The sequence below is a fragment of the Salmo salar genome, chromosome ssa15 (assembly GCF_905237065.1).
Source record: "Salmo salar chromosome ssa15, Ssal_v3.1, whole genome shotgun sequence".
Taxonomy (NCBI): domain Eukaryota; kingdom Metazoa; phylum Chordata; class Actinopteri; order Salmoniformes; family Salmonidae; genus Salmo; species Salmo salar.
The window spans coordinates 106,990,710-107,051,657 of record NC_059456.1 but is presented as its reverse complement, the minus strand read 5'-3'; the positions used below and the strand labels follow the sequence as shown (position 1 = coordinate 107,051,657).

Sequence of the window (60,948 nt, the reverse complement as noted above, 5' to 3'; positions counted from 1 at the left end):
ATAAGTATAGAACATGACAAAACCAGTAGCAAAATGTTTTGCAACGAAAACAAATTTCTATTGGACAAATTCAGGTAGGTCCCTCCCCATTTTGAACTGTTTTTTTTCCCTTCTGTTTGTTTGCATTTGCTTCCTTATAAATACACCCCAGGTGAAGTATCTGAGATGATGAGGTTACCGTTGAACATTCAACGTAGGCCACCTAGTCTTTGTGCTGCAGGGTGAAGTTTCCCCTACAGTACAGATCTGGGATCAGCTATCCCTCTCGCAAACCTAAAATGAACCATTAGTGGGGAAACACCCAGTCTTTCTACTCAGTCCTTTCAGATGTAGTGAACATTATTTGTATAGGTGTCTTTGGGGGGGGAACTGTTTTCAGATAAAAACAGAGCACTGCGCAACACCATTGTCCTCATACAGGTGGCGCCACTCCTACAACAGTCATTGATCAAATCAAATCAAATGTATTTATATAGCCCTTCTTACATCAGCTGATATCTCAAAGTGCTGTACAGAAACCCAGCCTAAAACCCCCAAACAGCAAGCAATGCAGGTGTAGAAGCACGGTGGCTAGGAAAAACTCCCTAGAAAGGCCAGAACCTAGGAAGAAACCTAGAGAGGAACCAGGCTATGAGGGGGTGGCTAGGGAAAAACTCCCTAGAAAGGCCAGAACCCAGGAAGAAACCTAGAGAGGAACCAGGCTATGAGGGGGTGGCTAGGAAAAACTCCCTAGAAAGGCCAGAACCCAGGAAGAAACCTAGAGAGGAACCAGGCTATGAGGGGGTGGCTAGGAAAAACTCCCTAGAAAGGCCAGAACCCAGGAAGAAACCTAGAGAGGAACCAGGCTATGAGGGGGTGGCTAGGGAAAAACTCCCTAGAAAGGCCAGAACCCAGGAAGAAACCTAGAGAGGAACCAGGCTATGAGGGGGTGGCTAGGGAAAAACTCCCTAGAAAGGCCAGAACCTAGGAAGAAACCAGGCTATTGATGCTATTTTTTTTATTTAACTAGACAAGGCAGTTAAGAACAAATATTTTCAATGACAGCCTAGGAACAGTGGGATTAACTGCCTTGTTCAGGGAGCAGAACGACAGAACGACCTTGTCAGCTCAGGGATTTGATCCAGCAACCTTTCAGTTACTAGTCCAACGCTCTAACCACTAGGCTAACCTGCCGCTATCAGACGTAAGACAATGCAATGACAATTAAACGTGTACTCTCTGTGGTCTCTAGCAGTCAGTTACTGTTGCTGCCTTCAGAACACCATGTAAACTAGTGTTGGAGTGGTTTCTGATCCTGCCCAAATCCTTATAAACATTTACAAATACAACTAAAATACTCTAATGTAGACCTGGGAGGGAGAGAGGGAGGGAGGGATGTCTGTCTGTCTGTCTGTCTGTCTGTCTGTCTGTCTGTCTGTCTGTCTGTCTGTCTGTCTGTCTGTCTGTCTGTCTGTCTGTCTGTCTGTCTGTCTGTCTGTCTGTCTGTCTGTCTGTCTGTCTGTCTGTCTGTCTGTCTGTCTGTCGAGAGGTCCAGGTTGGCCCAGCTCCACCAGGGGGCAAAATAAAATGGGATTAGCCCCTTCAGTTGTAACTTGTGCCACTTCAGTTTTAGTTTTATGTCCCTTTATAAAAAAAATAGCAAAAAAATTCAAATGATTGAGTGACAAGTTGGAGCAAAATCTGTATCTCCTCTGTGCTGTGTCAGCACAATGGACAGAGCGCATCGCGGAGTGTGTAGGGGGGCAATGGAAAGCCACTGGGTGGTTATGTATGATTCCTTTGGGTTTCCATAAAAAGCAGGGGGGGGGGGGGGGAATGCTGTTCATCTGTGATAGGCTAAGTGAATAACGTAGTAGGCTAAGTGAATAACGTAGTAGGCTAAGTGAATAACGTAGTAGGCTAAGTGAATAACGTAGCAGGCTAAGTGAATAACGTAGCAGGCTAAGTGAATAACGTAGCAGGCTAAGTGAATAACGTAGCAGGCTAAGTGAATAACGTAGCAGGCTAAGTGAATAACGTAGCAGGCTAAGTGAATAACGTAGCAGGCTAAGTGAATAACGTAGCAGGCTAAGTGAATAACGTAGAAGGCTAAGTGAATAACGTAGTAGGCAATGTGAATAACGTAGTTGCCTAAGTGAATAACGTAGTAGGCTAAGTGAATAACGTAGTAGGCTAAGTGAATAACGTAGTAGGCTAAGTGAATAACGTAGTAGGCTAAGTGAATAACGTAGTAGGCTAAGTGAATAACGTGATACGCCTCCGCCTGTAATATTTGATTTAGATTTATAAGGATGGGGTCAAGTTTACAGTTGAAGCTACTTCACTCAACTCTGCCTCACGCCCCACCGCTACAGAGTTTAGTTAGCTTCTTTGCTAGCTGTAAAAGGCGTTAGTGTTGTTAGCCTATTTAGCTCTAACCAGCTAAACTGCCACTGCCACAATGGATATCAGAAATCAAACCATCCAGCCGCCAAGCCTAGCAGTGATGATGCTGCCAAGCTCCAGCCAGTGGCCTTTTATTGTCCCCAGCACAAGGTGCACCTGTGTAATGATCATGCTGTTTAATCAGCTGCTTGATATGCCACACCTGTCAGGTGGATGGATTATGTTGGAAAGGATAAAATGCTCACTAACAAGGATGTAAACAAATTTGTGCACAAAATTTGAGAGAAATAAGCTTTTTGTGCTTATGGCAGATTTTCGGGATCTTTTATTTCAGTTCCTGAAACATGGGACCAACACTTTACATTTTGCGTTTACATTTTAGATCAATATATTTGTCAAGACAGCTGGCTGCATTCACCTTTTGTTTACCGCTTTTGTTTACTGTTAATTTAACGAGCCTAAATATAGATTGTGTCATGTCTTTATCGATTTAATATTTTGTCTACAGGCCTATAGTAGGCCTTCCACTGTTTTGTTCTGGTTGTGCTATTCAGTATTTTTGTTTTGCATGAATGACTAGGCTACTACTTACAGCATTGAGTTATTTTGGTAAGACAGCTGTGACTAAGGCTGCACTCGCCTATTACAAACAGCCTATTTATCCTATAGCCTATATCCATTACCAAAACGGCTTTCCTTTAGTATGCAGGAGCTGGCCATTGTGCCAGTACAGAGCAGCAGAGATGAGCTCCAGATTTCGTGGCAACCTGTCACTTCAAAACGCACTCAATGGTCTCAGCATTTGAAACTTTCTGTTTATTGTGATTTAGGGTGATATAAGCAGAATTCAATGTAATTCCAATCAAGAACCCCCCCCCCAAAAAAAATGTTTTCCCTCTCACCGATTTCAACTGCCCCTTAGTCAGGTGTAGGTCCAGGTAACCGGGTCATAGTGACGGGTTGTTTTGGTGAAGGTGTTGCCACGGTAACATGTTCGCCGCGGTAACAGGGTCATCGTGGTAACAGGGTTGCCTTGCTAACAGGGTCTATCTGTCCTTGGCGGTGCGTAAGTTGGTAGTGACCGGGTCGTGGTTGAAGGAGGGGGGTCGTCGTGGTGGTTGTAGGGTTGGGGTCCTGGAGATCTTCATATCCTTGGCGGTGCGTAGGTCAGTAGTAACCGGGTCATGTTGGATGATATGGTGCAGAAGGACTCGGGGATCGAGGTGTGGGTTCTAAGGTTGGGGTCCTGGGGGGGGTCTATCTATCCTTGATGGTGCGTAGGTCTGTGGTGACCGGGTCGTGTAGGATGGTCTGGTGCAACATCAGGGCCAGGAGGCCTGTGGGGTGGGGTCATCCTGGTGGGGTCATTCTGGTGGAGGTTCTAGGATTAGGGTTTCCGGGGGTGGGGTGGGGGGGTTCTACCTATCCTTGGCGGTGCGTCCCTCTCCTGGTCAAACAGCTCATAGGCCTCTGTTGGTCCACTCGGCAGTACTCTCCTATGGGATTGAAGACTGTGATTGTGAAGAGTGATCAAATAAAATAAAATGTATTTATATAGCCCTTCTTACATCAGCTTATATCTCAAAGTGCTTGTACAGAAACCCAGCCTAAAACCCCCCAAACAGCAAGCAATGCAGGTGTAGAAGCACGGTGGCTAGGAAAAACTCCCTAGAAAGGCCAAAACCTAGGAAGAAACCTAGAGAGGAACCAGGCTATGAGGGGTGGCCAGTCCTCTTCTGGTTGTGCCGGTGTAACGGCCGTCGTCAGAATTAGACCAAGGTGCAGCGGAGGATGTGTTCATCATTAGAATTTTAATTCAAAAAGAGAACACTTTACAAAAATGAAACAAAAACGACCAGAAACAGTCCTGTCAGGAAAACACACTAACAGAATACAATCACCCACAAAAACCCAAAGGAAAACAGGCTACTTATGTGTGACTCCCAATCAGCAACAACGAACTACAGCTGTGCATGATTGGGAGCCACACACGGCCCAAAACAAAGAAATACAAAAACATAGAAAAATGAACATAGAACGCCCACCCAATGTAACACCCTGGCCTAACCCAAATAAAGAACAAAAACCCCTCTCTATGGCCAGGGCCGTTACAGCCGGGTGGAGATTATAACAGAACATGGCCAAGATGTTCAAATGTTCATAAATGACCAGCATGGTCAAATAATAATAATCATAGTAGTTGTCGAGGGTGCAACAAGTCAGCACCTCAAGAGTAAATGTCAGTTGGCTTTTCATAGCCGATCATTACAGTTTTTCTCAGTCGCTTTGGTGCATTTTTCACATCATTCCTAACATGTGCAAAATAATAAGTGCATTTCTCAGAACAATTTGTACAAACTGCAATATACAATAGATGTGTTTCTAAAGCTAGTCAGTCACTAAAAATCCTTAGTACATCTCTCAAAGGTAAATACTCACGCCAATGATCATGTCAGTGTCATCAGAATGATAAGTCATTGAGTCATTGTTCACGGACAAGGTCGTCAAAATGTTTAGGCATGTTGTCAATGGAACTGTGTACTTTGACAGTATTACCTGATGTAAACTTAGGCTACAGTTTGGATGACAGTTACTGTATTGAAAATGCACAAGGCTGCACTTCTATGGCATATATCAATTTCAACAGTACTATTTACATATTACTGTATGTGGGTTATTGATTGAAAGAGACTGGACAACCCAAGGGGCACAAAGGGAGAAAAAAAACTAAATTATAAAGAAACACAGGAAACCACCCCTAAGGCACAACTTTGCCCGCAGCACTGTTCTAGTGCTGTCTACACACATCCAGACGTTCCTGTCTGTCGGCCCACATATTCTCATCCACATCACACCGGATATTTACCCTTCCAATGCAACGTGGAAAGAATCTTCTGGAATGCCTTATCCATCCTCTGCAGGCGTCTACTGTGATGTCCTCACATGCTGCATCCCATTGCAGCCAGCAGGGTCATCTGTGTGTGTGTGGCTGACGATCGTACACCTTCCACCTCTATGCTGAAAATAACTCCTCAATTGGGTTAAGGAATGGGTGAATAAGGTGGGAGGAATTCTATGAGCATCCTCGGGTGGGTCACAAACCATTGCCTTATGATGTTTGATCGATGGAAACTCACATTATCACAAATGACCACATACTTTGGCAAATCCTCTCTAAACAGACCCCTCTCATCATCAGGGATGAGAGCCCTGTAGAGAGTCTCTAAAAAGTTGAGTAGATGCTGGGTGTTGTATGGCCCTATAAGGGGGATATGGGTTAGGACACCATGCTTCCGAAATAGCAGCCCACATGGTGATATTTCCTCCCCATTGGCCTGGCAAATCCACAGTAGCTCTGTGACCGATGATATTCCGACCCCGCCTTCTGCATCTGGTCAGGTTGAAGCCAGCCTCATCCACGTACACAAAGCTGTGAGAGGGTTCACTTGATTCCAACTCCATTATACGCTGTATCCCAGAACACACAGTTTGTTTTGGTAAGGAAGAGTGACATAAAATGTACATATATTGCATGTTCCTTCCACAGCAATGGAAATGTGTGCAGTTTATGCTTACTGTACTATGTATCATTATAAAATGTTGCTGTAAAGTAGTTACATAGATATATGTTTTACCTGTACATACTGGTACCGTAGCTCCTTAACTCTGTCCTCCTTCCTTTGGAATGGTACACGGTACAGCTGTTTCATACTCATCAGGTTTCTATGCAGCACCCTGTCAATGGTTGAGATGCTAACCGTAGGGATGTTTTCAAAGACATCGTTGTCTTCTATAATGGTCCTTTGTATTTCCCTGAGTCTCATGGCATTGTTTGCTCACACCATGGTGCAAATAGCCTCCTCCTGTTGAGGTGTGAAAAGGCTTCCTCTGCCACCGGTTTGAGGTAATCTTGCAGTCCTATGTGGGGAAAAATGCAGTGATGCATCGCACACTTTCACACAGACAAAAACTATGTGAACACACATTTTACTGTAAAACATACAGGTGGGTGCATGTAAGGTGCAGTATGTATCTGTATAGAGTATATTTCTGTATGCTGTGAAATACAAGTGGACTACTGTAATATGAAGCATTGTAGGAAGTATACAGTATACTGCTTATATACAGTAACTGTGCACTGTACATTGGTGGACATACCTGTTCTCTCTTCGAAACGTTTGAGCTATTGAGGACACGGTTGATCTCCCAATATTCGGCTGCACCCTTCGACCCGCCTCAGCCATTGTAAGGCCATGATTGACAACATGGTCTACAATAGTGGCCCTTATGTCATCAGATATGCGCCTATGTCCTCTTCTGCCTCTTCCTCTGTTTTGCCTTCCACCACGCATCCTTGCTCCTCTTCTTCCTCCTCTTGGCTGTTGACTCTGTTCGTTTCCTGGTCCATCCATTATTGGAAAATTGCAACTCTGTGTTGTGGTCTGTCTATATATGCTTGCCAATTGATTCTTCATGAGATGCACCTTTGAGCAATTTAGACAACTGGTTGATTGTTGGTTGAACTAACACTTTACATTCCTTCATGAGTGAGGGTCAATTTCACCCCCACCATTCATCAATTCACGTTTTTGTACAAAAGGTCTAATAGAAATGTGTAAAACTATGCTTGACAGTTTATGACAAATAGTTCAACAATTTTGCATGTAATGGCTTTATGCAAGGAAATAATGCCTATATGTTTTGAGGGGTAAGACTATTCAACAGAGAACCATCTACTATATTTTGATCAACATGACATGAGCAATTGAAAATGTGGAAAAAAGCTGACACTTGTACATTATCAATTGCAATATGTACAAAAGCAATTGCAATTTGTTCAAAGGAATAAGAAATTGCTTTAATGATGTGCACAAGTGACTAGATGATTTGGAATTTGTACAAGTAGTATCAAGAATGGCACTTTTGATCTAAGAAATGCACCAAAGCGACTGAGAAAAACTGTAAGAGTATCTCTACCGCTCCTGCTGTCTCTAGAGAGTTAAAAACATCAGGTCTGGGACAGGTAGCACGTCCGGTGAACAGGTCAGGGTTCCATAGCCGCAGGCAGAACAGTTGAAACTGGAGCAGCAGCACGGCCAGGTGGACTGGGGACAGCAAGGAGTCATCATGCCAGGTAGTCCGGAGGCATGGTCCTAGGGATCAGGTCCTTCGAGAGAGAGAAAGAAAGAAAGAAAGAGAGAATTAGAGAGAGCATACTTAAATTCACACAGGACACCGGATAAAACAGGATAAATACTCCAGATATAACAGACTGACCCTAGCCCCCCATGACACATAAACTACTGCAGCATAAATACTGGAGGCTGAGAAAGGAGGGGTCAGGAGACACTGTGGCCCCATCCGATGATACCCCCGGACAGGGCCAAACAGGCAGGATATAACACCACCCACTTTGCCAAAGCACAGCCCCCACACCACTAGAGGGATATCTTCAACCACCAACTTACCATCCTGAGACAAGGTCGAGTATAGCCCACAAAGATCTCCGCCACGGCACAACCCAAGGGGGGCGCCAACCCAGACAGCAGGCCACGTCAGTGACTCAACCCACTCATGTGACGCACCCCTCCTAGGGACGGCATGGAAGAGCACCAGTAAGCCAGTGACTCAGCCCCTGTAATAGGGTTAGAGGCAGAGAATCCCAGTGGAGAGAGGGGAACCGGCCAGGCAGAGACAGCAAGGGCAGTTCGTAGCTCCAGAGCCTTTCCGTTCACCTTCACACTCCTGGGCCAGACTATACTCAATCATATGACCTACTGAAGAGATGAGTCTTCAGTAAAGACTTAAAGGTTGAGACCGAGTCTGCGTCTCTCACATGGGTAGGCAGAACATTCCATAAAAATTGAGCTCTATAGGAGAAAGCCCTGCCTCCAGCTGTTTGCTTAGAAATTCTAGGGACAATTAGGAGTCCTACGTCTTACCATAGTGTAATGCTTTGTAGGTTAGCAGTAAAACCTTGAAATCAGCCCTTGCCTTAACAGGAAGCCAGTGTAGGGAGGCTAGCACTGGAGTAATATGATCACATTTTTTGGTTCTAGTCAGGATTCTAGCAGCCGTGTTTAGCACTAACTGAAGTTTATTTTGTGCTTTATCCGGGTAGCCGGAAAGTAAAGCATTGCAGTAGTCCAACCTAGAAGTTACAAAAGCATGGATTAATTTTTCTGCATCATTTCTGGACAGAAAGTTTCTGATTTTTGCAATGTTACGTAGATGGAAAAAAGCTTTCCTTGAAACAGTCTTGATATGTTCTTCAAAAGAGAGATCAGGGTCCAGAGTAACGCCGAGGTCCTTCACAGTTTTATTTGAGACGACTGTACAACCATCAAGATGAATTGTCAGATTCAACAGAAGATCTCTTTGTTTCTTGGGACCTAGAACAAGCATCTCTGTTTTGTCCGAGTTTTAAAGTAGAACGTTTGCAGCCATCCACTTCTTTATGTCTGAAACACAGGCTTCTAGCGAGGGCAATTTTGGGGCTTCACCATGTTTCATTGAAATGTACAGCTGTGTGTCATCCGCATAGCAGTGAAATTTAGCATTATGTTTTCGAATGACATCCCCAAGAGGTAAAATATATAGTGAAAACAATAGTGGTCCTAAAACGGAACCTTGAGGAACAGTTGTCAGATTTGTCAGAGGACAAACCATCCACGGAGACAAACTGATATCTTTCCGACAGATAAGATCTAAACCAGGCCAGAACTTGTCCGTGTAGACCAATTTGGGTTTCCAATCTCTCCAAAAGAATGTGGTGATCGATGGTATCAAAAGCGGCACTAAGATCTAGGAGCACGAGGATAGACGCAGAGCCTCGGTCTGACGTCATTAAAAGGTAATTTACCACCTTAACGAGTCCAGTCTCAGTGCTATGATGGGGTCTAAAACCAGACTGAAGCGTTTCCTATACATTGTTTGTCTTCAGGAAGGCAGTGAGGTTGCTGCGCAACAGCTTTTTCAACATTTTTTTGAGAGGAATGGAAGATAGTTTTTTATATTTTCTGGGTCAAGGTTTGGCTTTTTCAAAAGAGGCTTTATTACTGCCGCTTTTAGTGAGTTTGGTACACATCCGGTGGATAGAGAGCCGTTTATTATGTTCAACACAGGAGGGCCAAGCACAGAAAGCAGCTCTTTCAGTAGTTTAGTTGGAATAGGTTCCAGTATGCAGCTTGAAGGTTTAGAGGCCATGATTATTTTCATCATTGTGTCAAGAGATATAGTACTAAAACACTTTAGTGTCTCCCTTGATCCTAGGTCCTGGCAGAGTTGTGCAGACTCAGGACAACGGAGCTTTGGAGGAATACGCAGATTTAAAGAGGAGTCCGTAATTTGCTTTCTAATGATCATGATCTTTTCCTCCTCAAAGAAGTTCATGAATTCATCACTGCTGAAGTGAGAGCCATCTTCTCTTGGGGAATGCTGCTTTTTAGTTAGCTTTGCGGCAGGATCAAAAAGAAATTTAGGATTGTTCTTCTTCTTTTTCATCCGGTGGATAGAGAGCCGTTTATTATGTTCAACATAGCACAGAAAAGTATATGGATCCCCCTTGAAATTAGTGGATTCAGTTATTCAGACACACCCGTTGCTGACAGGCGTATACAATTGAGCACACAGCCATGCAATCTCCATAGCCAAACATTGGCAGTAGAATGGCCTTAGTGAAGAGCTCAGTGACTTTCAACGTGGGGCCGTCATAGGATGCCACCTTTCCGACAAGTCAGTTCATAAAATTTCTACCCTGCTCAAACTATAAGTGCTGTTGTACGGTGTTTCCTCCGACTCATTGGTGCGGCTGGTTTTCCGGGTTAAGCGAGCAGTGTTTCAAGAAGCAGTGCGGCTTGGCAGGGTCGTGTTTCGGAGGACACATGGCTCTCGACTTTCGCATCTCCCGAGTCCGTACGGCAGTTGAAGCGATGGGACAAGACTGTAACTGCCAATTGGATATCACGGAAAAGTAATTTAAAAAAAAAGAATATTACAAATAATTAAATATTCAGACCCCTTGACCCCCCAATCAATCTATACACAATAACAAATCAAAAACAGATTTTTAGAATTTTTTGCAAAGGTATAAAAAATGGAAATATCACATTTACATAAGTCTTCAGACCCTTTACCCAGTACTTTGTTAAAGTACTTTTTGCAGCGATTACAGCCTCAGGTCTTCTTGGCTATGACGCTATTAGCTTGGCACACCTGTATTTGGGGAGTTTCTTCCATTCTTCTCTGCAGATCCTCTCAAGCTCTGTCAGGTTGGATGGGGAGCATCGCTGCACAGCTATTTTCAGGTCTCCAGAGATGTTCGATAGGGGTTAAGTCCGGGCTCTGGCTGGGCCACTCAAGGACATTCAGAGACTTGTGCTGAAGCCACTCCTGCGTTGTCTTGGCTGTGTGCTTGTCCTGTTGGAAGGTGAACCTTCGCCCCCAGTCTGAGGTCCTGAGTGCTCTGGAGCAGGTTTTTATCAAGGATCTCCCTGTACTTTGCTCCGTTAATCTTTCCTCGATCCTGACTAGTCTCCCAGTCCCTGCTGCTGGTTTCCTCCAGATGTGACCCTTGGCATTCAGGCCAAAGAGTTTCATCAGACCAGAGAATCTTTTTCTCATCGTCTGAGAGTCCTTTAGGTGCCTTTTGGCAAACTCCAAGCAGGCTGTCATGTACCTTTTACTGAGGAGTGGCTTCCGTCTGGCCACTCTACCATAAAAGCCTGATTGGTGGAGTGCTGCAGAGATGGTTGTCCTTCTGGAAGGTTCTCCCATCTCCACAGAGGAACTCTATAGCTCTGTCAGAGTGACCATCGGGTTCTTAGTCATCTGCCTGACCAAGGCCCTTCTCCCCCGATTGCTCAGTTTGGCCGGGCGGCCAGCTCTAGGAAGGGTCTTGGTGGTTCCAAACTTCTTCCATTTAAGAATAATGAAGGTCACTGTATTCTTGGGGACCTTCCCCAGATCTGTGCATCGACACAGCATGAACTGACATGTTGTCCACCCAGTCAAAGGATCAGAGAATTAATCTAGTACTGAAAGCATAAACTACAGCTAGCTAGCACTACAGGGTATAAAATGTGGTGAGTAGATTACTCAAAGAGAGAGAAACACAATAGTTGAACTGGTTTGAACAAATTAATTTCTTCCAAAATGAAAGAGACGCAAGAGAAAAACATAGAGAGATTGTCATTTTTTTCGCACTTTTAGTTTCACTTACTTAGCTAGCAAATGCAGCTAGCTAGTTTCACCTACTGAAACACCCTGCTCAAACAGAGGGATGCTATGTTAGCTAGCTGGTTATAACAGAGGGATGCTATGTTAGCTAGCTGGTTATAACAGAGGGATGCTATGTTAGCTAGCTGGTTATAACAGAGGGATGCTATGTTAGCTAGCTGGTTATAACAGAGGGATGCTATGTTAGCTAGCTGGCTATAACAGAGGGATGCTATGTTAGCTAGCTGGTTATAACAGAGGGATGCTATGTTAGCTAGCTGACTATAACAGAGGGATGCTATGTTAGCTAGCTGGTTATAACAGAGGGATGCTATGTTAGCTAGCTGGTTATAACAGAGGGATGCTATGTTAGCTAGCTGGTTATAACAGAGGGATGCTATGTTAGCTAGCTGGTTATAACAGAGGGATGCTATGTTAGCTAGCTGGTTATAACAGAGGGATGCTATGTTAGCTAGCTGGTTATAACAGAGGGATGCTATGTTAGCTAGCTGGTTATAACAGAGGGATGCTATGTTAGCTAGCTGGCTATGACTATCCAACACAACACTGGAACTCTTCCAAGTCAAGTTAAGCTTTTAGTATTACTAATGTATTGTTACCAGGGCCCGCTGATGAAACTGCTTACTAGTTAACTTTTATTTAACTAGGAAAGTCAGTTAAGAAAAAAAGTATTATTTACAATGACGGCCTACATTCGGCCAAACCCGGACAACGCTGGGTCAATTGTGCGCCACCCAATCACGGCCGGTTGCGATACAGCCTGGAATCGAACCAGGGTGTCTGTAGTGAGGCCTCTAGCACTGAGATGCAGTGCCTTAGACCGCTGCGCCACTTGGGAGCCCAAACTTCATGATTGTAGCGGGTTTACTAACACGTTAGTTCTATTAGCTATGCTGACTATGACATTGATATGGGGACAACGATGTAGGCTGTGTGTAGCGGTTATGATATGGTTTGGCTTGGAAAGGTTTTTACGCCTGGTCACATACAGCTGATGTGTTGTCATCAGTCATCTAATATGCTGTAATAGAATTATGGCCATGGGCACAGTTTCTCTTACTGACTTGGCATAGGATCTCTCTATGTGTCTAAGAGTCACCTTGGGGTTGATTGGGGTGTGTTGTTTGTGGCTGCTATGAAAGTGAACTGTTTACGGGGATAAACATACCTGAATTTGTTCAATAGAAACTGCAGAACAGACAGACTATATCCCCCTCTGCCTCATTCACGTAGAAGAGAGGAATAAAACAACTGAAACAATTCATTCAAGTAATAATTAATAAACAGGTTTGGCATAGAATGATTGGGCTTTTGAGGCTTGTGTGTGTGTGTGTCTCTCTTTCTTTCTCTCCCTCTCTCACCTCTTTGTCCTGTTGCACCACCTGTTGTTTGGACTTGGCGGCGCTACCCTCCAGCTCGTGGAAGTGTTTCTTCATGTCCGTGAGTCTCAGGCGGGCTGCTGGTCTCTCCTGATCCCTATCTTCCCCCTCTTCTGCATCTTCTTCCTGTTTCCTATCTTTCCCCTCCTGCTCATCTTCTTCCTGTTCCCAATTTCCCCCTCTTCATCATCTTCTTCCTGTTCCCCTATCTTCCCCCTCTTCATCATCTTCTTCTTGTTCCCTATCTTCCCCCTCTTCATCATCTTCTTCTTGTTCCCCAACTTCCCCCCTCTTAATCATCTTCTTCTTGTTCCCCATCTTCCCCCTCTTCATCATCTTCTTCCTGTTCCCCATCTTCCCCCTCTTCACTCCTGTTCCCTTCTCATCTTCCCCCTCTTCATCATCTTCTTCTTGTTCCCTATCTTCCCCCTCCTCCTCATCTTCCCCCTCTTCATCAGCTTCTTCTTGTTCCCCATCTTCCCCCTCTTCATCATCTTCTTCCGGTTCCCTATCTTCCCCTCCTCCTCAAACACATTATAAATAATATTTATTCACCTGACGTCCTAAGTAGTGTCTAACAAATGTGTTGTTGGTAATGAAATCTGGATAATTTCGCTACAGGAATAGAATAATAAAATATGACAGGTTATGTGTAATTCATCTTGACATTTAACATTTTTACTGCAGTGGGCTAAATCAGGGTAGTGTTAAACAAATCTACTTTGAAACCAGAGTATACACCTCACAGACATAGTTATGGGCTTAATAAAAGAAGACACCTGTACCATGTCAGATATAGAGTTGAAATGTATTACATTTAGAGTTTGCATCCCAATATTACACCTTATATACATCACAGAAAACAGAAATATAACAAAACCGTTTGACATAGAAACACCGGATTTTCAGCGTTTTTTTATTTATTTATGTTTATTAATTATGAAATGATGAAAAATATGAATAACTTTCCTCCCATGAGGCCACTAGAGGGCGACTTAGTCACTTGACAGCAGGAAAGGGTTTTCAGAATGACCTTACAAATGACAATATTCAGAATGTCATTTCAAAAATGTTCTACGTGTTTGGTTACCTGTAGGTGAGGTTTGAGTTTGCAGGCAATACCAGACATGAATATGACATTGGGGTTTCTTCCTTCTTTTTCTCTGGTCAGCTCTTTTCAGCAAAAAAATTAGCCAGGCTAATAGAAAATTAAATCAGAATTTACGATTTAAATGTGTTATTAAGTGTACACTCTATTAAAAAAATAGAATCTCATCATCTTATATTTTACACCGACAGCTTTATTAGTCCATTATCATTCATCCTTTCTACAAAATCTTTAAAATGTTGTTTGAGGCTCACGCTAAAAAGAGAAACCCTGTCTCATCAAGGTTTCTCTATTACTTGGATGCCAAGGGAAACCAGACTTCCCTAAATAATTTGACCAATAAAAAAAAATATACACATTTTTAAATAATGTATCTTTCGTCTCTCTGTGTTCATAATATGGCGGTCAATTCGGAAGTGGCTGAATCTCACCCGAGAAATCATCTGATCGAGGGAAACAGCGCCCCCTTTCTGTCTCAGTATGTGTAGCCCATGTATCTGACGCTGTCTGGAACTAAAGAGTATAACTTGTTGCCGCCGTAGCATTTGATTGATTGACGCCAGGAAGCGTTTGACCTCCCTTGATACAATTTTGTTTGAATAATTAGCCAATCAGCTTTCAGCTGAGCTCAACTGTGCATTCACCAGCAAAATTCCCCACAAAGATGTAGATTGGGATTTAACTCTCTATATGGAATTGTTTTAAAGAAGGTTATACCGAATGTAGATTGGGATTTAAATCTCTATATGGAATTGTTTTAAAGAAGGTTATACCAAGGATCATTTAGCTATTTGATTTAGAATTTTTGCACGGGCAGTGAGATGTCAGGACTCTGCAAACACTGTCTCCTGGTACTTGCATTGTTTCAGATCCTCAAAGGCTTCTTCGCTCTCTGGGACCCATTTCACCTTCTGTGGGCTTGACTTCCTGGTCAGACTAGTGAGACCAGCAGCTCAGCCTGGGACGTTGGTAATGAACCACCGGTACTACCCCATCAAGCCCAAATCAAATAGCTAAATAACCATGATGTGGCCATCTTAAAACACTTCAAACAATCCCTTCCATGGCTTCGACTTTTAGGTGTTTAAGGGTTAAAACATATAACATTTAAAATGTCTGCCTGCCTGTTTGACTAAGGCTGATCAGTCAGTCTCCTGCACCTTGCGCTCTGTCTGGAGTGAATGACATGTCTCTACAATCACCACTTATATTTCTTCTAAAAACGGAACAGCTGATACTGGTGGCAGTAGCCTGTAATGACAGATAGTCTCCACTAGCTGGCAGTCATTGCATAAAAAAAAAAATGAACACCTGAGCAGCACTGACGCTTTTAGGCGAAAAGGCAACGTGTTAAAAAAAAAAAAACGGGTATAAAACAGACACATGTAGCTGAATGAGATCTGTCTTATTTAATGAGATATTCAGTAGCCTATCTAAACTAGAAAAGGGCTAAAAGCAGTCAAAACTGTCCACATAACACGCACTGTGACACACAGATATATATGTAATCATGATAAGAAGAAGAATATTTTATAAAAATTTTTTTTTTTTTTTTTTGGGGGGGAAATATAGGTTAGGCTTAATCAAATGTCAAGTGTGTCACAAATGTTCAACAGCTGACTAGATAGACACATCCCTAGTTAACTCTAATGACTGGTTATTGAAGTAAGCCGAGTTTGTTGCTGTGGGAAAGGAAGCGGAGGTGGTCTATCTGGATGACGCTCGACCCTGGTACTCAAACTGTTCATCCGCTAAACGCGCATCTGTCAGCGCAGTCACTGCTCGCTTTTAAGACCAACACACATATGAGACTAGTCTATTACCGACAGAATGTCGCGGAATGTCAACTTTTTGCGATAGTTTACAAACTAATGTTTTGTGCATTGTTTCACCCCTTGGTCTAAGACTGGCATCAAGTTCAGGTAAGCGTACTAATAGGTTAAAATGAACGTTTTTTTTTTGGTTTGGGATAGTTTCTTACTGTGTGGGCGTTGATTTATTTTGAAGATTGATTTGTTTTTCATAGCAGTTTACCAATTGGCTTTAATTCATAAAGACTAGACTATAATGATGTAAAGAAATTATGGCCCTAGAATACTTAATTTGTGCATTTCCGTGAACTATGACATCTGTTAATAACTGGTTAGTGAAAAGTTCAGTTTAACATCAGTAAATTTACATTTTAGTAGCCAATTCAAGAAAGACTTGTAGGCAATGAATAATATGACTAATAAACTAAAGCTAGTCTGAATGTTGATTTGGTGTCAACGAACCAATGTTGTCGGTAATCATAAAGATTAAGCATGAAACGTCAAGAAGTGGAGAAGACAACACGTCAAAAATAGGCTTAGTGAATATTAAAAAAATAGGGAAGACATTGCATATGAAAAATTGAAAATGTGAACTCAGAATTCACTTTTTTTTTTTAACAGACACACACACACGCACACACATACAGACATACCAGGTCCTCATATAAAATATATTTAGAACATTTACTGTCTTTCGGATATGTACCCTAAAGGTGCCTTGTACCCTAAAGGTGCCTTGTACCCTAAATTTGCCTTGTACCCAAAATACGTCCATTGACCTAGTTTTATATGCTCCCTACTGTACTCTGAGTCCCCTCAGTTAACCATCCATACAAGGGTGTTTTTTTCATGGAACAAGTGTTTTAATTCATTTCATAGTATTTCGTTTAGGCCGATCGCGTTTTGTCGGCTATGCACCTTTCAAAAGCAATGTTTTTGCATTCGCAGAGACCGCTTTTACGTTAAACGTTGCATAGTTCAGGTCAATCGAAAATTACCTTCAAATGTCAAGAGCAATATATACTGCTCAAAAAAATGTATATTTATAGTGTATGTATAGTGTATATATAGTTTATATACACTGCTCAAAAAAATAAAGGGAACACTAAAATAGCACATCCTAGATCTGAATGAATGAAATCATCTTATTAAATACTTTTTTCTTTACATAGTTGAATGTGCTGACAACAAAAATCACACAAAAATAATCAATGGAAATCCAATTTATCAACCCATGGAGGTCTGGATTTGGAGTCACACTCAAAATTAAAGTGGAAAACCACACTACAGGCTGATCCGACTTTGATGTAATGTCCTTAAAACAAGTCAAAATGAGGCTCAGTAGTGTGTGTGGCCTCCACGTGCCTGTATGACCTCCCTACAACGCCTGGGCATGCTCCTGATGAGGTGGCGGATGGTCTCCTGAGGGATCTCCTCCCAGACCTGGACTAAAGCATCCGCCAACTCCTGGACAGTCTGTTGTGCAACGTAGCGTTGGTGGATGGAGCGAGACATTACATTTACATTTAAGTCATTTAGCAGACGCTCTTATCCAGAGCGACTTACAAATTGGTGCATTCACCTTATGATATCCAGTGGAACAACCACTTTACAATAGTGCATCTAAATCTTTTAGGGGGGGGGTTAGAAGGATTACTTTATCCTATCCCAGGTATTCCTTAAAGAGGTGGGGTTTCAGGTGTCTCCGGAAGGTGGTGATTGACTCCGCTGTCCTGACGTCGTGAGGGAGCTTGTTCCACCATTGGGGTGCCAGAGCAGCGAACAGTTTTGACTGGGCTGAGCGGGAACTGTGCTTCCTCAGAGGTAGGGGGCCAGCAGGCCAGAGGTGGATGAACGCAGTGCCCTTGTTTGGGTGTAGGGCCTGATCAGAGCCTGAAGGTATGGAGGTGCCGTTCCCTTCACAGCTCCGTAGGCAATCACCATGGTCTTGTAGCGGATGCGAGCTTCAACTGGAAGCCAGTGGAGAGAGCGGAGGAGCGGGGTGACGTGAGAGAACTTGGGAAGGTTGAACACCAGACGGGCTGCGGCGTTCTGGATGAGTTGTAGGGGTTAATGGCACAGGCAGGGAGCCCAGCCAACAGCGAGTTGCAGTAATCCAGACGGGAGATGACAAGTGCCTGGATTAGGACCTGCGCCGCTTCCTGTGTGAGGCAGGGTCGTACTCTGCGAATGTTGTAGAGCATGAACCTACAGGATCGGGTCACCGCCTTGATGTTAGTGGAGAACGACAGGGTGTTGTCCAGGATCATGCCATGGATCTTAGCACTCTGGGAGGAGGACACAAGGGAGTTGTCAACCGTGATGGCGAGATCATGGAACGGGCAGTCCTTCCCCGGGAGGAAGAGCAGCTCCGTCTTGCCAAGGTTCAGCTTGAGGTGGTGAGATATGATGTCCCAGATGTGCTCAATTGGATTCAGGTCTGGGGAACGGGCAGGCCAGTCCATAGCATCAATGCCTTCCTCTTGCAGGAACTGCTGACACACTCCAGCCACATGAGGTCTGGCATTGTCTTGCATTAGGAGGAACCCAGGGCCAACCGCACCAGCATATGGTCTCACAAGGGGTCTGAGGATCTCATCTCGGTACCTAATGGCAGTCAGGCTACCTCTGGCGAGCACATGGAGGCCCCCCAAAGAAATGCCACCCCACACCATGACTGACCCACCGCCAAACCGGTCATGCTGGAGGATGTTGCAGGCAGCAGAACGTTCTCCACAGCGTCTCCAGACTCTGTCACGTCTGTCACATGTGCTCAGTGTGAACCTGCTTTCATCTGTGAAGAGCACAGGGCGCCAGTGGCGAATTTGCCAATCTTGGTGTTCTCTGGCAAATGCCAAACGTCCTGCACGGTGTTGGGCTGTAAACACAACCCCCATCTGTGGACGTCGGGCCCTCATACCACCCTCATGGAGTCTGTTTCTGACCGTTTGAGCAGAAACATGCACATTTGTGGCCTGCTGGAGGTCATTTTGCAGGGCTCTGGCAGTGCTCCTCCTGCTCCTCCTTGCACAAAGGCGGAGGTAGCGGTCCTGCTGCTGGGTTGTTGCCCTCCTACGGCCTCCTCCACGTCTCCTGATGTACTGGCCTGTCTCCTGGTAGCGCCTCCATGCTCTGGACACTACGCTGACAGACACAGCAAACCTTCTTGCCACAGCTCGCATTGATGTGCCATCCTGGATGAGCTGCACTACCTGAGCCACGTGTGTGAGTTGTAGACTCCGTCTCATGCTACCACTAGAGTGAAAGCACCGCCAGCATTCAAAAGTGACCAAAACATCAGCCAGGAAGCATAGGAACTGAGAAGTGGTCTGTGGTCACCACCTGCAGAACCACTCCTTTATTGGGGGTGTCTTGCTAATTGTCTATAATTTCCACCTGTTGTCTATTCCATTTGCACAACAGCATGTGAAATTTATTGTCAATCAGTGTTGCTTCCTAAGTGGACAGTTTGATTTCACAGAAGTGTGATTGACTTGGAGTTACATTGTGTTGTTTAAGTGTTCCCTTTATTTTTTTTTGAGCAGTGTATAACTCGGATCTACCACTGATGGGATTGAATCCCAGCCTTAACCCCCTGTGTTATATTCAGGGTTGGTAACAGGTGTCTGGAGAGGACTGGCTGTCTGGACAACATGGAGCTGCTACAGCAGGAGAGGACAGGAGAGACAGTCATCAGTCAGGACAGGGTCAAGGGACAGGAAGTGACCAAGTGCCCCGTGAACCTCCCAGAGTTCCAGACCACACAGCCACAGCCACAGCCACTACCCAATGTTTTTACCCAACAGCCACTGTCTAATGGGAAAGCCGGGGAACACACAGGTGAGGTTACAGTGGATACAGGTGGGGTTATAGTGGATACAGGTGGGGTTATAGTGGATACAGGTGGGGTTATAGTGGATACAGGTGGGGTTATAGTGGATACAGGTGCGGTTATAGTGGATACAGGTGGGGTTATAGTGGATACAGGTGGGGTTATTGTGGATACAGGTGGGGTTATAGTGGATACAGGTGAGGTTATAGTGGATACAGGTAGGGTCATAGTGGATACAGGTGGGGTTACAGTGGATACAGGTGGGGTTATAGTGCATACAGGTGAGGTTATAGTGGATTCAGGTGAGGTTACAGTGGATACAGGTGGGGTTATAGTGGATATAGGTGGGGTTATAGTGGATACAGTTGGGGTTATAGTGGATACAGTTGGGGTTATAGTGGATACAGGTGGGGTTATAGTGGATACAGGTGGGGTTATAGTGGATACAGGTGGGGTTATAGTGGATACAGGTGAGGTTTACAGTGGACAAAGGTGTGGCTATACTGGTTACAGGTGAGGTTATATGGTATACAGGTGGGGTTATAGTGGACAAAGATGTATACCATGTGTATCCTGTACTGGTTCAGCAGAGCTCCCAGGGTCCTCTGTAAGTGTTAATGTGTTGATCATGGTTCAGCAGAGCTCCCAGGGCCCTCTGTAAGTGTTAATGTGTTGATCATGGTTCAGCAGAGCTCCCAGGGTCCTCTGTAAGTGTTAATGTGTTGATCATGGTTCAGCAGAGCTCCCAGGGTCCTCTGTAAGTGTTAATGTGTTGATCATGGTTCAGCAGAGCTCCCAGGGTCTCTGTGTTAATGTGTTGATCATGGTTCAGCAGAGCTCCCAGGGTCCTCTGTAAGTGTTAATGTGTTGATCATGGTTCAGCAGAGCTCCCAGGGTCCTCTGTAAGGGTTAATGTGTCGATCATGGTTCAGCAGAGCTCCCAGGGCCCTCTGTAAGGGTTAATGTGTCGATCATGGTTCAGCAGAGCTCCCAGGGTCCTCTGTGAGTGTTAATGTGTTGATCATGGTTCAGCAGAGCTCCCAGGGCCCTCTGTAAGTGTTAATGTGTCGATCATGGTTCAGCAGAGCTCCCAGGGCCCTCTGTAAGTGTTAATGTGTCGATCATGGTTCAGCAGAGCTCCCAGGGCCCTCTGTAAGTGTTAATGTGTCGATCATGGTTCAGCAGAGCTCCCAGGGCCCTCTGTAAGTGTTAATGTGTCGATCATGGTTCAGCAGAGCTCCCTGGACCCTCTGTAAGGTCTACCAGAGCTGATGGTGAAGATAGCGATGACTCTATGACGGATCTCAACACAACTGATGACGCGTCACATCTCCTACCAAACAGTTTACCATCAAACCCATACCAACTACAGAGAGGTAATGCTACTGATAATGATGGAATCTCATTTAACACTTCAAAACATTAGTTCAACAGCTTCTCCTTTTATTAACTTGATTATAAATGTTCAGCGCTGTATAAAGTAAACATTGATTGATTGATTGGGTGGTTGATTGATTGATTGATTGGGTGGTTGATTGATTGATTGATTGGGTGGTGTTGATTGATTGATTGATTGGGTGGTTGATTGATTGATTGATTGATTGATTGATTGATTGATTGGGTGGTTGAGTGATTGATTGATTGATTGGTTGATTGATTGGGTGGTTGATTGATTGGGTGGTTGATTGATTGATTGGGTGATTGATTGACTGATTGGGTGGTTGATTGATTGATTGGCTGGTTGATTGATTGATTGATTGATTGATGGATTGGTTGATTGATTGGGTGGTTGATTGATTGATTGGGTGGTTGATTGATTGATTGGCTGGTTGATTGATTGATTGATTGATTGATTGATTGATTGATTGACTGACTGCTCACTCACACAGTAGATCTTCCCAGTGGGGTCCCTGTGTCGTCCAGTCCGAAAACTTCCCCCAAGACCCTGATCAATGGAGATTCCCCCTCCCCTGTCTGTACCCCTCCATCTGCCTCTCTTAACCAGAGAGGATGGATCCCTCCTCAGTCCCCTGAGTCCCCAGCCTGTGAAAGACACCATGGACACCCTATTAAAAAACAACACCTGACATCCACCACAAGGAGCCAGAACTCATTGAAAGCTGACGCCACCCAGATAAAGGAAATAGCTGGAGATGGTGAGAATAAAAAACAATTATTCTATGTTTCATAGACAGTCAATATATATATATATATATATATATATATATATATATCTGTAGAAGCTTCGTTACATGTATGATTATACAGAAGTGGACAGAAAAGATGTCATATTCGTCGTAAGGATGGGACCAAAACGCAGCGGGAATGTGAATACTCATCTTCTTTCTTACGAAGAAAACTTAAAACCAAAACAAAACACTTAATCAAAACAACGACGACAAAAAACAGTCCTGTAAGGCTACACACAGCTACACACGGAACAACTACCCACAAAACCCATGGAAAAACACCCCTTACTAAATAGGACCTTCAATTAGAGGCAACGAGGAACAGCTGCCTCCAATTGAAGAGGTCAAAAACAATAAACTAAACGTAGAAATAGAAAAACTAGAACGAACATAGATATTTCTAACATAGAACATTAACCAAAAAAAAACCCGAAACACATAAAACAAACACCCCCTGCCACGTCCTGACCAAACTACAATTACAAATAACCCCTTGTACTGGTCAGAACGTGACAAAAGATGGGTAGGACTGTGTAAAAAAATTGAAGAGTGGAATAAGGTCTTGAAATATTGTTGACTTGAGTTCTAAGAATATTTTTTTCAGGTGTTTTAGGTTTCCCTTCTACACTGCTCGGGTAACAATAACTATACCAGAAAAGAAGCCACTTCATTGGTCTTAGCTGGTAGAATCATTGATTTGAACCAATAAAATAGGTTTCTGTCTGGGGCAGTGTGAACAGATCACCAGAGCACACACGTTGAGGCATGTCCCTCCCTCCCGTCACTACGATCTAGTCTTTATCTTAAATCCACCTTGAAGCCAAGTTTCCCCCTCTGACAGCTTTATCAGTCCTGTTCTGCTGTATGGCCCCTCACCATCAGGCAGTCACTGATTAACAGTTGGGGTACGATGACCGGGTTTTTTTTCTGTTGTTGTTGTGACGTTGCACAAGTCACCAAAACGGCTAAAAAGAAAACAATACGTTTTTTAAACTGTATTTTGACACTCAGTTTTTTTTGTTATTCAATGATATAAAATTACGCTTTGTTTTTATTAAACTGGCTAAATACATGAAATGTAATTGATTGATATGCCACTAATGAGTTGTATGTACGGCTAAATGTTCATCTACTTTCACTCCTCACCCCTCCTGGCCTTAAATATACTGTATTTAACATATAATATTATTAGGTGTTTTCCCTGTGTCCTGGCCTCTGTGGTCTTTTCTTGTATTTAACCAGGAAAAGACCATTGAGGTTAGAACCCTCTTTTAGGATGGGGACCTGTCAAGAGGTCAGCAGGAAGTAGTTAGCATGTACACAAAACACAAGAACACAATATGTTCTCTATATTATAATTCACTATATGTTATTCCCCCCCCCCCCTCCTAGACTGCTGTGTACACTGTGTCCTGGCCTGTCTCTTCTGTGAGGTGCTCTCCCTGTGCTCGGTGGTGGCCCAGTGTCTGGCGTGTGGAGAAGGCTGTGAGGTGCTGTGTTGCTGTGGGGAGGGGGCTGCCGGTGGGTTAGCCTGTGGGGAGGATGCCTGCTCTGCCCTGTTGGACTGTGGGATACTAGAGGACTGCTGCGAGTCTTCAGACTGTCTGGAGATCTGTCTGGAGTGTTGTTCTATCTGCTTCCCTGTGTAGAAGAAGAAGAATGGAGGAAGAGGAAGAAGAAGATTGGAATATTTGACAGGAAAGACAGGTGGAGTGGCTCTGTGTTAAGGCCTCCTAAACGGACTGAACCTTAATAGACAGGAACAAATGATCACAACCACCATGTTGAACTCTCTTTATTACCCTCGTCGGACGTCTTTGCTCTACACTAACATCGATTAAAGTTTGGGTTTTGGGTTTATTTAATATCAGTGTTTATTTTGCAAAGCCATTAGGCCACAGCATTAGTTTGAGGATGAGATGTTGTACGGAGCAGTCTGACCAATCAGGATGAGATGTTGTACTGAGCAGTCTGACCAATCAGGATAGGATGAGATGTTGTACTGAGCAGTCTGACCAATCAGGATGAGGATGAGATGTTGTACTGAGCAGTCTGACCAATCAGGATGAGATGTTGTACTGAGCAGTCTGACCAATCAGGATGAGGTTGAGATGTTGTACTGAGCAGTCTGACCAATCAGGATGAGATGTTGTACTGAGCAGTCTGACCAATCAGGATGAGATGTTGTACTGAGCAGTCTGACCAATCAGGATGAGATGTTGTACTGAGCAGTCTGACCAGTCGTAAAATTGTATTAATTCTCAAAAATGGAAGGTTTTTTTAATAGCAAGCTAGAACTAAAGGATAAATCCTATGAAAGCTGAAGAAGGAATGACAAGTCAATGTTGAGGAAGTAATGGGATGGCTGTAGATCACGACAGTTAACCGTACAGCGATACAGATGGAGGATCTTCATTTGAGCCAGTTTGCTACAGCAGGAAATGAATCCTGCAGCAACAGGAAATGGGAATTATTATCTGGATTATAATTAATGGACGTTTTTTGTTGTTGTAGGGGTTGATACAGTATTCGTAAGGGAAAATCAAGTCTGTAATTTCATAGTGGAAATTACAATCTTTATAAGCTTTTTTAAAAAATCTCAAATACAGCATCTGTATTTTTTTGTTTTTTTACAATATGAGATTTAACATTGGTTTATAAGATATGTTTTTACAATATGAGATTTAACATTGGTTTATAAGATATGTTTTTACAATATGAGATTTAACATTGGTTTATAAGCATCTTGTGCCACTTGCCTCTGTCTGGACTAGTACACACTATACGTCATCTATGTGAAAATTAACCTCTTGCAGTTTCATTTTTTTATTGATGAGATCTTTCAACAATCAATATGCATTCTGAAAACATATCTACATAGACAACATGTTGTAAGACAAGACGATTAGGAAAAGTAGATGAAACATGAGTTTAAACCTCTACTACTAAACCTTCTCCTCTCCTTTTCCTAAAACAGTCTTCTTCTGAAATATCACTGTTTTGCTTTCTCTTTAAGTGGCAGGAAATCTGTTTCTAGTCTGGATGTTAAGTATACAGTATCTAATCTGGATGTTAAGTATACAGTATCTAATCTGGATGTTAAGTATACAGTATCTATTATGGTTTAAGAGTACAGTATCTAGTCTGGATGTTAAGTATACAGTATTTAGTCTGGTTTAAGAGTACAGTGTCTAGTCTCGATGTTAAGTATACAGTATTTAGTCTGGTTTAAGAGTACAGTGTCTAGTCTCGATGTTAAGTATACAGTATCTAGTCTGGATGTTAAAAACCTCTACAGGATGGTGTGTCCCCCTCCCCCGCGGGATGGTTGAGCTAACGTAGGCTAATGTGATTAGCATGAGGTTGTATTTAACAACAACATTTCCCAGGACATAGACATATCTGATATGGGCAGAAAGCTTAAATTATTGTGAATCTAACTGCACTGTCTGATTTACAGTAGCTATTACAGTGAAATAATACCATGCTATTGTTTGAGGAGAGTGCACAATTATGAACTTGAAAATGTATTAATAAAACAATTAGGCACATTTGGGCAGTCTTGATACAACATTTTGAACAGATATGCAATGGTTCTTTGGATCAGTCTAAAACGTTGCACATACACTGCTGCCATCTAGTGGCCAACATCTAAATTGCTCCTGGGCTGGAATAATACATTATGGCCTTTCTCTTGCATTTCAAAGATAATGGTGCAAACAAACAAAAAAAACTCATGCTTTTTTCTTTGTATTATCTTTTACCAGATCTAATGTGTTATATTATCATACATTAATTTCACATGTCCACAAACTTCAAAGTGTTTTGTTTTCAAATGTTATCAAGAATATGCATGTCCTTGCTTCAGGTCCTGAGCTACAGGCAGTTAGATTTGGGTATGTCATTTTAGGAGAAAATTGAAAAAAAGAGTCGGATCCTTATGAGGTTTTTAAGTATACAGTATCTAGTCTGGATGTTAAGTATACAATATCTAGTCTGGATGTTAAGTATACAATATCTAGTCTGGATGTTAAGTATACAGTATCTAGTCTGGATGTTAAGTATACAATATCTAGTCTGGATGCTAAGTACACAATATCTAGTCTGGTTTAAGAGTACAGTATCTAGTGTGGATGTTAAGTATACAGTATCTAGTCTGGTTTAAGATACACAGTATCTAGTCTGGATATTAAGTATACAATATCTAGTCTGGTTTAAGAGTACAGTATCTAGAGTGGATGTTACGTATACAGTATCTAGTCTGGATGTTAAGTATACAGTATCTAGTGTGGATATTAAGTATACAATATCTAGTCTGGATGTTAAGTATACAGTACAGTGAGGGAAAAAATAATTTGATCCTCTGCTGATTTTGTGCATTTGCCCACTGACAAATAAATGATCAGTCTATAATTTTAATGGTAGGTTTATTTGAACAGTGAGAGACAGAATAACAACAAAAATATCCAGAAAAACGCATGTCAAAAATGTTATAAATTGATTTGCATTTTAATGAGGGGAATAAGTATTTGACCCCCTCTCAATCAGAAAGATTTCTGGCTCCCAGGTGTCTTTTATACAGGTAACGAGCTGAGATTAGGAGCACACTCTTAAAGGGAGTGCTCCTAACCACAGCTTGTTACCTGTAAAAAAGACACCTGTCCACAGAAGCAATCAATCAATCAGATTCCAAACTCTCCACCATGGCCAAGACCAAAGAGCTCTCCAAGGATGTCAGGGACAAGATTGTAGACCTACCCAAGGCTGGAATGGGCTACAAGACCATCGCCAAGCAGCTTGGTGAGAAGGTGACAACAGTTGGTGCGATTATTCGCATATGGAAGAAACACAAAAGAACTGTCAATCTCCCTCGGCCTGCGGCTCCATGCAAGATCTCACCTCGTGGAGTTGCAATGATCATGAGAATGGTGAGGAATCAGACCAGAACTACACAGGAGGATTTTGTCAAGGATCTCAAGGCAGCTGGGCCCATAGTCACCAAGAAAACAATTGGTAACACACTACGCCGTGAAGGACTGAAATCCTGCAGCGCCCGCAAGGTCCCCCTGCTCAAGAAAGCACATGTACATGCCCGTCTGAAATTTGCCAATGAACATCTGAATAATTCAGAGGACAACTGGGTGAAAGTGTTGTGGTCAGATGAGACCAAAATGGAGCTCTTTGGCATCAACTCATCTCGCCGTGTTTGGAGGAGGAGGAATGCTGCCTATGACCCCAAAAACACCATCCCCACCGTCAAACATGGAGGTGGAAACATTATGCTTTGGGGGTGTTTTTCTGCTAAGGGGACAGGACAACTTCACCGCATCAAAGGGACGATGGACGGGGCCATGTACCGTAAAATCTTGGGTGAGAACATCCTTCCCTCAGCCAGGGCATTGAAAATGGGTCGTGGATGGGTATTCCAGCATGACAATGACCCAAAACACACGGCCAAGGCAACAAAGGAGTGGCTCAAGAAGAAGCACATTAAGGTCCTGGAGTGGCCTAGCCAGTCTCCAGACCTTAATCCCATAGATCTGTGGAGGGAGCTGAAGGTTCGAGTTGCCAAAAGTCAGCCTCGAAACCTTAATGACTTGGAGAAGATCTGCAAAGAGGAGTGGGACAGAATCCCTCCTGAGATGTGTGCAAACCTGGTGGCCAACTACAAGAAACGTCTGACCTCTGTGATTGCCAACAAGGGTTTTGCCACCAAGTACTAAGTCATGTTTTGCAGAGGGGTCAAATACTTATTTCCCTCATTAAAATGCAAATCATTTTATAACATTTTTGACATGCGTTTTTCTGGATTTTTTTGTTGTTATTCTGTCTCTCACTGTTCAAATAAACCTACCATTAAAATTATAGACTGATCATTTCTTTGTCAGTGGGCAAACGTACAAAATCAGCAGGGGATCAAATACTTTTTTCCCTCACTGTATCTCGTCTGGATATTAAGCCTGCGTGGTTATTGAACTGTGTCCATCCACAGGTTTTATTCAAGTATTCAAGTCATACCGTCTAAAAGAAGAAAAGAAATCAAGATAAAGTTTCTATACAATTTTATAAATGCAGACAGATAATTTGTTAATTCGACACGGTGGGATATTTTTGTGTCTGTAAAATGAGTTATGTGAGAAATGGTGGTGGAAATGCCTTTATGTGAAAATATTGCTTTAATAACCATCATATCAAAGTAAAAGTCACGTGATGATATGGTGTGTGGTCCTCCCACTACGACTCGGGGAATCATGCAGTTTATTAGGCTACAGATTAAATCATTTATGATGAACTTCACAGGGTGGTGAAAGTGTACGCTGATGAGTTTAATGCACCTTTTCAATGAATATCTGGTGACATGATGATCGATTCCTGGCTGCCGTTTGACAAATAATAATAATATAAAATAATAATTTTACATTTACATCTCATATCCATAGCAACTTACAGTAGTGAATGCATACATTTCATTTCATACATTATTTTTCTGTGCTGCCCCAAGACCAGAGTGGGCACCTGCCAAGACCAGAGTGGGTCCCTGCCAAGACCAGAGTGGGCACCTGCCAAGACCAGAGTGGGTCCCTACCAAGACCAGAGTGGGCACCTGCCAAGACAAGAGTGGGTCCCTACCAAGACCAGAGTGGGCACCTGCCAAGACAAGAGTGGGCACCTGCCAAGACCAGAGTGGGCACCTGCCAAGACCAGAATGGGTCCCTGCCAAGACCAGAGTGGGCACCTACCAAGACCAGAGTGTGCACCTGCCAAGACCAGAGTGGGCACCTGCCAAGACCCGAGTGTGCACCTACCAAGACCAGAGTGGGTCCCTGCCAAGACCAGAGTGGGCACCTACCAAGACCAGAGTGGGTCCCTGCAAAGACCAGAGTGGGCACCAACCAAGACCAGAGTGGGTCCCTGCCAAGACCAGAGTGGGTCCCTACCAAGACCAGAGTGGGCACCTACCAAGACCAGAGTGGGCACCTACCAAGACCAGAGTGGGCACCTGCCAAGACCAGAGTGGGCACCTGCCAAGACCAGAGTGGGTCCCTACCAAGACCAGAGTGGGTCCCTGCCAAAACAGGTACTGATTTATATCCACTACAAGTCAGTTTGGTGGAAACACCTCTGGTGGAGAGATGTGCATACTGGCCACACACTGGTTGAATCAACGTTGTTTCCATGTCATTTTAATGAAATTATGTTAACCCAATGTGGAATAGACGTTCACATTCGTCTGACACTATCAATTATTATTTTCTTCACATCATAGTCATATGCGATTATATATACAGTGCATTCTGAAAGTATTCAAACCCTTTGAATTTTTCCACATTTTGTTACGTTACAGCCGTATTTTAAAATTGTCCCCCCCCCCCATCAATCTAAACACAATACCCCATAATGACTAAGCAAAAACAGGTTTTTAGAAAATTTTGCACATTTATTTTAAAGAAAAAACTGAAATATCACATTGACGTAAGTATTCAGAGCCTTTACTCAGTACTTGGTTGAAGCACCTTTGGCAGAGATTACAGCATTGAATCAAATCAAATTGTATCGGTCACATACACATGTTTAGCAGATGTTATTGGTCACATACACATGTTTAGCAGATGTTATTGCGGGTGTAGCAAAATGCTTGTGTTTCTAGCTCCAACAGTGCAGTAATATCTAACAAGTAATATCTAACAGTTTCACATCAATACACACAATACACACAAATCTACGTGAAGGAATGGAATTAAGAATATATAAATATATGGACGAGAAATGTTAGAGTTGCACAGCCTAAGATACAGTAGAATAGAATAGAAAACAGTATATACATGTACCAGGCGGTGATACAGCCTGACAGGATGCTCTCAATTGTGCATCTGTAAAAGTTTGTGAGGGTTTTAGGTGCCAAGCCAAATTTCAAGAGTCTTCTTGGGTTTGACGCTACAAGCTTGGCATACCTGTATGGGGAGCGTTGCTGCACAGCTATTTTCAGGTCTCTCCAGAGATGTTCGATCGGGTTCAAGTCCGGGCTCTGGCTGGGCCACTCAAGGACATTCATAGACTTGTCCCGAAGCCACTCCTGCGTTGTCTTGGCTTTGTGCTTAGGGTCGTTGTCCTGTTGGAAGGTGAACCTTCACCCCAGTCTGAGGTCCTGAGTGCTCTGGAGCAGGTTTTCATCAAGGATCTCTCTGTACTTTGCTCCGTTCATCATTCCCTCTATCCTGACTAGTCTCCCAGTCCCTGCTGCTGAAAAACATCCCCACAGCATGATGCTGCCACCACCATGCTAAATTGTAGGGAAGGTGCCAGTTTTCCTCCAGACGTGACACTTGGCATATAGGCCAAAGAGTTCAATCTTGGTTTCATCAGACCAGAGAATCTTGTTTCTCATGGTCTGAGAGTCTTTAGGTGCCTTTTGGCAAACTCCAAGTGGACTGTCATGTGCCTTTTACTGAGGAGTGGCTTCCATTTTGCCAATCTACAATAAAGGCCTGATTGGTGGAGTGCTGCAGAGCTGGTTGTCCTTCTGGAAGGTTCTCCCATCTCCACAGAGGAACTCTGGAGCTCTGTCAGAGTGCCCATCGGGTTCTTGGTCACCTCCCTGACCAAGGCCCTTCTCCTCGATTGCTCATTGTGGACAGCTCTAGGAAGAGTATTGTTGGTTCCAAACTTCTTCCATTTCAGAATGATGGAGGCCACTGAGTTCTTGGGGACCTTCAATACTGCAGAAATGTTTTTGTACCCTTCCCCAGATCTGTGCATCAACACAATCCTATCTCGGAGCTCTACGGACAATTCCTTCGACCTCAAGGCTTGGTTTTTGCTTTGACGTGCACTGTCAACTGTGGGACATTATATAGACAGGCGTGTGCCTTTCCAAATCATGTCCAATCAATTGAATTCACCACAGGTGGACTGCAGTCAAGTTGTAGAAACATCCCAAGCATGATCAATGGATGCACCTGAACTCATTTTCAAGTTTTATAGCAAAGGGTCTGAATACTCATGTAAATAAGGTATCTGTTTTTTAAATACATTTGCAAAAAAAAATAATAAATGTTTTCGCTTTGTCATTACGCGGTATTGTGTGTAGATAGATGAGAAAAAAAAATATTTAATACATTTTAGAATAAGGCTGTAACGTAACAAAATGTGGAAAAAGTCAAAGGGTCTGAATACTTTCTAAATGCACTGTACCAGGTTTTCCCGTTCTATTCTGACCGCGCCTGTCGGAGCTAGTCTCTGGTCGATGGCCAGAGTCGGACCGAAGTGGAACAGGAAATATCTGTTGATTGTAGCGATGTGCCAAGCCATCCACAACAGGAAACAGAGGAAATGACTGAAATGACAGGGCTGGCTGACACTGGAGGCCCCCTCGGAGGTTGCGAACCAAGCCCTGCTTCTGCTGACCCCACGACCCCGCAGGCAGAGAACGGGTCGGACCGCCACACATCAAAGAAATGGCCCGACGGCCAGACAGGAAGCAGCTTTCACAGTGCTACCCAACCCAGCACCCAATCTCAAGCTTACGGCCAGGCCCAGCCACCCACCCCTATCGCAGGGCACCCAGCCTTCTCAGAGGCTCTGCCAGCTCTTGTTCAGGTCAGCTAGCCGCATCTCATCTTGTCTACAGGCTGATGATCCATGCCACTAACAGCTCTGTTGATAATCTTTATTTTGTTGTTCAACAGAACTGCAGAAGAGAACAGTGTGCTGACGTACAGATGTACTATCTTAATTTGATCGCTGTTGTCGCAGAGAACGTTGTAGGGTATTCAAAGGCTTAAAAAGGCTTCTAAAGTTTGTAATTTCCGCTTATATTTGTCCTGTTACACACAAATGTGTTTTTTTTCTTCCTACCCGCAGGGTCATGGTTAGGAGTAGTTAGGAGTAGTTAGGAGTAGTTAGAATTCAATGCCTTGCTCAAGGGCACAGCAACATATTTTTTTAATTCACTTTGTCGGCTCCGGTATTCAAACCAGAAATCTTTCGGTTACTGACCCAACTCTCTAACCTCGAGGCTACCTGCCGCCCTATTAAAACTGACAGATTTGATTTGCCCTTACTAAAAAAAAAAAAAAAGGATCAAGCCATTAAAAAAAAAGCGAATGAATTATAATCCACATAATAATTCAAATGATCTGTTGCTGTACGATTATTATCCTGCTGTGAGAAACTGGTCAAATTAAGACATCACACCTGTAGAACAAACCCTAATCCTGGCACATTCCAGAAGACCACTACACCAGCAGTCTGTGTATCTGGAACCAGGTGCCCAGTGTAACCGAGCTCTCCTGAGATCAGGGTTGGGGTCAATACCATTTCAATTTAGGAAGTACACTAAAATTCCAATTCCAATTCTCCAATGCTTTTAGGAATTTGGAATTTGGTTTACTTTCTAAATTGACCCCAAACCTGATTGAGATGGGGTTTCTCTCTTCTTCTTTTTGTTTTTAGAACGAGGACTGTGTACGAAGCATTATGAACACCTGCTCTGACCAGGTGAATCCAGGTGAAAGCTATATTAAATTCACAATCAGTAGTAGATGAAGGGGAGGAGACAGGTTAAAGAAAGTACTCAGTGTATAGTACAATAACATAGCAACGAGCAGAGCAGCCCATTCCTAATCCAGTAATATTGCTTGGGGTTTATACAAACAGTTAAAGGGCGTTATTGATGGCGCTGGTGCCAACACCAATATCCCTTATCACACCATTACTGGGCACCCCATGGCTAAGTGAAACAGACCTCTCTCTCTCTCTCTCTCTCTGGATTTTCCCTTTTCTAGGGCCCGTCCCAATGGCACCTTATTCCCCATAGGGCTCTGTTCAAAAGTAGTGCACTTTATAGGGGTGTGACGAAACCAATAACTGGCCTACTGATTGAGCTGTGCTCGTTATGTTTAGTCATCTTAGGTCCTCGTTAACTGGTCTGTACACTGGCGTACCCATGGTTTATGGGGGCCCCCAACAATTTGTTCAAACTGTATTTATGATTATATGACAAGATTTTATGTTGATATGTTAAACAATTTCTGATGTATCACATGCCTTTGTTTTTATTTTTATTTCTAAATAAAATCAGGATTATGCCTCTACTGCCATTCATTCCAGTTAGACTGGTTTGGATTTCTACCTGACCAAAACGGCTGACATTTTCACCCCATTCTGGAACTTCAAAGGGTTTATGACATAGCCTCTCTAGTCATTTAAAAGGATCTCTGTGGTCGCCTCCCCAAATAATAACAACAGGGAATAGGGTGCCATTTGGGACGCAGCTCTAACCCTCCATGGAACACCCTCCCAGCCTCCACTGCCTCCAGCTCCCAAACAGATCAGATGTTATTAAAAAAACACCCATCTGGAACATCAGCTAACCCAGCGTGGATTAACACAACAACAACCATCTGGAACATCAGCTAACCCAGCGTGGATTAACACAACAACAACCATCTGGAACATCAGCTAACCCAGCGTGGATTAACACAACAACAACCATCTGGAACATCAGCTAACCCAGCGTGGATTAAAACAACAACCATCTGGAACATCAGCTAACCCAGCGTGGATTAAAAAAACAACAATCTGGAACATCAGCTAACCCAGCGTGGATTAACACAACAACAACCATCTGGAACATCAGCTAACCCAGCGTGGATTAACACAACAACAACCATCTGGAACATCAGCTAACCCAGCGTGGATTAACACAACAACCATCTGGAACATCAGCTAACCCAGCGTGGATTAACACAACAACAACCATCTGGAACATCAGCTAACCCAGCGTGGATTAACACAACAACAACCATCTGGAACATCAGCTAACCCAGCGTGGATTAACACAACAACAACCATCTGGAACATCAGCTAACCCAGCGTGGATTAACACAACAACAACCATCTGGAACATCAGCTAACCCAGCGTGGATTAACACAACAACAACCATCTGGAACATCAGCTAACCCAGCGTGGATTAACACAACAACAACCATCTGGAACATCAGCTAACCCAGCGTGGATTAACACAACAACCATCTGGAACATCAGCTAACCCAGCGTGGATTAACACAACAACAACCATCTGGAACATCAGCTAACCCAGCGTGGATTAACACAACAACCATCTGGAACATCAGCTAACCCAGCGTGGATTAACACAACAACAACCATCTGGAACATCAGCTAACCCAGCGTGGATTAACACAACAACAACCATCTGGAACATCAGCTAACCCAGCGTGGATTAACACAACAACAACCATCTGGAACATCAGCTAACCCAGCGTGGATTAACACAACAACAACCATCTGGAACATCAGCTAACCCAGCGTGGATTAACACAACAACAACCATCTGGAACATCAGCTAACCCAGCGTGGATTAAAATAACAACCATCTGGAACATCAGCTAACCCAGCGTGGATTAAAATAACAACCATCTGGAACATCAGCTAACCCAGCGTGGATTAACACAACAACCATCTGGAACATCAGCTAATGTAGCATGGATTTCTACTAACACCACCCTACAGTCAGACACCACCCTAATACCACCCTACAGTCAGACACCACCCTAATACCACCCTACAGTCAGACACCACCCTAATACCACCCTACAGTCAGACACCACCCTAATACCACCCTACAATCAGACACCACCCTACAGTCAGACACCACCCTAATACCACCCTACAGTCAGACACCACCCTACAATCAGACACCACCCTAATACCACCCTATAGTCAGACACCACCCTACAATCAGACACTACCCTAATACCACCCTACAATCAGACACCACCCTAATACCACCCTACAATCAGACACCACCCTAATACCACCCTACAATCAGACACCACCCTACAGCGCAGACACCACCCTAATACCACCCTACAGTCAGACACCACCCTAATACCACCCTCCTTGCAGACACCACACTAAAATCAGACACCACCCTAACACCACCCTTCAGTCAGACATCACCCCACCTGAAAGGACCATTCTCTAGTACACACACACACACACACACACACACACACACACACACACACACACACACACACACACACACACACACACACACACACACACACACACACACACATTTTACAATTGATTCCCATTCAAAATCCTATTTTTTTCTAACCCATAACTATAACCCTTAACCCTAATCCCAAACCCCTAACACTAAACCTAAACCTAATTCTAACCCTAATCCTTAACCTAACCTTTAAGCCTAAAATAGCCTTTTTCTTTGTGGGGACCCACTTGTCCGAATTTTCTTTGTTTTATTATCCTTGCGAAGATTTCTGGTCCCCACATGGATAGTAAAACCAAAAACACACACCAATACACACATACCAACACACACACACCAACACACCGAATAACACACACACTGAATAACACACACAGCGTACTAGCAGTCATTGTGCTAACGCTAGTTAGCATTGGCTCGCGAAATTACTTCCTTCATACTGGACACAGAGACATAAAAATGGTATATAACACAGTACTAGCTATGGTAAAATGTGTAAAATAGTAGGAAATTTGCTTTAAAATTGCAGAAGTTTCTCTCAGCTTCCTGGTAAAATGTGTAAAATTGCAGGAAATGTACTATTTGCGTTGACCCCCCCCCCCTTCCTTTTTTTACACTGCTGCTACTCGCTGTTTATTATCTAAGCATAGTCACTATACCCCTATCTACATGTACAAATTACATCAATTACCTCGACTAACCTGTACCCCCACACATTGACTCTGTACCGGTACCCCCTGTATATAGCCTCCACATTGACTCAGTACCGATAGCCCCTGTATATAGCCTCCACATTGACTCTGTACCGGTACCCCCTGTATATAGCCTCCACATTGACTCTGTACCGGTACCCCCTGTATATAGCCTCCACATTGACTCTGTACCGGTACCCCCTGTATATAGCCACCACATTGACTCTGTACCGGTACCCCCTGTATATAGCCTCCACATTGACTCAGTACCGGTAGCCCCTGTATATAGCCTCCACATTGACTCTGTACCGGTACCCCCTGTATATAGCCTCCACATTGACTCAGTACTGGTAGCCCCTGTATATAGCCTCCACATTGACTCTGTACCGGTACCCCCTGTATATAGCCTCCACATTGACTCTGTACCGGTACCCCTTGTATATAGCCTCCACATTGACTCTGTACCGGTACCCCCTGTATATAGCCTCCACATTGACTCTGTACCGGTACCCCCTGTATATAGCCTCTACATTGACTCTGTACCGGTACCCCCTGTATATAGCCTCCACATTGACTCTGTACCGGTACCCCCTGTATATAGCCTCCACATTGACTCAGTAACGGTAGCCCCTGTATATAGCCTCCACATTTACTCTGTACCGGTACCCCCTGTATATAGCCTCCACATTGACTCTGTACCGGTACCCCCTGTATATAGCCTCCACATGGACTCTGTACCGTAATACCCTGTATATAGCCACCACATTGACTCTGTACCGGTACCCCCTGTATATAGCCTCCACATTGACTCAGTACCGGTAGCCCCTGTACATAGCCTCCACATTGACTCTGTACCGGTACCCCCTGTATATAGCCTCCACATTGACTCTGTACCGGTACCCCCTGTATATAGCCTCCACATTGACTCTGTACCGGTACCCCCTGTATATAGCCTCCACATTGACTCTGTACCGGTACCCCCTGTATATAGCATCCACATTGACTCGGTACCGGTACCCCCTGTATATAGCCTCCACATTGACTCTGTACCGGTACCCCCTGTATATAGCCTCCACATTGACTCTGTACCGGTACCCCCTGTATATAGCCTCCACATTGACTCTGTACCGGTACCCCCTGTATATAGCCTCCACATTGACTCTGTACCGGTACCCCCTGTATATAGCCTCATTATTGTTATTTTATTGTTACTTTTACTTTAGTTAATTTAGTAAATATTTTTTTAACTCTTATTTTTCTTAAAACTGCATTGTTGATTGAGGGCTTGTAAGTTAGCATTTCACTGTGAGGTCTACTACACCTGTTGTATTCAGCATTTCACTGTAAAGGTCTACACCTGTTGTATTCAGCATTTCACTGTAAGGTCTACTACACCTGTTGTATTCAGCATTTCACTGTAAGGTCTACCTACACCTGTTGTATTCAGCATTTCACTGTGAGGTCTACTACACCTGTTGTATTCAGCATTTCACTGTAAGGTCTACTACACCTGTTGTATTCAGCATTTCACTGTGAGGTCTACACCTGTTGTATTCAGCATTTCACTGTAAAGGTCTACACCTGTTGTATTCAGCATTTAACTGTGAGGTCTACTACACCTGTTGTATTCAGCATTTCACTGTAAGGTCTACTACACCTGTTGTATTCAGCATTTCACTGTGAGGTCTACTACACCTGTTGTATTCAGCATTTCACTGTGAGGTCTACTACACCTGTTGTATTCAGCATTTCACTGTGAGGTCTACTACACCTGTTGTATTCAGCATTTCACTGTGAGGTCTACTACACCTGTTGTATTCAGCATTTCACTGTGAGGTCTACCTACACCTGTTGTATTCAGCATTTCACTGTGAGGTCTACTACACCTGTTGTATTCAGCATTTCACTGTGAGGTCTACTACACCTGTTGTATTCAGCATTTCACTGTGAGGTCTACTACACCTGTTGTATTCAGCATTTCACTGTGAGGTCTACTACACCTGTTGTATTCAGCATTTCACTGTGAGGTCTACTACACCTGTTGTATTCAGCATTTCACTGTAAGGTCTACCTACGCCTGTTGTATTCAGCATTTCACTGTGAGGTCTACTACACCTGTTGTATTCAGCATTTCACTGTAAGGTCTACTACACCTGTTGTATTCAGCATTTCACTGTGAGGTCTACCTACACCTGTTGTATTCAGCATTTCACTGTAAGGTCTACTACACCTGTTGTATTCAGCATTTCACTGTGAGGTCTACTACACCTGTTGTATTCAGCATTTCACTGTGAGGTCTACTACACCTGTTGTATTCAGCATTTCACTGTGAGGTCTACTACACCTGTTGTATTCAGCATTTCACTGTAAGGTCTACCTACGCCTGTTGTATTCAGCATTTCACTGTGAGGTCTACTACACCTGTTGTATTCAGCATTTCACTGTAAGGTCTACTACACCTGTTGTATTCAGCATTTCACTGTAAGGTCTACCTACACCTGTTGTATTCAGCATTTCACTGTGAGGTCTACTACACCTGTTGTATTCAGCATTTCACTGTAAGGTCTACTACACCTGTTGTATTCAGCATTTCACTGTGAGGTCTACTACACCTGTTGTATTCAGCATTTCACTGTAAGGTCTACTACACCTGTTGTATTCAGCACATGCGACAATTAAAATTTGATTTGATTCGATTTTGACAAGCTGAGCTTAGTTGACGGTCTACAGACCTTCTTCACATTCAACTATGTATTAACTGATGGCCGTTGCCCGAGGAGAAAGGGAGGAGAGAGAGACATTGCAGCATCAAAGGTAGGTTAATTCAACCAACACACAGTTTCAGCATACCATGTCTTCCTATACATAATGGGGCCACCGTGAGGACATTGGGATAAACATTTTGAAATGGTTTGAAACCAAAAAAAAAAAAAAGGATTTTCATGCAGTTCCACATGTTTACATAAAGGAAATAAAAGTGTATACATGCAAATTGGCCCATAACTCCACCTATATAATAACATAGGACTAAACATCCTTTAACCAAGGTTCTTACAGATATTCACTTAAAAGAATGTAAAAAACGCCCCAAATACAGGTGCGCCAAGCTTGTAGCATCAAACCCAAGAAGACTCAAGGCTGTAATCGCTGCCAAAGGTGCTTCAACAAAGTACTGAGTAAAGGGTCTGAATACTTATGTAAATGTGATATTTCTGTTTTTTTTTGTGTATACATTTGCAAAAACTTATAAAAAAATGTTTTTGCTTTGTCATTATGGGTTACTGTGTGTAGATTGATGAGGGGGGGAAAAAACGATTTAATCCATTTTAGAATAAGGCTGTAATGTAACACAATGTGGAAAAAGTCAAGGGGTCTGAATCATTTTCGAATGCATTGTAGCTATGATCCCCCTTATATCATAATGTAATGACATGAAACAATTTTTGGGGGGGATTATTATCAATGACTTATCAAGAGCTTTAACAATCCTCCCTGGTACCCTAGTTTATAGAAAGTCCCTAACGGCCTTCCGACTGGTGCAGTGGTCTAAGACACTGTGTTCTAGTCCAGGCTCTGTCTCAGTGGTCTAAGACACTGTGTTCTAGTCCAGGCTCTGTCTCAGTGGTCTAAGACACTGTGTTCTAGTCCAGGCTCTGTCTCAGTGGTCTAAGACACTGTGTTCTAGTCCAGGCTCTGTCTCAGTGGTCTAAGACACTGTGTTCTAGTCCAGGCTCTGTCTCAGTGGTCTAAGACACTGTGTTCTAGTCCAGGCTCTGTCTCAGTGGTCTAAGACACTGTGTTCTAGTCCAGGCTCTGTCTCAGTGGTCTAAGACACTGTGTTCTAGTCCAGGCTCTGTCTCAGTGGTCTAAGACACTGTGTTCTAGTCCAGGCTCTGTCTCAGTGGTCTAAGACACTGTGTTCTAGTCCAGGCTCTGTCTCAGTGGTCTAAGACACTGTGTTCTAGTCCAGGCTCTGTCTCAGTGGTCTAAGACACTGTGTTCTAGTCCAGGCTCTGTCTCAGTGGTCTAAGACACTGTGTTCTAGTCCAGGCTCTGTCTCAGTGGTCTAAGACACTGTGTTCTAGTCCAGGCTCTGTCTCAGTGGTCTAAGACACTGTGTTCTAGTCCAGGCTCTGTCTCAGTGGTCTAAGACACTGTGTTCTAGTCCAGGCTCTGTCTCAGTGGTCTAAGACACTGTGTTCTAGTCCAGGCTCTGTCTCAGTGGTCTAAGACACTGTGTTCTAGTCCAGGCTCTGTCTCAGTGGTCTAAGACACTGTGTTCTAGTCCAGGCTCTGTCTCAGTGGTCTAAGACACTGTGTTCTAGTCCAGGCTCTGTCTCAGTGGTCTAAGACACTGTGTTCTAGTCCAGGCTCTGTCTCAGTGGTCTAAGACACTGTGTTCTAGTCCAGGCTCTGTCTCAGTGGTCTAAGACACTGCATCACAATGCTAGCTGTGCCACTAGGGATTCTGGGTTCTAGTCCAGGCTCTGTCTCAGTGGTCTAAGGCCGCGACCGGGAGACCCATTGGGCGGCGCACAATTGGACTCCTGTGGTGGGCCCGGGCGCAGTGCACGCTGACACGGTCGCCAGGCTGGCTTGAGTCAAGAAGCAGTGCTGCTTGGTTGGGCTGTGTTACGGAGGACGGCGCGGCTTTCGACCTTCGCCTCTCACGAGTCCGTACGGGAGTTGCAGCGATGAGACAAGACTGTAACTACCAATTGGATACCATGAAATTGGGGAGAAAAAGGGGGTAAAATAAAAAATAATTTAAAGAAAGACCCTAATATGCTCCTGAACATATGTCAGCCTCCACTACAGGGGCATGTGGTGCTGCTCCTGAACATGTGGTGCTGCTCCTGAACATGTGGTGCTGCTCCTGAACATGTGGTGAATGCTCCTGAACATGTTTCAGCCTCCACTACGGGGGGGCATGTGGTGCTGCTTCAGTAGTATCACCACACCATCATTTGACAAAATATTCAATATAATATATTATATTATCGAATGTAATGTGGGTGCAAAATGGTTTTGTTATAGTCTAATGATATGGAAATGCTTGAATTGAATGTACTAGTTACTGGTAATTTCCCACAGATGTCCAGTAACCTCACAAAGAAGTGATTTGTGATTGGTCCTTATCTCTGGGCAGTAAAAGCCAGCCAGGTTGAATTCTTGTCCCGTCTGTTTATTCTCTAAAGATCACTCTTCTATCTTAGACACATAGGCTGTGAGAACTGGTTAAAATCTGTGCTTGTTTGTACAATGTTTTAAGGGAGTAGAGCTAATTATCTCTTTGGTTAGCTTGCCTCCCCCCCCCCCCGAGCAGGGGTAAACAGCTCTTTGTGTAGGTGGAGTACTGTATTGACAACGGTACTGTTGTCCTGCAACAAGGAAAATATGTTTGTTCGCTAATCTTAGTTGGAAGGTTAGTAGCTCCCCTTTTCTCTTCATCTCTGTGACCTTTACTTGAATATCACCCACCATCTATTCTGTACATAATGTTACCAGGGGTGAAACCTTTAATTCAAAACGAAACAGTACGACCAGCTGAAGAACAGTGTGAGATCTCTCTCTCTCTCTCTCTCTCTCTCTCTCTCTCTCTCTCTCTCTCTCTCTCTCTCTCTCTCTCTCTCTCTCTCTCTCTCTCTCTCTCTCTCTCTTCTCTCTCACTCTCTCTCGTATGACAGAAGTAATTTCGCGAGCCAATGCTGTATGCCTGTATGCAAGTCTACATCAATCTGATTGTGGTTGACCTTCACATGCCAGAAGCCCTCCTGTGGGAGACTTGCATACGCTCTCCCCTCATCACTTACCACCATGGGACATCTGTAGTTGCCCCGGATCTCCAACATCCAAAACAGTCTTTGTCCTTCAGGTATTGCCAATACGTCCTCTGACGTACTGGAATTAAATAGTGTCAAAGTATCATTAGTGAACAAGGAATCGACCTACCATTGAAAGAGGCATTCTGCAATTCAAAACAGTTACAAAGTGTGTGAACCCCCGCCACAGTTTTGGTAAACAGCTGAAGGATGGAGCTGGAGAGATGTAACAACTCTCACATTTCTGGATAGAACTAAGGATTCAATGACTGACCATCCCTAAGACCACAATTATAGTTTTAACCATGTTGTGAGGCTATACAGTTTGTGGCTATACAGTTTGTGGCTATACAGTTTGTGGCTATACAGTTTGAGACTATACAGTTACAGTTTGTGGCTATAAAGTTTGAGGCTATACAGTTTGTGGCTATACAGTTTGAGGCTATACAGTTTGTGGCTATACAGTTTGTGGCAATACAGTTTGTGGCTATACAGTTTGAGGCTATACAGTTTGAGGCTATACAGTTTGTGGCTATACAGTTTGTGGCAATACAGTTTGAGGCTATACAGTTTGTGGCTATACAGTTTGTGGCTATACAGTTTGTGGCTATACAGTTTGAGACTATACAGTTACAGTTTGAGGCTATACAGTTTGAGGCTATACAGTTTGAGGCTATACAGTTTGAGACTATACAGTTTGTGGCAATACAGTTTGTGGCTATACAGTTTGTGGCTATACAGTTTGTGGCTATACAGTTTGAGGCTATACAGTTTGTGGCTATACAGTTTGTGGCTATACAGTTTGTGGCTATACAGTTTGAGGCTATACAGTTTGAGGCTATACAGTTTGTGGCTATACAGTTTGAGACTATACAGTTTAAGGCTATACAGTTTGTGGCTATACAGTTTGTGGCTATACAGTTTGTGGCTATACAGTTTGTGGCTATACAGTTTGAGGCTATACAGTTTGTAGCTATACAGTTTGTGGCTATACAGTTTGTGGCTATACAGTTTGAGGCTATACAGTTTGAGGCTATACAGTTTGAGGCTATACAGTTTGAGGCTATACAGTTTGTGGCTATATAGTTTGAGACTATACAGTTTGTGGCTATACAGTTTGTGGCTATACAGTTTGAGGCTATACAGTTTGAGGCTATACAGTTTGTAGCTATACAGTTTGAGGCTATACAGTTTGAGGCTATACAGTTTGAGGCTATACAGTTTGTAGCTATACAGTTTGTGGCTATACAGTTTGAGGCTATAGAGTTTGAGGCTATAGAGTTTGAGGCTATACAGTTTGTAGCTATTCAGTTTAAGGCTATACAGTTTGTGGCTATACAGTTTGTGGCTATACAGTTTGAGGCTATACAGTTTGTGGCTATACAGTTTGTGGCTATACAGTTTGTGGCTATACAGTTTGTGGCTATACAGTTTGAGGCTATACAGTTTGTGGCTATACAGTTTGAGGCTATACAGTTTGAGGCTATACAGTTTGAGGCTATACAGTTTGTGGCTATACAGTTTGTGGCTATACAGTTTGAGGCTATACAGTTTGAGGCTATACAGTTTGTAGCTATACAGTTTGAGGCTATACAGTTTGTGGCTATACAGTTTGTGGCTATACAGTTTGTAGCTATACAGTTTGTGGCTATACAGTTTGTAGCTATACAGTTTGTGGCTATACAGTTTGTAGCTATACAGTTTGTGGCTATACAGTTTGTGGCTATACAGTTTGTGGCTATACAGTTTGTGGCTATACAGTTTGTGGCTATACAGTTTGAGGCTATACAGTTTGAGGCTATTCAGTTTGTGGCTATACAGTTTAAGGGAAGAACCAAAACACCTTGATCACAGGAGGTTGGTGGCACCTTTACTGGGGAGGACGGCTCATTATAATGGCTGGAACGGAATCAGTGGAACGGCATCAAACAACTGGAACCCATATGTTTAATGTATTTGATACCATTCCACTGATTCCGCTCCAGTTATTACCACCAGCCCGTCCTCCCCAGTTAAGGTGCCACCAACCTCCTGTGATCAAGGTGTTTTGGTTCTTCCCTTATGCACTAAGCTTTTCCGCTCGCTGACTTTTCCTCTACCATAGGTCATATAGTCTACCAGTCTGTCTATCCATTCATAGTGACAATATAGACTACCAGTCTGTCCTCTATCCACCATTCATAGTGACAATATAGTCTACCAGTCAGTCTATCCTGTCCTCTATCCACCATTCATAGTGACAATATAGTCTACCAGTCAGTCTATCCACCATTCATAGTGACAATATAGTCTACCAGTCAGTCTATCCTGCGCTCTACGAGAGGCCAGGTGCACTGGAGAGGCCAGGTGCAGTGGAGAGGACAGATGCAGTAGAGAGGCCAGGTGCACTGGAGAGGCCAGGTGCAGTAGAGAGGCCAGGTGAAGTAGAGAGACCAGGTGCAGTAGAGGCCAGGAGAAGTGGAGAGGCCAGGTACAGTGGAGAGGTCAGGTGCACTGGAGAGGCCAGGTGCAGTGTAGAGGCCAGGTGCACTGGAGAGGCCAGGTGAAGTAGAGAGTCCAGGTGCAGTAGAGGCCAAGAGAAGTGGAAAGGCCAGGTACAGTGGAAAGGCCAGGTGCTCTGGAGAGGCTAGGTAAAGTAGAGAGGCCAGGTGAAGTAGAGAGGCCAGGTAGAGTGGAGAGGCCAGGTACACTGGAGAGGCCAGGTGAGGTAGAGAGGCCAGGTAGAGTGGAGAGGCCAGGTACACTGGAGAGGCCAGGTGAAGTAGAGAGGCCAGGTAGAGTGGAGAGGCCAGGTACACTGGAGAGTCCAGGTGAGGTAGAGAGGCCAGGTGAAGTGGAGAAGCCAGGTGAAGTAGAGAGGCCAGGTGAGGTGGAGAGGCCAGGTGAGGTGGAGAGGCCAGGTGCAGTAGAGAGGCCAGGTGAGGTGGAGAGGCCAGGTGAGGTGGAGAGGCCAGGTGCAGTAGAGAGGCCAGGTGAAGTAGAGAGGCCAGGTGCGGTGGAGAGGCCAGGTGCGGTGGAGAGGCCAGGTGAGGTGGAGAGGCCAGGTGAAGTGGAGAGGCCAGGTGCGGTAGAGAGGCCAGGTGCGGTGGAGAGGCCAGGTGAGGTGGAGAGGCCAGGTGCAGTAGAGAGGCCAGGTGCAGTAGAGAGGCCAGGTGCAGTGGAGAGGCCAGGTACAGTGGAGAGGCCAGGTGCACTGGAGAGGCCAGGTGCACTGGAGAGGCCAGGTGCTGTGGAGAACCCAGGTGCAGTGGAGAGGCCAGGTACAGTGGAGAGGCCAGGTAAGCTGTCTACCTGCCTCCAAAGGTTAAAGGACACCTATCCACTAGGTTACTGCTACTTATCCAGTAGGTTACTGCTACTTATCCAGTAGGTTACTGCCACTTATCCACTAGGTTACTGCTACTTATCCAGTAGGTTACTGCTACTTATCCACTAGGTTACTGCCACTTATCCAGTAGGTTACTGCCACTTATCCACTAGGTTACTGCTACTTATCCACTAGGTTACTGCCACTTATCCACTAGGTTACTGCCACTTATCCACTAGGTTACTGCTACTTATCCAGTAGGTTACTGCCACTTATCCAGTAGGTTACTGCCACTTATCCACTAGGTTACTGCCACTTATCCACTAGGTTACTGCCACTTATCCACTAGGTTACTGCTACTTATCCACTAGGTTACTGCCACTTATCCAGTAGGTTACTGCCACTTATCCACTAGGTTACTGCCACTTATCCAGTAGGTTACTGCCACTTATCCACTAGGTTACTGCCACTTATCCACTAGGTTACTGCCACTTATCCACTAGGTTACTGTCACTTATCCACTAGGTTACTGCCACTTATCCACTAGGTTACTGTCACTTATCCACTAGGTTACTGCTACTTATCCACTAGGTTACTGCCACTTATCCACTAGGTTACTGCCACCTATCCACTAGGTTACTGCCACTTATCCACTAGGTTACTGCCACTTATCCACTAGGTTACTGCCACCTATCCACTAGGTTACTGCCACTTATCCACTAGGTTACTGCCACTTATCCACTAGGTTACTGCCACTTATCCACTAGGTCACTGCCACTTATCCACTAGGTTACTGCGACTTATCCACTAGGTTACTGCCACTTATCCACTAGGTTACTGCTACTTATCCACTAGGTTACTGCCACTTATCCACTAGGTTACTGCCACTTATCCACTAGGTTACTGCCACTTATCCAGTAGGTTACTGCCACTTATCCACTAGGTTACTTCCACTTATCCACTAGGTTACTGCTACTTATCCACTAGATTACTGCCACCTATCCACTAGGTTACTGCCACTTATCCACTAGGTTACTGCCACCTATCCACTAGGTTACTGCCACTTATCCACTAGGTTACTGCCACCGTGACTCTGTCCGACAATACCCCTGGACAGTGCCAACCAGGAAGGATATAACCCCACCCACCTTGACAGAGCACAGCCCCCACACCACTAGAGGGATATCAACAGACCACAAACTTACTATCCTGAGATAAGGCTGATTATAGCCCACAAAGATTTCCTCCGCCACACAAGACAGGAAGATCACGTCAGTGACTCAACCCACTCAAGTGACTCACCCCTCCTAGGGACGGCATAGAAGAGCACCAGGAAGCCAGTGACTCAGCCCCCGTAATAGGGTTAGAGGCAGAGAATCCCAGTGGAGAGAGGGGAGCCGGCCAGGCAGAGACAAGCAAGGGCGGTTCGTTGCTCCAGTGCCTTGCCGTTCAACTTCGCACTCCTGGACCAGACTGCACTCGATCATAGGACCTGCTGAAGAGATGAGTCTTCAGTAAAGACTTAAAGGTGGAGTCAAAGAGGAGTCTGTAATTTTCTCTTCGAATGATCATGATCTTTTTGTCAAAGTAGTTCATGAATTCATCAATGCTGTAGTGAAAACTCTTGAGGAATGATGCTTTTTAGAAAACTTTGCGACAGTATCACAAATACAAGAGTATATGAGTCCTTTAAAACACAGCCGATTGTAGAAAATAAGTCATTTCCAAGTGAGGGACATCTCAAGGAGATTAACTTCCAACATTCATAAGCTTGTTCAGTACATGAGGGGCAAATGTAGTTAAGACAGCCATGTTTTTGACAGGACAGGAGATTACAGGTTTTTGTACCAGCCCTTCACCAACACCTAATTCAACTAATTGTGGTCTAAATTGAAATTGATCTAACATTGTGATGTTGCGTAACAGTGTAGGTTCCGTCCCTCTCTTCGCCCCAACCTGGGCTCGAACCAGGGACCCTCTGCACACATCAACAACTGACACCCCACGAAGCATCGTTACCCATCGCGCCACAAAAGCCGCAGCTCTGCAAGGGGAACAACTACTTCAAGTCTCAGAGCGAGTGACGTCACTGATTGAAACGCTATTAGCGCGCACCACCGCTAACTAACTAGCCATTTCACATCGGTTACACCACCGCTAACTAACTAGCCATTTCACATCGGTTACACCACCGCTAACTAACTAGCCATTTCACATCGGTTACACCACCGCTAACTAACTAGCCATTTCACATCGGTTACACCACCGCTAACTAACTAGCCATTTCACATCGGTTACACCACCGCTAACTAACTAGCCATTTCACATCGGTTACACCACCGCTAACTAACTAGCCATTTCACATCGGTTACACCACCGCTAACTAACTGGCCATTTCACATCGGTTACAGTTGCACACTCCTGAATAATATCCTGGGATATGGTGATTAACCTGATGGCTGGGTTGGCTCTGCAAGGTGAGATGTAGCCTTGTTGACGCGACCCATGTAACTACACAACGAGCTGTGACTCACTGGTCTGGCATCTCAGGCTTGTAGGAGGAGGAGGTGGCTAGCAAAACTGTTAGGGAATTTGAGCGACTTTTTTTTGATTGGTTCTCATATGCACGCTTCCTTGTCAATTTGCTACACCCTTACTAGAGAGGTAAACAAGCCAAGCTAAAGTTAGCCTAGTTGGCTAGTTAGCGTAGCTAACTAAAACTGTGGGGAGATAAATTCTGTGATGGAGCTTTCTAAAGTACTTTTATTGGATTAAACAAGGGGAACATCACACTTAGCATGTTCTTATGCTAGAACTACTAGCATAGTAATCAAATGTGCTTCAATATCCTTATATTGTTACCAATTCTACATTTATTCTGAATGAGGATGGGAATTAAGAATCTATAGCCTACGTTTTATCACAGTCAGCATTCTAACAACAGTATTGTTTCACCAGCACAGGATGGAATATGTTCTGTGATTCACATCAGTCACTGGCTTCATTAATAAGTGCAACGTCATCCCCACAGTGTGTCACGCCCTGACCTGAGAGAGCCTTTTTATGTCTCTATTTAGGTTTGGTCAGGGTGTGATTTGGGTGGGCATTCTATGTCCGCGTTTCTATGTTTGGGATTTCTTTGTTTCGGCCGGGTATGGCTCTCAATCAGGGACAGCTGTGTATCGTTGTTGCTGATTGGGAGCCATACTTAGGCAGCCTGTTTTCCTTTGGGTTTTGTGGGTGGTTCATTTCTGTTTAGTGTGTTAGGATACCTGACAGGACTGTTTGGCTGTCATTTGTGAAGTGCCTTTTTCATCCTAAATAAAAGATGAACAAATTCCGGTCTACTACTTCACACAGCCGTTACACAGTGACTTTACGTTCATATCCCAACCGGACGCCAGGGATTACAGGCAACATCCGCACTGACCTACAGGCTAGAGCTGATACTTTCAAAGAGCTGGCCACTAATCTGGACGCTTATAAGAAATCCCACTCTGCCCTCTGACGAACCATCAAACAGGCAAAGATCGAATCCTACTACACAGCTCTGACGCTCGTCGGATGTGGCAAGACTTGCAAGCTGTCATTGATAACAAAGAGAAACCCAGCCACGAGCTGCCCAGTGACGCAAGCCTACCAAACTAACTAAATGCCTTCTATGCTCATGTCGAGGCAAGCGACACTGAACCATGCATGAGAGCACCAGCTGTTCTGGACGACTGTGTGATCACGCTCTCCGTAGCCAATGTGAGTAAAACCTTTAAACAGGTTAACATTCCCAAGAATGTAGTGCCAGATGGATTACCAAGATGCGTACTCAGAGCATGCGCTGACCAGCTGGCAAGTGTCTTCACTGACATTTTCAACCTCTGTAGTGGAGCTATGGAAAGCCACAGGGGCGGTTAGGTATGATTCCTTTGGGTTTCCATAAAAATCAGGAACGAACGCTTCTGATCTTTGCCTCATGTCTCACCACTACAGAGTTTAGTTAGCTTCCTAGCTAGCTGTAAAACTATTAGTGTTATTAGCCTATTTAGCTAGCTCAAACAAGGTAATCTTCCACTGCCACTATGGATATCAGAAATCGTCTTCGCCAAAGTATCCAGACAAAGCCAAAGGAGAAGGGGGCACCTGGCTACTGTGTCTGTGGTTGTTAGAAGTTGTGTCAGCATTGTGAAGTTCCCCTCTGACATCGAATGCACGACGTTCGTACAACACAGAAGTAAGACTCTACAGGGCTGCTGAAGGCGGTGACAGACCCCGGCTTTAAGTTTACAGCCAACATGGTGCACGAATCCTAAAGTCTTCTCCCATCCTTCAAACAAATGACTCCAGGCAAAACCAACAGATTTTTTACACTGGAGTCAAAGTGTTTTCCGCAGTGCATTAGAGTGCGTTGAGAAGCTGAGGTGTGACAGCGAGTTCGAAGCCATTTGGGTACAGTGCAGTACCAGTGGCACTGACACACCACCAGCTCCAAGCAAACAACAAATCTCCAGCAATATGTGGTGAACAGCACAGTAGGCTAGCAGGACAGAGGAGAAGAGACTGAGTGTAAAAGACTGTTATTGGATGCTTGTCATTGTGCAACATCAGAACGATTCAGCGAATGGCAACAGCCAACTGGTGGAGGCCGTGTGAACCAGAGAGCCATTACATTTTACATTTATTCATTTATGACTTTCTCGATGTGAAAAAGGGGAAACCACTGTTGGATCTAAGCAAAACAGATCTGGTGGAAGCTGAGTTTAGTGTTTGCAGACTGAAATCGCTCGCTCCGGCTCCAATGAAGACAAATGGACCCCACTTGATATCCTGCAATGATTCTCTGGACCTCTCTCCGTAATGCCGACCGATCCCCACTGACTCATGTATTTACTTTTGGGGCGTCCACAGCTACATGCGAGAACTAATTTTCCACTTTGACAAACGTGTTCAGTCAGCACAGAAGAAGCATTCTACACCCAAGGAAATAAACAATCTAGCTGGTTTTGATCCCAAATGTTGGTGGTATAGCCATTGGCATCATTTAAGCAAAAACCTAGGGTATGGAGGGGCTGTGCTACTCAGTTCCTCATTTTAGATTTGGATACCCCCGCTGCCAAATAAGCTTTTGGTTGCACCTGGTCCCCGCTCCCCAGAGACAGCCGGCCCACGGCTTGTAAGAAGAATGGAGCAATTTCTTCTCTCTCTCTCTTTCTCTTTGTGGTGTTTACTGAGGAGAGGTGTAAATGTTTGGAAATTTTAAAACAAGTATCATTTCATGAACATTTCAGAAATGTATTGCTATATTGTTGTGTAACTAGGAAAATATTGGTGATGAGATAATATTGTGTAAAAAAAAAAGTGATACAATGCTAGTTTGGCTATTTTAGCTAGGATAATGTTAGCAAGCTAGTTAAGTTTCTGGATCTTCCCCTTTTACTTTTCAACTGCAGTTTCAGATGAGCAGGACTCAGTGAGACAGTGGTCACCCTAGTAACATTAGCTAGTACCCTTAATGGAGAGGCTAACACCACCCTAGTAACAGTAGCTAGTACCCTTAATGGAGGGGCTAACACCACCCTAGTAACGGTAGCTTAATGGAGGGGCTAACACCACCCTAGTAACAGTAGCTTAATGGAGGGGCCAACACCACCCTAGTAACAGTAGCTAGTACCCTTAATGGAGGGGCTAACACCACCCTAGTAACAGTAGCTTAATGGAGGGGCTAACATCACCCTAGTAACAGTAGCTTAATGGAGGGGCTAACACCACCCTAGTAACAGTAGCTTAATGGAGGGGCTAACACCACCCTAGGAACAGTAGCTTCATGGAGGGGCTAACACCACCCTAGTAACAGTAGCTAGTGTCCTCAATGGAGGGGCTAACACCACCCTAGTAACAGTAGCTAGTGTCCTTAATGGAGGGGCCAACACCACCCTAGTAACAGTAGCTAGTGTCCTCAATGGAGGGGCTAACACCACCCTAGTAACAGTAGCTAGTGTCCTTAATGGAGGGGCTAACAACACCCTAGTAACAGTAGCTAGTGTCCTTAATGGAGGGGCTAACACCACCCTAGTAACAGTACCTAGTGCCCTTAATGGAGGGGCTAACACCACCCTAGTAACAGTAGCTAGTGTCCTTAATGGAGGGGCTAACACCACCCTAGTAACAGTAGCTAGTGTCCTTAATGGAGGGGCTAACACCACCCTAGTAACAGTAGCTAGTGCCCTTAATGGAGGGGCTAACACCACCCTAGTAACAGTAGCTTAATGGAGGGGCTAACACCACCCTAGTAACAGTAGCTTAATGGAGGGGCTAACACCACCCTAGTAACAGTAGCTAGAGGCCTTAATGGAGAGGCTAACACCACCCTAGTAACAGTAGCTAGTGTCCTTAATGGAGGGGCTAAAAACACCCTAGTAACAGTAGCTAGTGTCCTTAATGGAGGGCCTAACACCACCCTAGTAATAGTAGCTAGTGTCCATAATGGAGGGGCTAACACCACCCAAGTAACAGTAGCTTAATGGAGGGGCTAACAGCACCCTAGGAACAGTAGCTTAATGGAGGGGCTAACACCACCCTAGGAACAGTAGCTTAATGGAGGGGCTAACACCACCCTAGTAACAGTAGCTTAATGGAGGGGCTAACACCACCCTAGGAACAGTAGCTTAATGGAGGGGCTAACACCACCCTAGTAACAGTAGCTTAATGGAGGGGCCAACACCACCCTAGTAACAGTAGCTAGTGTCCTTAATGGAGGGGCTAACACCACCCTAGTAACAGTAGCTTAATGAAGGGGCCAACACCACCCTAGTAACAGTAGCTTAATGGAGGGGCCAACACCACCCTAGTAACAGTAGCTAGTGTCCTCAATGGAGGGGCTAACACCACCCTAGTAACAGTAGCTTAATGGAGGGGCCAACACCACCCTAGTAATAGTAGCTAGTGTCCTTAATGGGGCGCCAACACCGCCCTAGTAACAGTAGCTTAATGGAGGGGCCAACACCACCCTAGTAACAGTAGCTTGTGTCCTTAATGGAGGGGCTAACACCACCCTAGTAACAGTAGCTTAATGGAGGGGCTAACACCACCCTAGGAACAGTAGCTAGTGTCCTCAATGGAGGGGCCAACACCACCCTAGTAACAGTAGCTAGTGCCCTTAATGGAGGGGCTAACACCACCCTAGTAACAGTAGCTAGTGTCCTCAATGGAGGGGCCAACACCACCCTAGTAACAGTAGCTAGTGCCCTTAATGGAGGGGCTAACACCACCCTAGTAACAGTAGCTAGTGACCTCAATGGAGGGGCCAACACCACCCTAGTAACAGTAGCTAGTGCCCTTAATGGAGGGGCTAACACCACCCTAGTAACAGTAGCTAGTGTCCTCAATGGAGGGGCCAACACCACCCTAGTAACAGTAGCTAGTGCCCTTAATGGAGGGGCTAACACCACCCTAGTAACAGTAGCTAGTGCCCTCAATGGAGGGGCTAACATCACCCTAGTAACAGTAGCTAGTGTCCTTAATGGAGGGGCTAACACCACCCTAGTAACAGTAGCTAGTGTCCTTAATGGAGGGGCCAACACCACCCTAGGAACGGTAGCTTAATGGAGGGGCTAACACCACCCTAGTAACAGTAGCTAGTGCCCTTAATGGAGGGGCTAACACCACCCTAGTAACAGTAGCTTAATGGAGGGGCTAACACCACCCTAGTAACAGTAGCTTAATGGAGGGGCTAACACCACCCTAGTAACAGTAGCTTAATGGAGGGGCCAACACCACCCTAGTAACAGTAGCTAGTGTCCTTAATGGAGGGGCTAACACCACCCTAGTAACAGCAGCTTAATGGAGGGGCTAACACCACCCTAGGAACAGTAGCTTAATGGAGGGGCTAACACCACCCTAGTAACAGTAGCTAGTGCCCTTAATGGAGGGGCTAACACCACCCTAGTAACAGTAGCTAGTGTCCTTAATGGAGGGGCTAACACCACCCTAGTAACAGTAGCTTAATGAAGGGGCCAACACCACCCTAGTAACAGTAGCTATTAATGGAGGGGCCAACACCACCCTAGTAACAGTAGCTAGTGTCCTTAATGGAGGGGCTAACACCACCCTAGTAACAGTAGCTTAATGGAGGGGCCAACACCACCCTAGTAACAGTAGCTAGTGTCCTTAATGGGGGGCCAACACCGCCCTAGTAACAGTAGCTTAATGGAGGGGCCAACACCACCCTAGTAACAGTAGCTAGTGTCCTTAATGGAGGGGCCATCACCGCCCTAGTAACAGTAGCTTAATGGAGGGGCCAACACCACCCTAGTAACAGTAGCTTGTGTCCTTAATGGAGGGGCTAACACCACCCTAGTAACAGTAGCTTGTGTCCTTAATGGAGGGGCTAACACCACCCTAGTAACAGTAGCTAGTGTCCTCAATGGAGGGGCCAACACCACCCTAGTAACAGTAGCTAGTGCCCTTAATGGAGGGGCTAACACCACCCTAGTAACAGTAGCTAGTGCCCTCAATGGAGGGGCTAACATCACCCTAGTAACAGTAGCTAGTGTCCTTAATGGAGGGGCCAACATCACCCTAGTAACAGTAGCTAGTGTCCTTAATGGAGGGGCCAACACCACCCTAGTAACAGTAGCTAGTGTCCTTAACGGAGTGGCTAACACCACCCTAGTAACAGTAGCTAGTGCCCTTAATGGAGGTACTAACACCACCCTAGTAACAGTAGCTTAATGGAGGGGCTAACACCACCCTAGGAACAGTAGCTTAATGGAGGGGCTAACACCACCCTAGTAACAGTAGCTAGTGTCCTTAATGGAGGGGCTAACACCACCCTAGGAACAGTAGCTTAATGGAGGGGCTAACACCACCCTAGTAACAGTAGCTAGTGTCCTTAATGGAGGGGCTAACACCACCCTAGTAACAGTAGCTAGTGTCCTTAATGGAGGGGCTAACACCACCCTAGTAACAGTAGCTTAATGGAGGTACTAACACCACCCTAGTAACAGTAGCTTAATGGAGGGGCCAACACCACCCTAGTAACAGTAGCTAGTGTCCTTAATGGAGGGGCTAACACCACCCTAGTAACAGTAGCTAGTGTCCTTAATGGAGGGGCTAACACCACCCTAGGAACAGTAGCTTAATGGAGGGGCTAACACAACTCTAGGAACAGTAGCTTAATGGAGGGGCTAACACCACCCTAGTAACAGTAGCTAGTGTCCTTAATGGAGGGGCTAACACCACCCTAGGAACAGTAGCTTAATGGAGGGGCTAACACCACCCTAGTAACAGTAGCTAGTGTCCTCAATGGAGGGGCCAACACCACCCTAGTAACAGTAGCTAGTGCCCTTAATGGAGGGGCTAACACCACCCTAGTAACAGTAGCTTAATGGAGGGGCTAACACCACCCTAGGAACAGTAGCTTAATGGAGGGGCTAACACCACCCTAGTAACAGTAGCTAGTGTCCTTAATGGAGGGGCTAACACCACCCTAGGAACAGTAGCTTAATGGAGGGGCTAACACCACCCTAGTAACAGTAGCTAGTGTCCTGAATGGAGGGGCCAACACCACCCTAGTAACAGTAGCTAGTGCCCTTAATGGAGGGGCTAACACCACCCTAGTAACAGTAGCTTAATGGAGGGGCTAACACCACCCTAGGAACAGTAGCTAGTGCCCTTAATGGAGGGGCTAACACCACCCTAGTAATAGTAGCTAGTGCCCTCAATGGAGGGGCTAACACCACCCTAGTAATAGTAGCTTAATGGAGGGGCTAACACCACCCTAGTAACAGTAGCTAGTGTCCTTAATGGAGGGGCTAACACCACCCTAGTAACAGTAGCTTAATGGAGGGGCTAACACCACCCTAGGAACAGTAGCTTAATGGAGGGGCTAACACCACCCTAGTAACAGTAGCTTAATGGAGGGGCTAACACCACCCTAGTAACAGTAGCTAGTGTCCTTAATGGAGGGGCCAACACCACCCTAGTAACAGTAGCTAGTGCCCTTAATGGAGGGGCCAACACCACCCTAGTAACAGTAGCTTCATGGAGGGGCTAACACCACCCTAGTAACAGTAGCTAGTGCCCTTAATGGAGGGGCTAACACCACCCTAGTAACAGTAGCTTCATGGAGGGGCTAACACCACCCTAGTAACAGTAGCTTAATGGAGGGGCCAACACCACCCTAGTAACAGTAGCTAGTGTCCTTAATGGAGGGGCTAACACCACCCTAGTTACAGTAGCTAGTGTCCTTAACGGAGTGGCTAACACCACCCTAGTAACAGTAGCTAGTGCCCTTAATGGAGGTACTAACACCACCCTAGTAACAGTAGCTTAATGGAGGGGCTAACACCACCCTAGGAACAGTAGCTTAATGGAGGGGCTAACACCACCCTAGTAACAGTAGCTAGTGTCCTTAATGGAGGGGCTAACACCACCCTAGGAACAGTAGCTTAATGGAGGGGCTAACACCACCCTAGTAACAGTAGCTAGTGTCCTTAATGGAGGGGCTAACACCACCCTAGTAACAGTAGCTAGTGTCCTTAATGGAGGGGCTAACACCACCCTAGTAACAGTAGCTTAATGGAGGGGCTAACACCAGCCTAGGAACAGTAGCTTAATGGAGGGGCTAACACCACCCTAGTAACAGTAGCTTAATGGAGGGGCTAACACCACCCTAGTAACAGTAGCTAGTGTCCTTAATGGAGGGGCCAACACCACCCTAGTAACAGTAGCTAGTGCCCTTAATGGGGGGCCAACACCGCCCTAGTAACAGTAGCTTAATGGAGGGGCCAACACCACCCTAGTAACAGTAGCTAGTGTCCTTAATGGAGGGGCCATCACCGCCCTAGTAACAGTAGCTTAATGGAGGGGCCAACACCACCCTAGTAACAGTAGCTTGTGTCCTTAATGGAGGGGCTAACACCACCCTAGTAACAGTAGCTTGTGTCCTTAATGGAGGGGCTAACACCACCCTAGTAACAGTAGCTAGTGTCCTCAATGGAGGGGCCAACACCACCCTAGTAACAGTAGCTAGTGCCCTTAATGGAGGGGCTAACACCACCCTAGTAACAGTAGCTAGTGCCCTCAATGGAGGGGCTAACATCACCCTAGTAACAGTAGCTAGTGTCCTTAATGGAGGGGCCAACATCACCCTAGTAACAGTAGCTAGTGTCCTTAATGGAGGGGCCAACACCACCCTAGTAACAGTAGCTAGTGTCCTTAACAGAGTGGCTAACACCACCCTAGTAACAGTAGCTAGTGCCCTTAATGGAGGTACTAACACCACCCTAGTAACAGTAGCTTAATGGAGGGGCTAACACCACCCTAGGAACAGTAGCTTAATGGAGGGGCTAACACCACCCTAGTAACAGTAGCTAGTGTCCTTAATGGAGGGGCTAACACCACCCTAGGAACAGTAGCTTAATGGAGGGGCTAACACCACCCTAGTAACAGTAGCTAGTGTCCTTAATGGAGGGGCTAACACCACCCTAGTAACAGTAGCTAGTGTCCTTAATGGAGGGGCTAACACCACCCTAGTAACAGTAGCTTAATGGAGGTACTAACACCACCCTAGTAACAGTAGCTTAATGGAGGGGCCAACACCACCCTAGTAACAGTAGCTAGTGTCCTTAATGGAGGGGCTAACACCACCCTAGTAACAGTAGCTAGTGTCCTTAATGGAGGGGCTAACACCACCCTAGGAACAGTAGCTTAATGGAGGGGCTAACACCACCCTAGGAACAGTAGCTTAATGGAGGGGCTAACACCACCCTAGTTACAGTAGCTAGTGTCCTTAATGGAGGGGCTAACACCACCCTAGGAACAGTAGCTTAATGGAGGGGCTAACACCACCCTAGTAACAGTAGCTAGTGTCCTCAATGGAGGGGCCAACACCACCCTAGTAACAGTAGCTAGTGCCCTTAATGGAGGGGCTAACACCACCCTAGTAACAGTAGCTTAATGGAGGGGCTAACACCACCCTAGGAACAGTAGCTTAATGGAGGGGCTAACACCACCCTAGTAACAGTAGCTAGTGTCCTTAATGGAGGGGCTAACACCACCCTAGGAACAGTAGCTTAATGGAGGGGCTAACACCACCCTAGTAACAGTAGCTAGTGTCCTGAATGGAGGGGCCAACACCACCCTAGTAACAGTAGCTAGTGCCCTTAATGGAGGGGCTAACACCACCCTAGTAACAGTAGCTTAATGGAGGGGCTAACACCACCCTAGGAACAGTAGCTAGTGCCCTTAATGGAGGGGCTAACACCACCCTAGTAATAGTAGCTAGTGCCCTCAATGGAGGGGCTAACACCACCCTAGTAATAGTAGCTTAATGGAGGGGCTAACACCACCCTAGTAACAGTAGCTAGTGTCCTTAATGGAGGGGCTAACACCACCCTAGTAACAGTAGCTTAATGGAGGGGCTAACACCAGCCTAGGAACAGTAGCTTAATGGAGGGGCTAACACCACCCTAGTAACAGTAGCTTAATGGAGGGGCTAACACCACCCTAGTAACAGTAGCTAGTGTCCTTAATGGAGGGGCCAACACCACCCTAGTAACAGTAGCTAGTGCCCTTAATGGAGGGGCCAACACCACCCTAGTAACAGTAGCTTCATGGAGGGGCTAACACCACCCTAGTAACAATAGCTAGTGCCCTTAATGGAGGGGCTAACACCACCCTAGTAACAGTAGCTTCATGGAGGGGCTAACACCACCCTAGTAACAGTAGCTTAATGGAGGGGCCAACACCACCCCTAGTAACAGTAGCTAGTGTCCTTAATGGAGGGGCTAACACCACCCTAGTTACAGTAGCTAGTGTCCTTAACGGAGTGGCTAACACCACCCTAGTAACAGTAGCTAGTGCCCTTAATGGAGGTACTAACACCACCCTAGTAACAGTAGCTTAATGGAGGGGCTAACACCACCCTAGGAACAGTAGCTTAATGGAGGGGCTAACACCACCCTAGTAACAGTAGCTAGTGTCCTTAATGGAGGGGCTAACACCACCCTAGGAACAGTAGCTTAATGGAGGGGCTAACACCACCCTAGTAACAGTAGCTAGTGTCCTTAATGGAGGGGCTAACACCACCCTAGTAACAGTAGCTAGTGTCCTTAATGGAGGGGCTAACACCACCCTAGTAACAGTAGCTTAATGGAGGTACTAACACCACCCTAGTAACAGTAGCTTAATGGAGGGGCCAACACCACCCTAGTAACAGTAGCTAGTGTCCTTAATGGAGGGGCTAACACCACCCTAGTAACAGTAGGTAGTGTCCTTAATGGAGGGGCTAACACCACCCTAGGAACAGTAGCTTAATGGAGGGGCTAACACCACCCTAGGAACAGTAGCTTAATGGAGGGGCTAACACCACCCTAGTAACAGTAGCTAGTGTCCTTAATGGAGGGGCTAACACCACCCTAGGAACAGTAGCTTAATGGAGGGGCTAACACCACCCTAGTAACAGTAGCTAGTGTCCTCAATGGAGGGGCCAACACCACCCTAGTAACAGTAGCTAGTGCCCTTAATGGAGGGGCTAACACCACCCTAGTAACAGTAGCTTAATGGAGGGGCTAACACCACCCTAGGAACAGTAGCTTAATGGAGGGGCTAACACCACCCTAGTAACAGTAGCTAGTGTCCTTAATGGAGGGGCTAACACCACCCTAGGAACAGTAGCTTAATGGAGGGGCTAACACCACCCTAGTAACAGTAGCTAGTGTCCTCAATGGAGGGGCCAACACCACCCTAGTAACAGTAGCTAGTGCCCTTAATGGAGGGGCTAACACCACCCTAGTAACAGTAGCTTAATGGAGGGGCTAACACCACCCTAGGAACAGTAGCTAGTGCCCTTAATGGAGGGGCTAACACCACGTAGTAATAGTAGCTAGTGCCCTCAATGGAGGGGCTAACACCACCCTAGTAATAGTAGCTTAATGGAGGGGCTAACACCACCCTAGTAACAGTAGCTAGTGTCCTTAATGGAGGGGCTAACACCACCCTAGTAACAGTAGCTTAATGGAGGGGCTAACACCAGCCTAGGAACAGTAGCTTAATGGAGGGGCTAACACCACCCTAGTAACAGTAGCTTAATGGAGGGGCTAACACCACCCTAGTAACAGTAGCTAGTGTCCTTATTGGAGGGGCCAACACCACCCTAGTAACAGTAGCTAGTGCCCTTAATGGAGGGGCCAACACCACCCTAGTAACAGTAGCTTCATGGAGGGGCTAACACCACCCTAGTAACAGTAGCTAGTGCCCTTAATGGAGGGGCTAACACCACCCTAGTAACAGTAGCTTCATGGAGGGGCTAACACCACCCTAGTAACAGTAGCTTAATGGAGGGGCCAACACCACCCTAGTAACAGTAGCTAGTGTCCTTAATGGAGGGGCTAACACCACCCTAGTTACAGTAGCTAGTGTCCTCAATGGAGGGGCTAACACCACCCTAGGAACAGTAGCTTCATGGAGGGCCTAACACCACCCTAGTAACAGTAGCTTAATGGAGGGGCTAACATCATAGAGGAGAGAAGTGCAGGACATACATTTTCTTGCAGAGAACTGTAAGTAAATTAATGTATGGCTACATAGCTAGCTAGCTAGCTAACTACACGGTACAATTCATAATAAACTGGTACTATGTAGTCAGCTAGCTAAATATAGATATTGCCAGCCAGTAAATAAACAATTTAGCTAAATAAACCAGAATCTATTTCATGTTAATAAGCTGACCCCATAATTTTTAAGGTCAGACATTTTTCTCATATCATCATGGTATTGTCACGCCCTGGCCATAGAGAGGTTTTTGTTCTCTATTTTGGTTAGGCCAGGGTGTGACTAGGGTGGGCATTCTATGTCCTTTTTTCTATGTTTTTGTATTTCTTTGTTTTGGCCTAGTATGGCTCTCAATCAGGGACAGCTGTACATCGTTGTCGCTGATTGGGAGCCATACTTAGGCAGCCTGTTTTCCTTTGGGGTCTTGTGGGTAGTTGTTTTCTGTCTTTTGTGTTCACCTGGCAGAACTTTTGGCTTTCGTTTCTTGTTTTATTTAACATTTACATTTAAGTCATTTAGCAGACGCTCTTATCCAGAGCGACTTACAAATTGCTGCATTCACCTTATAATATCCAGTGGAACAACCACTTTACAATAGTGCATCTAAATATTTTACGGGGGGGTTAGAAGGATTACTTTATCCTATCCCAGGTATTCCTTAAAGAGGTGGGGTTTCAGGTGTCTCCGGAAGGTGGTGATTGACTCCGCTGTCCTGGCATCGTGAGGGAGCTTGTTCCACCATTGGGGTGCCAGAGCAGCGAACAGTTTTGACTGGGCTGAGCGGGAACTGTGCTTCCTTAGAGGTAGGGAGGCAAGCAGGCCAGAGGTGGATGAACGCAGTACCCTTGTTTGGGTGTAGGGCCTGATCAGAGCCTGAAGGTACGGAGGTGCCGTTCCCCTCACAGCTCCGTAGGCAAGCACCATGGTCTTGTAGCGGATGCGAGCTTCGACTGGAAGCCAGTGGAGAGAGCGGAGGAGCGGGGTGACATGAGAGAACTTGGGAAGGTTGAACACCAGACGGGCTGCGGCATTCTGGATGAGTTGTAGGGGTTTAATGGCACAGGCAGGGAGCCCAGCCAACAACGAGTTGCAGTAATCCAGACGGGAGATGACAAGTGCCTGGATTAGGACCTGCGCCGCTTCCTGTGTGAGGCAGGGTCGTACTCTGCGAATGTTGTAGAGCATGAACCTACAGGATCGGGTCACCGCCTTGATGTTAGTGGAGAACGACAGGGTGTTGTCCAGGGTCACGCCGAGGCTCTTACCACTCTGGGAGGAGGACACAAGGGAGTTGTCAACCGTGATGGCAAGATCATGGAACGGGCAGTCCTTCCCCGGGAGGAAGAGCAGCTCCGTCTTGCCGAGGTTCAGCTTGAGGTGGTGATCCGTCATCCACACTGATATGTCTGCCAGACATGCAGAGATACGATTCGCCACCTGGTTGTCAGAAGTGGGAAAGGAGAAGATTAATTGTGTGTCATCTGCATAGCAATGATATGAGAGACCATGTGAGGATATGACAGAGCCAAGTGACTTGGTGTATAGCGAGAATAGGAGTGGGCCTAGAACAGAGCCCTGGGGGACACCAGTGGTGAGAGCACGTGG

The 60,948-nt window shown here is 45.0% G+C and overlaps 1 protein-coding gene across 5 annotated transcripts; it reads left to right on the top strand.

Moving 5' to 3' along the window:
- The first annotated feature begins 15,704 nt into the window (after positions 1-15,704).
- Positions 15,705-24,747, top strand: LOC106572953 (myoD family inhibitor domain-containing protein). Of its 5 annotated transcripts, none has more exons than XM_045696541.1 (6): positions 15,705-15,840; positions 16,015-16,031; positions 19,531-19,760; positions 20,985-21,128; positions 21,642-21,908; positions 23,334-24,747. In XM_045696541.1, exons 3-6 carry the CDS (start codon positions 19,574-19,576, stop codon positions 23,588-23,590), a joined length of 855 nt encoding a protein of 284 aa, XP_045552497.1. In that variant the 5' UTR covers positions 15,705-15,840; positions 16,015-16,031; positions 19,531-19,573; the 3' UTR covers positions 23,591-24,747. The 5 variants fall into 5 exon arrangements, 4 of the variants coding, with proteins under 4 accessions (XP_045552497.1, XP_045552498.1, XP_014003020.1 ...); XR_006759374.1 differs by having other exon boundaries at positions 15,719-16,031; positions 23,334-24,046; positions 24,152-24,747; XM_045696542.1 differs by having other exon boundaries at positions 15,719-16,031; positions 20,988-21,128; positions 21,645-21,908.
- Positions 24,748-60,948: the final 36,201 nt, after the last annotated feature.

Coding starts and splice junctions, on each gene's coding strand:
- LOC106572953 (XM_045696541.1), top strand. CDS start 19,574: ATGGAGCTGCTACAGCAGGAGAGGACAGGAGAGACAGTCATCAGTCAG. Junction 21,129..21,641: donor CCCATACCAACTACAGAGAG/GTAATGCTACTG, acceptor TCACTCACACAG/TAGATCTTCCCAGTGGGGTC. Junction 21,909..23,333: donor AAAGGAAATAGCTGGAGATG/GTGAGAATAAAA, acceptor CCCCCCTCCTAG/ACTGCTGTGTACACTGTGTC.